The sequence below is a fragment of the Amblyomma americanum genome, chromosome 6, assembly GCF_052857255.1.
Source record: "Amblyomma americanum isolate KBUSLIRL-KWMA chromosome 6, ASM5285725v1, whole genome shotgun sequence".
Classification (NCBI taxonomy): Eukaryota; Metazoa; Arthropoda; class Arachnida; order Ixodida; family Ixodidae; genus Amblyomma; species Amblyomma americanum.
Genome location: NC_135502.1, coordinates 174934503 through 175006591, shown reverse-complemented (window position 1 = coordinate 175006591; position 72089 = coordinate 174934503). Strand labels below are relative to the sequence as shown.

The 72089-nt window shown below is 45.3% G+C and overlaps 1 protein-coding gene and 1 long non-coding RNA gene across 2 annotated transcripts; both read right to left on the bottom strand.

The window, feature by feature from the left end:
- Positions 1-1714: 1714 nt before the first annotated feature.
- Positions 1715-3740, bottom strand: LOC144095050 (uncharacterized). Its single transcript, XR_013306684.1, has 4 exons — positions 3519-3740; positions 3382-3456; positions 2196-2337; positions 1715-1804 (listed from the first exon to the last, which is right to left on the bottom strand). It is a non-coding gene; the product is annotated as an uncharacterized LOC144095050 (long non-coding RNA).
- A 16370-nt stretch (positions 3741-20110) lies between these two features.
- Positions 20111-59897, bottom strand: LOC144095613 (uncharacterized). Its single transcript, XM_077629284.1, has 3 exons — positions 59883-59897; positions 34402-34681; positions 20111-20370 (listed from the first exon to the last, which is right to left on the bottom strand). The coding sequence occupies exons 1-3, from the start codon at positions 59895-59897 to the stop codon at positions 20111-20113; spliced, it is 555 nt and encodes a 184-aa protein (XP_077485410.1).
- Positions 59898-72089: the final 12192 nt, after the last annotated feature.

Below are 72089 nucleotides of genomic sequence, written 5' to 3'. Positions count from 1 at the left end.
AGCCCTTGCCAGCAAGCACAAGATCTCCTGGGCTAAGCAAGTGCAAAATACCAGAATCAGTTGTTATGAATGAATCGGTGGCACGGCCACCATAAGGCCTTGATAAGAAGCTGATAATTCCGCAAGGTGCTATTCCTACAAGAAATTTGACAGTGTATGTGCCTTTATAATTAGAAAACATCAGCACTTTCTCATGCACAGTGTTTGGTGCTGAGCAGAAAACCTCAGTGCAATCTATAATGACTCGACATTTTGCATACTCAGGCTTGAAACATTCAGGCATCATGAGCTCAATGGTTGATCGTGAGGGCCAGTAGATAAGACAGCGCATTTTGACATGTAAAAGATTCAAAATCAGAAAAAAACGTCGCGAACAAGTTGTCCTATGCATACCAAAAAAGACCGCTAAAGCCTAATAGGAAAGGCTGAGCTTTAGCTTCATGAGAAAGAGGAGGAGTTTGTTTGATGCATTTACAATTTCCTCTTCCCCACTGACATTAAGCGCCTCCACAACAATGCTCTGCAATTTTGAAAATACTGGCAGTGACACACGAGCAATAGATTTTAAAATGTCTGAGGCCTTTTCACTAGAGCAGGCAGATACACTTGAGTAGCCTCGAAAGCTACAGGTAGATTTCAAGCTGTCGATGTTCATTGGGTCACACGCGCTGTCCTTGATGCCATAGGAAGTGCCCCATGCGGCATCCTTTGTTTCCTTCTTGCTAGGAAAAGTAGCCTGGAAGAAATTACGCACACAATCATTTGAAGCCGTGCTTATTAGAGGGTAACAAAGCTATTTTATGTACACATTTGCATTAAATATTGCTTAAAGATTAATGCAGTGAACAATGACAAAACTGAACATGTGCTTAAGATAAATACTAACACATAGTTTATTTCCCAATCTGAAGTATTTTATCTATCATACACGCTAGCTGCTATCTCAAAGCTGTACCTACACAGCGCAACACCCAGTCCACACTTCAAAAAATTGGGGCGCTGCAGAAAGGTATCAACAAGAAAATATATGTAATTTTAGGTACAAGTCTATTCAGGTGCAATGAAATTAGAGCAAATATGCATACTAGTTCCCATCCTACCTGTGTCTCAGCACTGCAACTTTGCATGCAGCAAAGGAACAGACTCGGCATATCTGGCTCCAAGGTCCAAGTACAGGGGCCTGTTTGTGTTTCTGCCTGCATTCATTGAAAGGCACAGTCACTTCTTTTTTCTTCAAAATTTCCTCCCCACATTACACAATGCAGTCATGCAGTGAATCGTAGTGTTTGTTAGCACCAGTATAAACTGCAATCTTTTAAAGAAAAAATACGAATGACATATATGCAAATGACCTGAAATAGTGCTGTAACGATTAATGAAGACTTCTGGTGTGTTATGTTCACTCACACAATGTTTTAAAAATGTCTTAAGCAACTTTTCTAGATAACAACACAACTGAAAGCACAAAATGTCAGCATGCTATGTGCAAACTGATACAAAGAAAGAAACCAATGACTAGAACATCGTCATGTCCATAGACACAAGCATATTAAGGGCAAAGAAACTGGGAGAAAGCATTAAATCTAGCTTGCCAGAAATTCCAAAGCTTTATTTGTTGTTCAAGTCAACACAGAAATTTGTGAAATCAGCTTAGTAACGTTGATATGTGAAAGCTTTTCAGGATGGGTATGTGAAGAGAAACACACTTATGAGTCCATTTGTGGAATCGTAGCCTTCTTCATCAGTAGCCACTTCCTGCACACAGCTTGATGTGGGTTCTTTGCTCTGTTCACGTGACCGCAACCTGGATTAAGACAACTCTTTGAGGATTGTTACACTGTGAATCAATATTCATTGAGAAAAGTCATTACCTAGATAGAACAGGCAACAAAAATTGCTCCACAGTTAATGAATCTTTGAATATTATTGCTGTATTTGGTCTTGCACTAGTTGAATCAGTTTCATACTAGCTGCATAGTTAAAGCCATGACACAATGCGTAGTTATAATCCTACCACCACAACTGCTAGCCGCTAGGACCTACAGTATGTAAAACAATCATAACATTTCCAGTATCGCCTGCCCTGTTTGGTTCTCTCTGTCACAGTTCATTCCAAGTTCCGTTCCATTCACATTTAATAATGCCAGCCGCAAAGCACACCATTTGATTGAAATTTTTTCGCTAGTTCATCTTACCTTTCATATCTGTAAGCAGAAGGTGTCTTGGTGCGTCCGTATTCACTTGGAAATGGTTGCTGGTTGCTACAAAATGGTTGCTACAAAATGGTTGCTGCAGATCCTGCTGTGTTTGGTCGGCTCCCACAGGCTCCCGTCTTTTCTAATAAAATTATGACAGAAGCACACATAAACACAGCCATTACAGCAAAAGGGAATAAATTGTTTGGTTTATGGCTGCATGGGCAATGAGGGTCCCCGTAGCGGAAGACTGCAGATTAATTTAGCACCTGGGGTTCAAAACAGTTTGCTGTTGGGCTAGCTGGTGCTTTGACATCATATCCATCTAATTTAATAGCACAGGACAGCGTGTTCGTCTTTTCTTTTGTCCTGTCCTTTGCGCTAAATTAAGCGATTATGATGTTACCTAAGGGTCTTTAACTTGCGCTGACATCGTACAGCCAACGGGCATTTTTTTGTTATTTCGCCTGCATCGAAATGCCGCCTCCGGCGGCGGGGTCCAACCCATGTCCTTGGGATCAACAGCCGAATCCACAGGGCTACCGCGGCGGGAGAGACCTGATAATTCAATGTGTTGTCCTGCCTCTAGACACAATTAACTACAAAAAATGGACACAAAATCACTGCAAGCATGCGGTAATCGCGTCACAAACGAAGCTCAGACCACATCCATGCAAAATGAGCAGAGGTCTTGGACGCGGTAGCAATCTGAAGTTTCAATGCGCGAACACACAGGCCCAAAACATCAACATGCGGAAAATGAAGATCAAGCTTCTAGCGATAGCGAAACTATCTCCATGACGCCGAGACACAGTCATGCAGGGGACAACATACGCAGCATTCACATATCCTAATCGAAATAAAGCACATTATCACAGAGCAGACAATACCCACAACGAGTGCATTAAAATTATCGCCATTAAAAAAGCAAACGTTTCAACATGAAAACACAGAGGCGCGATAAATATCAACATGCGAAACTTTCGAGCGATAGCGGAACTATCTCGACAGTGACACCAAAATGCACTCATGCAGGGGGCAAATTACACACGTATACCGTCAACAATTGAGCGCATAATCACGGTGCAGGCAATACCCGTAACGATTTCTTTCAAAATACCACCACCAAAGCAACAGCACCCTGCACATGCCCTAGCTGCGATGCGCAGTCAAGACAACTGCTTACCAATGTGAACTTGAGTTGCAGCAGCATGACGATTTATGATGAGACGACGACTATCCCAAACACTTCCTAGCATCACTAAAAAAAGAGGCGTGAATAAAAAATTAGACGTTTTAAAGTAAATGGAATCAGTTCCTCACCTCTGCCGTTGAACAGCGGCGATCCATTGCTGTCGTCGCTCCCGCTCATAGGGCCGCGCTGGGAACGAGTAGAATCGCGTCTCCGACGTATTTTTATATGTGTTAGAGCAACCAACCACACAACAGTTGTTATTGGACATCCCTTCGGGCTCCTATCGCAATGAAGATGCACGGACAAACCTTATTTCATCGAAGAAACGACCGAGAAAGATAAAGCCACGTCGCAACAACACACAAGCGACCGGCAAACGGCGCGCTACACTCCCGGAAGTTGGGAGCAAAGCCGCCACCTGTGGCGCGGCCGTCGCTTTGCACGCCGCCTATAGTCCCAGTGTAGCCAGCGCTGCTTGAACGGAAATAAGACTGCATTAGCTCGCTGCTCTTGCTCGTTTTGGTCACGAATATAGGTCAAGGTTCTTTGGTCTCGAATATGGCTCGACAGCTAATTGTGGGTAACGGTTCTGAAAAAAAGTCTACCTATATGAGAGTAGATACGGTACCTTTCTCACTCTGAACTATTCCTAGGAATTCTACTTAGTGATGTCCAAAACAATGTTTGTTTTTGTTTAGCTTTACATTCTCTTTACACCCATGTTGCCCACATGATCCATAAATTCAGCAACTTATGGTCATGCTCATCTTTCTTTCCCAAAAAAACCTGAATGTCGTCAAATTGACGATTGGTTTTCGAATATTCTGGCCATTTCTTTTTGAAAGAATACTGGGGCAGATGTTTGAAACGGTAGTTAACAGTAGCAGCAATGGGCAGCAGGCACAATGAATTTAGTCACTCCGTGACAATTTTCGCGAAAGACAGATTTCATAAAGTCCAGCCCTGGCACCCAGCTTTGAGAAAGCCTTGCCATCACCAAGGTGACCTAAAACCCGTCTAACTGTAGGTGAGACATTCCATTCCCTAAGAACTTCCTTGTTGAGTATCGCCAGATCCGTATAGAGGCGGTATCTACCCAAAGCTTTTAGAGAACCACGTTTAGGCTAGCACACCATGGTGTAAGTTTATCGATATTTTTCACAACTCCTTGTTTTTCAAGGATGTCAAGCTCTTCCTTCACCACATTACGAGAGGCTGGGAAATGCTACGAAGTATGCTAATTGTGAAAGGCTTGGTATTCGGCTGGAGGCTGATAGTGTATTCTGCACCGAAAGTTCCTAGGGCGTTAGATTTCTTGCATTTGCAACTGAGAGGGATACGCACCCTGACTTCCTTGAGGAGAATGTTGAAGTGCATCTGCAAAATGAACAACTCCAATACCTGTTATGCTGAGTAACCAAGAAGTGGTGACGGCGACGACAGCAGGACATAGATTCTCTGTTTCGAAGTTCAACCCTTCCATTTGAGAATAGTGAAAAATTGACCAGCAATCCTCAGCTGGCAGTTGTCTGGCCCGGTGAGAGCCCCTTTCAGCGTGCCCAGCAGCGACGGAAAGCTTGGAAAGGTGTCGGGAACTACAGTCACTTCTGCACCTTGGTCCACTTAAAATTTGGGAGGAAGTCTGTTGACCTTCATGCGCACAAACTTCGTGTCAAGTCTTTTCTGTTTTGATGGGACAGACATTGCGTGCAAGTGTCTTGGAGATAAGCGTTGATTGGCGAGATGGACAGGTTTGCGGAGACGCTCTCATAAAGTCCTTTTTTTTCGCAAAACCTACATACTGCATTGAGCACGGGGCAGAAGGCATGCACATGAGCTTTGGGTCCGCAAAAGTTGCAAAGCTTCTTCTATGTTTTTTGACGTGTCTCTGTTGGAATGGATTTGTGATGCACGTGCCTGCGTGCACAGTCAAAGACCCATCTTGTGCCCTTTGTTTTCTTTCCTTCTGCGCGTGCTTGTGCAGGCAAGCATGCAAAAATGCTTTGTCAAGAGTCAGATCTGGCATGCGACACAGCTGTTATGAAAGCTTGGCGTCTAGCAGGCCAACAACAAAGCGGTCAATTTCCAGCCTGTCCTCGACATTTGAAGACCCAAAGTTACAGCTTTTTTACCATCGAACGCAGGGCAAAGTAGAATGCGTCTACGCTCTCGGATCGTTGCCGTATGTGCTTATGAAAGCGAAAACTTCTGTAATAGGCTGTGAAGTGTTGCTTCACTTGTGTGTACTCACACATTCAACCTCTGAGTGCCGAAGTGAATTGAGGACACGGTGCACTTAAACTCCCGCACACTATAGATGCATACGAACCTTGACTTCATTCATTGCCAAAGACGCTGCCGTAGCAACAGAAAATCTTCAAATTGTTCCACTCGGGATGACCAGAAAGCCAGCTGATCGAAGTTGAATGCTGGTGGTGGTCCTAGGCCTACCAAACCGGCGAACTGAGGTTACATCTCAGACCGACAGTGGAGTATAACGAAGAAGCGTGAGCCTTCACTACGAAGAAGATGGTCTTGAATTAACATAGCTTGAAGGAACTTCATCCTGGATTCCAAGCAATTGTGACGCCATGTGGAAATGGCAGTGTTACAGAATTCAGTCGGCCGCTAAACCTAGCCTTGATCTAGGCTAGCAGATGGAGCCACAGGAACCGAGACGCTCTCAACACCAGAACGCAGAAAGCATTTATTTCAGCCAGCGTTAGTAAAAAGATTTTGCTTGGTGCACACGCAACTGGTGGAGATGAATTAAATGGGCTCCATACTTTGAGCAGGCACAACGTTTACAATGTAAAACATAAGTTTCATATTGGATATGAGGAGCAGAAAGACTCAGATGAGTTCGTAAGCATGAGGATGTGGATTGATGAGCTTCAAGAAACCTCAGCTTTCCTGTACGCTTATAAAGAGCTGCTTACAGAACAAGGCATGGGGAAGTTTAAAACGGCTCTTATGAATACCACTCGGAGGGAATTCCTGCTCGATAATGGTAAGAAAAGTGTGTGCATAGGCTCTACTCATGCCAACTAATTCTCATTGCTGGTAATTGGCGACGACTGGTCAGGAATTCCATGTGCCTACCTGCTCTCAAAAAGTAGCACGGAGGGAACTATGGTTGCCTTTTTTCAGGCAATCAAAGACAGACTTGGTGAGGCACTTTGCACTGAGCTCTTCATGTCAGATGATGCGCCAGCATATTACAATGCTTGGCAGAGACGTGGGAGTCTCTCCTGTGTACTTCCAAGCCAGCAGACCAACGCTGGCTTATCCAGCGCGCGGTGGAGGCCGCGGCATCCCAAAGGATCCCCGCCGACCTCCTCTAAGTCAGCGCAACCGGTCCTTTGACTGGTCCCCTGTTTTTGGGCGCAATAAAGAGTTTACCTACCTACCAAGGGTAATGGGGAGCCCCCAGAAACGCGTGCTCTGTACCTGGCATGTGAAGCGTAATTGGAACTTGCATGTCAGTAAAGTGACCAAAATGACCTTCGTGCACAAGGCCCAAAATTTCTTTCCTGCACATGAGTGGGACAACAACCCAGGCTGCGTAGAGTAGCAGATCGTCCTCTACTGTGAGCTGTTGACGATGCTCGTGGAAGGATCTCACTTCAAGGGGTAAATCTCGTCGAGAAGGCTTTTCTTTTGTGCAGAGTTCTCGGAGATACAAGCACACACAATCTGATTTTTGGGATTCCTTCAGCCACTCTGCGGGTTTGAATGGGGAAGAAAGTACGTTCTCCCCACTCAATCGCGGCTGACACAGTTCAAAGCCGCCCGAACCCCACCCCGTGATCGCGTACGGTACCGAGCGCTCGCCGACCACGGCGAGCCTTGCTCTGAGGGAACAAAGGAACGACAGATTGGCAGACACAAACAGGCATTTATTGCTACAGAAACAATAACGCCAGCTAGCAACAAGGTACGCTAATGAATCGAGGACGTCCGACTCACCAGCAAGGTTCCGAGCGAATGTTCGCCCGCGCTAGGGCAAGGGATATATCCTCCGAAGGCCGGACGGGACGAGTATCGGAGCCTGTCTCCCCGTCGCTTCCTGGCCCCGCCGGTGAAGAGCGGAGCCGCGAGTGACGCGTCCGCTCGCGCCGATTATCCCAGCCGAAGACCCGCTGCCCCCTCTCCCGCGCGCCGGCTTTGGCAGTCTCCGCACAGCGATGCTGGCGCCCTCTCTTGCCAGTTAATGTAACTCACAAGGGAACGCGCTCAGCCTCGAGGTGAGACCGCCGCTGCACGGTGCCTCGCGGGAAAGCAAACTCAGGGGGCTGCAGGGCAGGTCCCCACATCCCACCAACCTTAAATAGACCCACGCGCCTGAAGGTACATGCTATGGAGGAGTCTCCTGGTCTTCATGTACTTGAGGCACGTCTTGCAGCGGAGGTCACGCCGACAGCGTCCACGCAGACTTCCGCGGTATTCCGAAGGCGGCGTGAAGGTCTCCGCTGGGACGACTCGTATGACCCGCGGACTACCGTGTCCGCAGGCCCGCGAATCGAAGGCAGGTGGGAAAACTGCAGGCCAGGATCCTGCAGTAGTCGCCAGGGCAGCAGCAGCCGGAGGTGACTGCTGACTGGTCTCGCCACAGCTGCCCCGGATGGATGCGGCGAACAGGATACAGGCCGCTCCGTCGCAGCAGGTGGCAGCGAGACGATGTGCGCCGGACAGCAAGCCTGGGTGGCTCCACCGGATCTGCAAAATTGCCGAAACGCTCTCGGCGTGCTCGAGGTCTCGAGGTGAGACCGCCGCTGCACGGTGCCTCGCGGGAAAGCAAACTCAGGGGGCTGCAGGGCAGGTCCCCACAACTCAAGGCAGTGCTGCTTGATGGGAAGGGTTTTCCTCACCTTCCTTGCGACGACGCTGACGAAGGTTAGCACCTGCAAGTCTTTGATGGCGGGCTTGTCATGTCAGGGAGTGCGGACATCTTCCAGGCATTTCAATAATTCAGGCGTGGCTGCTGCGGCAGATTATGACGCTTTTTATTGTGACACAAATTCTGAATACAGACCCTGGTGTTCCGTCTATACAAGCCACCTTCGAATTCTCCTCAATGTCCCTTTAAGAATTAGGAAACTAAATGTAAAGAATGACCTATTAAAAAGGCTTGTTCTTGTGTGATCGCATGCACTACAGCTAATAACAATAACTAATCTGTCATCATAACATCAGGTGTTCCTCAAAGGCCTGTATTAGGACCTCTCTTCATAATTTACATTAATTATCATCGTGATGTCATAACATCATTTATTAGTTTGTCGCAATCATTGGCAAACAGCCGGAGACCTGTGCACCCCATACGCTACTATTTTTCTTAAGTCTGACATTAATAACATTTCTGCTTGGTGCAACTCTTGGCTCATGAAGCTTATTGTATTCATATGTAAAGCACTTCGTGACATGAATGCTTCACGAAGCTAATATACATTTATCGTTTTTAAAGGGCTCTATAAGAGTGCTCTCAATAAAGGTGTAGTATGCCTTGGATGGTAAAGGTTGCCACTCAACGAATATCCTGCAGTAAATGTTTCGAAGTCCATGCTCCCCTGCATGGGGCCGCACGCACGAACAGTTCTTGCATTGACATTGCAGGCTGAAGTAGACTTTATGGCCGCATCAGTTGTCGAGAAGGCATTCACCGACCACTTCGTACATCCACTCAAGCTATATGAATCTGCCTGTTTCCACCGCCGGAGGGAGCAACTGGGCGAGACCGTTTTTTTTTCCAGTGCTGTCCATACAGTGGTTAAGCACTAAGAGTGCGCACCATCTGCTACTGAAGATAGGCTTGTTCCGAGATTGCTTCATCATCGGTTTGCTTGACTACAATCTTTCAGGCCAGCTCTGTTGGAGCCCGAAGTTATGTGAGGCATTCGTACAGGGCGCTGCTCTGTCCCATTATTTTTTAATTTGGCTTGGTGTGTGATTTGAGAGGGAAAACACAGAGGTCGTTTTTAATTGCAGATACCTGTAGAGCTACACAGCCTACATCCTCTTTAGAGGCCAGTCTTGCAAGTACAAGTGTGATGACGAAATAAGCAAGATGTCGCGAATCACTAAGGCTGACAACCATGCGTGAAAGTTACGTTTTTGATAAATATCGAAGTGCATAAGTTTTGTTCTCAAACCGCTAATGCACCTTTATCATGCGTGGAAAATGGTGAAAAAGACATCCTGAATGTTGTAAGCCAAAGAAAGCCTGTAATTGGTTGCACAACAGGTGGCCAGTTCCAGTTTCCGTACGTTTTGAGGTACCTCGCGGCTATGCGCTTTGTGTGCCCACGTGGTTTCGTTTCACATTCCTCAGTTTACAAGGGTGGGGCAGCAGCGGACCTCCAACTTCCTCTTTAAGTGCTCTTTCGACGAAGTTCATGCACCATCAGGCACCTGCGACAAGGAAAACAGCTGCGGCTAGCTGATGTTGCAAACACCTCGATGTTTGCAAACACACCGCTCAGCACGTCTGCTTCGTCGCCGTACCGAGATGCTGGATTGTGTAACCAGCCTTACGAAGACCATTATAACATGTGCCAGTTTTTGCACATTTGTCATGGTAGTCGCGGCTACCGACTCCTCTGCTTGGAAAGCTCGGAAAGCCACTGCTAAGCCACTTGGGATGGGACTGCCCGTTCGATGACTCCCACCCTGTTTTGTTGCTGTTTAATGTTTTATTGAAGGCCACGTAGATTTCTCTTGTGGACACTTATCACAGACTTTACGGCATACCATGCAACTCTGCCTTTCGAATGTACGGCTCCAAGGGACGCAACATCTCACTCTGGTAGCCATTGTTTTACTAGGGCATAGCATGCAGAAAAAGTGTCCCCAAAAGGGACGAACTGCAGTACTCCCTTCCTTGCTTGTGTAAAAAAAAATGTTGGGTGTGTTAAGATGTTCCATGACTTGTGTAAGCTTAGTAAAACCTGAACAGTTCGACATCCTTTAAAATGGTTTTAGCAGTAAACTGAAATGTATGCCTGGTGCTACTAATGTGAAATGGTTTAGAACTTGTGTGTATAGAAATCAGACTCTTACTTGGTATGAATTGTCAACCTCGTATTGCTTTTCTGTCATATATGTGCACACTTTTATGGTGTGATTTCTGCTCCCAGTCACGTTGTGTGATGTGCCGAAATTTACAGGATCAGTACTTCTGTTTTTGCTTGTTTTCAAAGGGTGCAAGACGTTGGAGGTGTTCCACAAATAAATCAAGCAAATGTTCTGGGCCTTTGTCAGCATAGTAAAACTTTAAATGGCTTTACATGCTTTGAAATAGTTATACTTGGAGGTAAACTGGAATGTGTACCTTGTGAGGGCAGTGTGGGAATTTTAGCACTTGTATTGTATTGTATTTTATTTATGGAAGTGAAATTTCTTGTGGCATGAATTGCCTACTTTGTTGGTACCCCTTCATGAAGATGCTCATTTTTGTACTATAGTTTGTGTTTGCAGTCACTTTGTTTTATGACAAGAGTTAAAAATTCAATAATTTGAGTTTTTCCTATTCGGCTAGTTTCTTTCGGAATGAATTGATAATTCACTGTACCTCGTCATAATTTTCTCCAGCTCCTCAAAAGAAAAAGGGTGGTGCAATGTGCGATTGTAGTTTTGAAATGTACTGTGAATTTGACGTATTTATCATATTATATGAGGTGTCGGGTTCGAATGCCTAGATCTGTGGGGTGACTATGACGAACGGAGATCATGATAAGGAGTATGGTTACGGTGGCAAATACAGACGTGAAGCAACAGAGGTTGCCGCTTCATTGGTTTGGTTAAGTAATGAGGGATGAAGGGTACATTGGAAACAGGGTGTCAAAGATGAACAATAAAAAACGATAAGCATGGGTATGACCAAACATATATGTAGATAGCTGTTGGAAGTAGACCTTTTGGAGAGGTTCCCAATAAATGCTTTTGAGGACAGAATAGTACGAACTGCACCCTAACCATGAAATTTTAGCTGCTAGTCTGCCATGGAGTCTCGGCTGTTCCTTTTACCTCCTTGAAGCCAGTATTGCACAACTTTTACTGCCTTGTAGAGTGTGTGTGCCTGTGTGTCTCTCTTCGTCTTACCTTCAAAAGGTGAGGTGTGCATGCAGCCCTTCGAAAGTATGTATGACTGCAAACTAAACCTATCTCATACATTTTCTTCAAACATGTTGTGTACTCCCATTTGTGCTGTTTGTTTCGTCTGGCGTTACACAGTTACATCTAATAACGTAAGTGGCATTGTGCAGGCTACGTCTCTTCCCTCCTTTTCGGCTATGTCGCGTTCATCGCATTTTACGCAGCGGCCTTGTGTGTCACGTAGTAACCAACATTGGTTTTCTGGAAATGAGCTGTATGAACGGCACCACGCGTTTGCTACATAAATCAATGTGCTTTTCTTGGCAGTCGTTTTACCCAAATGACGTGGAGGTCACAGGGCCAAAGTACTTGCAGAATTCGAGGTGCGCAAAAGAAGCTGTTCATTTAGACATGCAAAATTGCCGTGCGACTGCCATGTAATCACACGGGAAGATGTTTCATTTTTCTCCGTCTCCCCGCAAGTATCACACTCATCCAAAGGCAACGGTAGTAACCAACGTATCGTATCGGAGAAATGCAAAAAACCTTGCAGTGGGCCAGAAGTTGTGTTGTTAAAAGGTCGTTTTTGCATTACTTTACAGAAAAAAACGCACTATCTCGTTGCAAAGTTACATCCATCGAGGGCGAAGACTAGCCACAAGCCTAGCACAAATCCGGTAAACGAATACCAACACGGCGGAGTAATAGCGGCGCGGAGTTTTATCATCAAGTCCTCTGGTTAACAGCAAAAGCTATCGTGAACTTGTTGAGTATTGAGCGAGAGTGGCTACTGTTACCCAGCTGGTGATTCAGAATTGCAGCGCCGAGAGGATCGAATGCGAGAGACCGTGATGGCAGCTGTGGTAACGTTAGTGCTGCAGAGCGGAAGAAATCTTTCTTGGGTGCTTACTAGGATTGGAGCATGCGTTCGGCCGGAAATGTTATACGAACTTGAATTTCTTACGTGTTATCATTCACCTTAACATTCGGCGCGAACACCAGTGCGGTCATAAAAAAAACACGAAACACGTCATAACATGGCCTAGCTGGCGCGAGTGCTGAAAGCAGACTCTGCTGAACACACGAGCAAAGTAACATGTCGAAGTCTGCTCTATATTTTGGTCGCGCCTGTACAGCTGTTTAACCGAGAGAACCATTTAACGATGCGTATTTAGGGTGGAAAGTAATCTGGTCCGACACCTATCCAATGCTCAACTTATTCATTCTCTCCATAATAAATGGCAGCAAAACAAGGAGACACCTTTCTCGTTCTTGACATCCGTCTTCCGTTGGGGTGTTTTCGCTTTGCATGCACAAATTTAGTATAATTTTGGCGTTTTTTTACGTCTTTTGCCGCCCGTCTTGCCCAGAGTTGCATGGAAAAATTTCCAATATTGCACTGATGTTGTCACTGTCGTGTGCTACTTGCAAGCAAGCATGTCTCTTGCAGTATGTGGCTCGGGGTGGATCCCAGAAGAACCTAGACGAGTCTTGAAGGTGAAGAGTGTACGTTGAGCTAACTGCTTCTGTAGGATGCCACGGTTTGTAGCCACGTACACAGAACTACGATAGATCATGTCTGTACTATCAACCAGATGATAAATACCGTGAAAATAACCCCTTTATGTAGCAGTCAAAATGTCAGCAGTCACAGAGACATTGTGGAACTAAGGTGCAGAAGATGCATATGCGAAAATACTGCAAGATATTTACAGCGGCTGCGCAACGAATTAGGCCTCCATAGAGAAAGCAATAAAAGGTCAATAAAGAACGATGGTAAACAATGAGACACAGTCTCTCCATTGCTATCCATTTGCATGCAAGAATTATTGCGAGACCTGAAATGGGACCAGTTAGGGAAAAGTAATAATGGACAATACTTTAGTATTCTGCGATTCGCTGATGACGTTGCCTTGCTAGGCCATTAATTGTCTGAATTGCTAAGCATCATCAATGTTGCAGGTAGACAAAGCAAAACATTGGGTCTAAAAATTAATATGCTGATAACTCAACCAATGTTCAACAGTGTTCAAACAATGTTCAAACAATGTTCACCAGGGAACAGCAGTTTACATTTTGCAGCGAGGTGCTAGAAGTGTTAGGGGATATGTCTACTGACGGGTAATGAGCACGTTGTGCAAGCATGGATGTAATATTCAGTGTAGAAAGACTCGGGTTTTTAAAATTTAAGTGAGACTCGAACTTCTGCCAAGTTTTGTTATGCCAGGCTTTCTGCAAGTTTGGTACAACAGTAAAGCACATAAAAATTTGTACTGTCGAAACTGGTCGAATTTGTATTCATTTTATTAGTGAACTTCCCAATACTTGTGCCAACTGGCATCCATTCACGACAGAAAAATAATTTCAGCTCTGAAAGCCAAGTCGCCCCGCACCCCTTTAAAAGGTGCAGTTATGATTAATTACAAGACAAGGGAGATAAATTTGTGATGCATTCCAGGTCTTCCCTTCATTCAAGCGATACGAGGGTGGACCCTGTCTTCTGATTGCTTTCCTGTACGTACAAAAAATCCATCTCATTTAAAAGTGACAGTATTGCAAATGAACAAAATCTCCCATTTTATGGTGCACTGGCCGCGTTTAGTGCATCTCTACATTTACAGTATTTTACTTATTTACTCTCAATTCCTTAAGTGCTTGGTGAGGGCTATTCTCAACCAGGAAGGAACAGAGAAAAACGCGTCTGATTTGGTCTCGAGATGTTTCCCGTGCAACAGTGGGCGCACATGCTCCTGTTCATGCCGGTGGTGCGCATCTGTAAATACCCTACTATTGTATCATTGCTCTTTCCTGCAAGCAAGATTCTAAAGGACGTAGTTCGATTAACTTATATTAAAAGCATGGTGCTTGCCAATTTGCTTGAGGGTAGTATATTGAAGAGTGGCCAGGTTTGCATGACTTTTAAAAGAAACTCTAACCTCCATGGCGGTTACAAGGGATGAGAACTTAGCCTCTTGCCACCTTGGGGAAAAAAACTACTGATATTTTGATGTACATAGATGGGGCTCTTTCAAATTGGCGAATTGGCCCTCACAGGTGTGCTATAGAACAGTGCATCTGCAAACGCCCAAACATTCTACAATGGCTGTTTTCAACGAGCAAGCTTATAAAGAAGACAACTGGACGAAATGCTATTCAAGCATTCTACTTGGGAATCGGACACCATACTTAACACCATACTCTGGGACTGCACTGCCCGTTATCCAAATTTTTAATCAATTTGCCTTTTGGTCTAGAAGGCACAGGTACACTGCACAGTACGGGCCTTGAAGTATGCAATTATTGTAGAACTGGAAGTCAAAAAATCCCGAGGGGCACTATGCTGACCTGAGGTGCGGTGAGGCAAAACCCTTTAGCGTGGTGTTGCTGCTTGTGTCACTGATGTGTGTTTAAGAGGTTAAGTACACAACTGTTTGTGAATCTTAAATGCTAGAGACACTGGAGGGCATTTGGGAGGCATCCGTCTGATTCCACGCGTTTCCACAAACACTCTCCAGCGTCCTAGAAAAGTAGAATTACGTATGCATTGGCAGGAAGTAGCGTAGTCGTTAGCACGCTCGGCTGCGGAATGGAAGGATGGTGGTTCGAATCCCACCGTGCAAAAAGATTTGTTTTCTTATAGAGGTGCTGAATGTAACGGATGCCGGAGAGATTCATGGCTGCGAGTATGGGCCATTACAGGCTTTCGCCTTAATGTTCAGGCCATAGAGACAGTGCCAAGCAGCCAATTAGGCAAGCAAAACAAAGTTCAAGGCGCACTGTTGTGTAATTCGTCAAATCCTCTGCTTCTACCAATCAAACTGGACTTCAATTAAAGTACTCTCGGCAGTGACTCATCCTTGCCTTCAACTAAACACGTATAGCCGTCACAAAAGTGCACAGCAAACTTTCCACTCGCAAGCCTGAGTGCGAGGCAGAATAAAGGCATTTGTGAATATGCTGACCTGTGTTCCTACCATGCATATGTGCTCTCGCAGCTCAGCAGAAATGCGAAGCACCTTGCCAAACCAGGCCGGAAGGGGGTGGAGTTTGACGCGTTGTGAATGGGACACAGCCACAAATTCAGGTAAAAACAACAAATATATTTCTATGAAGGCACACACGCAGGCAAATAAAATACCATACTACATTAATCAAAGACTGCCATGCGATAGATACTGTAAACACATGTGTATAGTGCTATCTTCCGTAATTGTAATCACTTGTATGTGTGTAATCTGCATACGTACAAGTGATTACAATTACTGATGACAGAGAGCACTATATACATTTACAGTCTGCCGCTGAACTAGATGCAAATTGAACACATACACTAGTGGTTAGGATTAAGGATATCAGATAATAATTAGAATGAACAGAAACGTTCGCACTGAATACGAATTTAAAAACACACATACAATGATCGCGGCGCAGCGGCAGTCCATGCACACAACACAGCGGTTCTCAAAGGCAGTGGTCCTTCCTGAACAGAAAACAAGTTGTCAAGGAAGATGTGGTGTCGTCACCATCTTATAGTCCCAGGAGTGCTTGGCAGTGGAACACTTTCACACATCTTTGCCACTCCTTGGCCTTCCTGTTGCAGTGGGGTGCAGGTGAATATGGTTGGTGGTCGTGGTTGCGGTCAATCTTGCCAGCTAAAAAAGTTGACTCTCGTGGACGCTCTCTTTCCCCCAGTCACCTCACCCGGAAACCTCACGCACTTTCACACACCACTCTGCCAATGCTTCTTTCTGCTGCAGCTGTGTGAAGGTCACTTTGGTTGGCGGCCATGGTTGGTTGACTCTTGTGGACTCTCTTCCCTCAATCACCTCACCCCTGATGCCTTGCTCACTTTCACACAGCACTTTGCCACTACTACTTCTTTCTGCGGTAGTGGGGTGAAGGTAACTCCGTTTGAGGGGTCATGGTTGGGGTCAGCCTCGTCCAAACCAAAAAGTGCACGACAGAGACCTAAATCATAAAGCTTGGGGCACATATGTTTAAAGCGAATGATGCCTACATATGTTCAAATAAACATAGCTGGATAAATGCCACGTTTATGACATGTAATGATGACAAAGTGGTCGATCATTTCTGAAACACCTGTTGGTCCGCGGGTGCAAGCACCACTCCTACCAAACAAAAGCTTAGCAAAATCAGTTCGGCTTCGTACTTCAACTTTAAAAAACCAGTCACAAGAGACAAAAGGAGTGTTCACGCCACAATGACCAGTCGTGGCATGAAAACTCTTTCTCTTGTACCTTGTGAATGTTTTTTTTCAAGTTTCAGTGTACCAACTGGCCTGCATTTCAAACATTTTTATACTTCAGCCGCTTTTAAGCTCTTAAAGCATGAACATTTCTTGTTTGTGTGATCACTTATGCACTGACTTTGAAATTGCCTTGTTTGGTAGAAGCCTTCCTATCCGCCACCTGGGAGACGCGCTCTCTAGCAGCCATGTTCTGCCGAGAGAAAAATGGGGGTCTGACACAGCCAGATGCAGCACAATGCTGCTGCCTGCTGAAACTGTGCCAGATGCAGCAGTATGCTGCGGCACTTGTAGTGCCTGCTGAAATCGAAAGCACACCAGTATAGCACACAAGTATTTAGAGGCCTTACTGAACACAAACACTATAATGGCAGAGGTGCCTCACTCACGCACCATCCATGCTACCACCGTACCAGACTGCATCGCTATCAACACTGCGCCCCATTGCAAGCAACACTAGCCTATAAACCTGCAGACGACTAGCTTAGCAACACACACACTACCGGCGTCCAGAGCAGACCACCACTATGCACAATCTGTAACAACCCACTGTTTTATGCTACAGAACACTTGATTGCCCAAGCAGGCCATATACGAGAAGCAATGGAGGTGTCGGTCACTCACGCACTATCCATGCTACCACCGTACCAGGCTGCATCGCTACTCGACACTGAGCCCCATTTCAAGCAACACTAGTCTATAAACCTGCAGAGTAGCCTAGCAACACATACACTACCAGCATACAGAGCAGGCCACCACTATCCACAATCTTTAACAACCCAGTGTTTTATGCTACAGAACACTTGATTGCCTGAGCAGGCCATACGAGAAGCAATGGAGGGGCCTATCACTCACGCAATATCCATGCTACCACCATACCAGACTGCATCGCTACTCGACACTAAGCCCCATTCCAAGTATCACTACTCTATAAACCTGCAGACGACTAGTTTAGCAACACACACTACCAGCGTCCAGAGCAGACCACCACTATGCATAATCTGCAACGCACTGTATTATGCTCTAGAACACTTGATTACCACACTACTGGAAGAATAGGCAGCATGAATGATATGACTGTTCCTATTATTTTATTCAGCACAACAGTATTTCTACCCAGGCAGCCTACATGAGCAATGTTGGCAACTTACGTGCGCACCATCCATGTTACTTCGTACCAGAGCAGAGTGCTCATTTACACTGTGCAATTGCATGTTGCAATAATTGGCGGACCTGGTGGTTAGTGGAATAATCAAGAACTACTCCAATTAAGATTTACAGCCACACTGCATCATCATTATATGCTGCACAGGAACGCACAGGCAGTCCGTACCGAAAATCTGGAGGTCGGAGAAACACACATGACTACATATATCATAAAAAACGTCAGTATACATTTCCCCCTATGATATAATTCCCAATAAAACGAGGCGCGATGTAAACCGAAACTACTTCCTGTAGCATGTGTGATAATTAGAGCAATGTTATGATGATACTGAACTGCATACCCGAACTGTGTACAGCACTAAAATTCATGGTCACTGTTGGTATGAATAACAGGAACCTTTACATCATTGAGAAACATTTTGTTATAAGTAGTCCTGCTGCAAAACCGTCGGTGCTGGAAAGCATGCAGACGAAGCAGATGCAGAGGTGCGGTGCTTTCTGGGACAATAATCTGGCTGCTTCTCTAGTTTTTTGTTGCTTGGAGTTGACTTCGGTAGTGATGGCTGCTTGTCTGGGAATTGTTTAACAGCTTGCTAACTTCGTGAAGTTTCTTCATCACAAATTCAACCCTTGACGGATCAACTGGGGCCTCTTTGTTCGTGAGGTCTTGTAGAATAGCTGCAGTCAGGGTGCAAACGCCTTCCAGGTTAAAATTTTGTGGCTGAAGGATAGAATCAGCCTGCATGCTAACAAGAAGTGGCTGAGGCTCGTCCAACGAAAATGAACTAGTCTGCACAGAAGTTGAGAGAGGGGCTCCATCTTCATCATGTGGGCCCTGAAACCCAAAATTTTGTTCCAGTTCCCATTGTGCAACAGCATGAATGTGCTTGCACAAGCTCAAGCTGTTCCCGAAGTCACTGCATGTACAATGGAAACTGTGGATACAAATGTTGCATTCCTGACAGCTCATCCCGCAACCTGTGCATGCCGTGCACGCCTTTACTACTGTGTACTGATGTTGTCTTAAAGAATGCGACTCCACAAGCCAGGCACCATCAAGTGCTTTTCAAACGCTGGATTTCGATATAGCGACACCTGCACAATGCCTCTTGAAGTTGTCAGCTGTGTGGTGGCCTGCCTTGGGCCTCACCTCAGAAACAATCTGCTTCAGGAGTCGTTGATTAGTGAATTGCCGCAAAGTAATCAACAGCTTGTCTAACCGCTTGCACTGCAGCCTCTGCAAGTAAACAGTCTTCCGTTCATTATGCATACTCTCCAAATGGTTGTTAGTAGTGAGGTTGCTACCCTCCCTATAGCAGAGTGTCCACTGCTCTGGACGGTTTGCATAATACTTTTCAAAGTACTCAATAAAGGGACTGAGCTGAACGACAGATTTGGACACCAGAAATTTTGCAATAATAGCCTCAAATTTTGGCATGCTTGGGCAAAGCATCAATGTGTGCAGAGTTTCCTTTACCACTTTCTGGTTTTCTCTGCCACTCACTTTACTGACATGAGAGTTCCAATTATGCTTCACATGCCAAGTACAGAGCACGCGTTTCTGGGGGCTCCCCATTACCCTTACTCAAGCATTGTAATATGCTGGCGCATCATCTGACATGAAGAGCTCAGTGCAAAGTGCCTCACCAAGTCTATCTTTGATTACCTGAAAAAAGCAACCATAGTTTCCTCCGTAGTGCTTTTTGAGAGCAGGTAGGCACATGGAATCCCTGACCAGTCTTTGCAAATTACAAGCAATGATTTTAGTTGGAGGCCATGAGAATTAGTGCCATGAGTCGAGTCTATGGACACACTTTTCTTACTATATTCGAGCAGGAACTCCTTCTGAGTGCTATTCATAAGAGCCATTTTAAACTTCCCTATGCCTTGTTCTGTAAGCAGCTCTTGATCAGAATACAGCAAAGCTGAGGTTTCTTGAAGCTCATCAATCCTAATCCTCATGCTCACAAACTCATCTGGGTCTTTCTGCTCCTCATATCCAATATGAAACTTGCGCTTTACATTGTAAACATCGTGCCTGTTCAAAGTATGGAGCACATTCAATTCATCTCCACCAGTTGCGTGTGCATCCAGCAAAATCCTTTTACTAGAGACTCCTAGGCTTAGTTTTTCTGCTATGGCATTCTTCTGGGTGGATGCCAAGTGCTGATGCTTCACACTTTTGTCATGGCCCTAATGCTCAACCTGGTACTCAACAGTTACGTTCTCACCTTCTTGTGTGACAGCCATAGTTGCAAAGCAGTACTTGTTGCACTTCACACTGCCCACTAACTTTGGCTGCCGCTTTTCTTCTCCAGTTTTCACATGCATTCCTGACCTATTGCACAACAGGAACATCTGCGTTACTCCTGAGGACGAACGCTTAGGCCCACTAGATGCTATGAATTTCACTTTCTCCTTCATTTGTTCCATTTCCTTCCAGGCTGCAAAATCTGCAAACAAAAATACAAATGCACATATTTAATGAAGACATATTATACAATGAGCAAACTTGATTTGCTAACCCTTTAGCTGAAGTTCAAGATGTAAGGCAGCCATCAGAACATGGGCTAGAAGTGATCGCTCAAGGCTCACTCAAAGTGCATAAGGCCCACCTACCCCAGCACCTGCTTGACTTCATATGTGACACATTATAACTGCTCTGATGTTACTAACTATAGCCTACCTTGCCCTTTAAAAGTGGTGCAGTACAGCTGCCATACGTTTCAAAAGCCTAGCAACCTAATGCAAGCTATGAGAAATCAAAAGCTGAACACACAGGCATACAGCACGATATACTAAAGGCAACCACCATATAACTGTTAAGTACACCAGAAATACTTGCATCAGCTACAGGTACTATTGCACCGAATGCATAGTGCTTGAAAAAAAAATCCGTTACACACAGACGTGTGGGCAAAACTTCTCTTAATCTATATGTAGTGGATATGGCACTTGGATATGCCGCTGGAAATGCTTATCTTTAAATAATGGTGCTTGGCTGAAAAGCATGTCCAGCCCTGCCGTGATGGTTCAGTGCTTAGGGCACTGGGCAAGGCTGACTCGATGCCAGCCATAGTGGCCACATTTTAGTAGGTTTAAAAGGCGAGATACCATGACAGCAGAAATTATCAGTATTCCACTGTGTCGTCCCTCATTGCTAGAGTTGCCTTGGGACAATAAGCCCCACTTAAATAAAGGGGGACGCTTCACGTCTACGTTTAAAGGGTCCCTGAAAGTGTTTAACAAGGTGGCTATGAAATGCGTGCAATTATGTAGAGAATATACCACTTGGGAGTTCATGGTGCGCTCAAGTCCTAAAAAAGAAGCTGACTGTTTACAACACATCATTAAAAATCCCAGCTTTTGCACAGCACGGCGGTCAGGGAATGCTGTCACTAGTTAACCAGAGCCGCAGCGAAGAAGGCGAGGTGCTTGCCTGGCCTTGGCAGAATGCATTGTGTGCCCTTCCCACTTTCCTTTGTTTTCTAACCGCAGTGGGGCAGCAGGTGGCAAAGAGGAAAATCAAGGAATGATTTACCAATGCGAAATCAAATGAAGAGCATTAGCTAAGTTGCTTTCACCTATGCTTTCGACAAATTTGAATACCAATGTGTACACCAAGCAACGATGATTCGTTTGGTGCCACTCGCATCCCTCTGCAACCACTGGTTCACCCACCACAGCCCTCTAAAAACTGCCTCCATTACGGTTTCGAAGACCAAACAAAGGTTATGGGTACGAATCCCCCACACAAACCGGGTTTAAACTCAACTAACAACTTTGTGTGCCGAATCATGCCGTTCTGTTTGCCACACTCCGGACCCTCTGTGCCAAACCGGCGGGCCACGATTTTATCACCAATGGTGATCTCAAGGGGCACCAGTCTTGGCGCCCGCTCAGACGGTACACATATAGCAGAACGCCAGTATAGGATGTAATCCAGCCGCTGTGCCGGCTCTGCAACTGCAGGCGCGCGCGGTCACGTAGTGGGGTGTCACATTTTGCTGAATACAGGTGGTACAGCTATGATCACGCGATTTATCCACACATCTTGAAATCTGAGAGCAGACACGAAACAAGCAATTGGAAGTAGTAAGAGCTAACACTCTTAAAAACATAACCAAGTGTGCAGAGTTACCTGGTAATGCCTTGTGGGCGGAGTGCAGCACAGGTCTATAATGTGGTTATTTTTAAACTTCACTCTGCGTGTGAATTGAGAGGGAAAACGCAGAGGTCATTTTTAATTGCAGATATCTGTAGAGGTGCAGAGCCTAGATGAAATATTTTCACGGAAGGATGATACGTGATTCAGTATACATCATTAGCATCACCTATTTTTACCCCTTTTCAGTTAACGTTTAAGGGTATGATGCAACAGCATTAATGGCCACTGTCTGCACCTCACCTTGCCAAACCATGTTCGCATACACGCATTTTGCTACTAATTTAATCACTAATCTCTTAATTTATGGCTCTATTATCTTACACATACTCGTAGTATACACTCGTAACCTTCCACATCATATGAAAAACCGCCCGAACAGATATCATAATAATAATAATTGATTTTTGGGGAAAGGAAATAGCGCAGTATCTGTCTCGTATATCGTTTGACATCTTAAACACGCCGTAAGGGAAGGGATAAATGAGAGAGTGAAAGAAGAAAGGAAGAAAGGTGCTGCAGTGGAGATCTCCGGAATAATTTCGACCACCTGGGGATCTTTAATGTGCACTGACATCACACAGCACATGGGCGCCTTAGCGTTTTTCCTACATCAAAACGCACCTGCCGCAGTCGTTTTCAAATCCGGGAATTCCGGATCAGGAGTTGAGCGCCCTAACCACTGAGCCACTGTGGAGGGTACCGAACAGATATGAAACCCCGTTTTTCACCAAGGATGCATACCAACGTGCCTATATGGCCACACTGTTGTGTGAAAAAAGTATGCCTCTTAGGAATATAAGGCAAAATCATTCCCACTGCTAGGAAAAATCTGCCCAATTTGATCGCCTCCACCTGAGACTCTGCTTGCACATTGATAACAACTTGTGGCGTATCGAGCATTGTGATCTTGTACTGCTTTCAAGCTACACCCCCTCCGACGACTTGGAGCTACCCGAGGACTTGGACAAGCCAGGCTCGTAGCAGGCCGACAGCCATTTATGCTTCATGTCTATCACCATCATCAGCCTTACTACACCCACTGCAGGGCAAAGGCCTCTTCCATGTCTCTCCAATTAACCCTATCCTTTGCCAGCTGGATCCACCCTTTGCCTGCAAACTTCTTAATCTCATCCGCCCACCTAACCTTCTGCCGCCCCCTGCTGCGCTTACTGTCTCTTGGAATCCACTCCGTTACTCTTAAGGACCAGCGGTTATCTTGCCTTCGCATTACATGTCCTGCCCAAGTTCATTTCATTCTCTTGATTTCGACTAGGATGTCATTAACCCGTGTTTGTTCCCTCACCCACTCTGCCCGCTTCCGGTCTCTTAACGTTAAACCTATCATTTTGCTTTCCATGGCTCGCTGCGTTGTCCTTAACTTAAGCTGAACTCTTTTCGTTAGCCTCCACGTTTCTGCCCCGTAGGTGAGTACCGGTAAGATTAAGCTGTTGTACACTTTCCTCTTGAGGGAAATTGGTAAATTGCCACTCATGATCTGCGAGAATTTGCCATATGCGCTCCACCCCATTCTTATCCTTCTAGTTATCTCCCTCTCATGATCCGGATCAGCTGTCACTACCTGCCCTAAGTAGACGTATTCTGTCACAACTTCTAGGCTCTCGCTGCCAATTGTGAACTGTTGTTCCCTTGCTAGGCTGTTGAACATTACCTTGGTTTTCTGCATGTTAATTTTTAGACCCATCGATCTGCTCTGCCTGTCTAACTCATTGATCATTATTTGCAGTTCACCTCCTGAGTGACTCAGCAAGGCAATGTCATCAGCAAATCTCAGAATATTTAGGTATTCTCCATTTATTCTTATTCCCAACTGTTCCCAAACTTTTGTCCCTACCGTGAACCATAGTGAACCATGGTGACCGTGAACCATGGCAAGGGTGCCTTTTCTTTGGGAGAGGGAAGCATTCTTGCTGGTGCAGCTGAGGTGCAGAGATTTGGTATGGCCAGATCTTGGCATTGCACGTGGGTCATGTGCCGCCCCTTGCCTCTGGCGGGCTAAAAGGCACTCAGGCATGGAATCTGCCCGCTCATTGACTTAATTCTTAAACAGCAAGAAAGCTAAATTTTCAACTAACACGGCACCGCAGCGCACGTTGCCCCAGTGCAGAGATGGCCACATATTGGTGCAGCGATGGCGTAGAGGTAGAACGTCCGCCTCGCGTGCAAGAGGACCGGGGTTCAAATCCTGGTGCCGCGCAATTTTCCACCGGATTTCAAAAAACAAAAAAACATTCCGCGTGTCGATGGAATTGCATAACGAGGCCTGGAGTGCGGCCTGATCTCGGTGACCAGAACCGACAACGCACTCTCTCACCAGAGCAGGATTTGGCCACCCTGGTGTAGTACTTGGCCACAACCTTCTATGAGAGTATAGCCATGAATTGGTTTGATCATAGATCATGATCTATGATCAAACCAATTCATGGCTATACTCTGTTTCATACATCAAGTGCAACGCAATCAAAGCTAGCGCTCTTGTTTGCGCTACATACACCCACGACGAAAAAGCAGTAGAGTCTATAACATAGGAATGCTTTGCCTGCAGGCTTCTACATCCAAGAAGAGCTTCAAATGGGCCTAGTTGGTTTGTAATCGTCGACATTGCTATTGCGCTACTCATGGTTTACACAAACAAGAACGACACATACAGAGAGGGCGCAAACTATCAACTGATTTTATTACGTGGGAAATTCGTTTTATATGAACTGTTAAGATGAGAAAAGAAGGGACGAAAAAACAGGTAGCTTCATGGAGATGAGTTGTCTAATCTTCTGCTGACAGGCATGTGTGGAGAATGCAGTCTTTTCACTTCCTTAAAAAGTTAATCTCTCGCTTCGTGCGCGCTACCGAAGGGTCGCTTACGCAAGTGTCTTCCTTCTCAGACGTCATGCAAAATGCTTCATAAAGCTCCCTTTGCATTTTATCTTGGGATCGAAGGATGGCAGTGGTGCTATCAAGCAATGGATTACAGTTTTGGGACTTGGAGCAATGTGCCGCCAGATTACCCGATGCCCTGTCTGTATGTGTCGTTCTTATTTATGTAAACCATGAGTAGCGAAATAACAATATCGAAGATTACTACATCCCACATTCGTCATGAACCCAATTAAATGCACTCTTACTGCTAACGACACGCTGCCACTTTTTCATGCCTTAGACCACTCGGTCACAGAACAAATGCGTAGTAACACACTTCCCTTCATCTTTACGCATGGACTACTTCTGTACCTTTCACAACTTTGCACCTGATGTATCAAACGGAACATAATCCACCTCGTCGTATGCTTTGTGGCCCTCCTTTCTGTGTGCGATTTGCACCTAGTACTGGTTGTCGAACACAAGTTTCTCTTCAGTCGACATACGGTTCAGCTAAACACCATTTTGGCTGAACTTTCAAAAGGCAAAAAGATGTCCCAGAAACTAAATGAGATCCTAAGTATTGGGGTCCCGCACAATGCAGGACTGCTGGAATTCAAGCCGCACATAACCTACCTACAGAAAGGATTCTGGTGCAAAGGTTAACATTGTGTTCAGCTGGCTTGAAATTTCTCTTAGCAAAGAACAATTCACATCCTGCCTTGAGATTATGGTGCAAGAACTATTTAGATCTTGATACCACGGCCAAAAGCGCGACCAGATCTTGTTTGCCAATCATGTATTTTAGTGCAGAATAACTGTGCCACAAGAAGCAGGCCCATCAAGCCACAGTGGCCGTCACCACCCGGTGCAACAGCGTGTACATATGTGTGCAGCACGGGCATCAGTCATAACCTTGTTATTTTTCTTTACTTTGTGTTATACTTGCTGGGGCTACATGAATGGGCAGGAAAACAGCGAGAAGAGTTCTCGTATTTCGGTGCTTGCCGTCGAAATGCATTTATTGCAAATTTTTTGTTTTATCCTCTAATGGCTGCTAAGAACATGATTAACTAAGCTGCCAAAAAAATATTACCATAAAGCATGTACTACTACATTCAATCAATCAGTCAGTCTATATTTTGCCCAAGAAAAAGGCAGATGAGAGAAGAAAAGTCTGTGATAAGCATGACTAAAAAGCCTAGATAGGCCAAAGAGCCTTAACGTACATTCAAACAATGCTTGAGCAGTAAATCCACCAAAGCCGTGAGGTGCTAAGGCCTGCCATGCACAGAACATAGTTATCTTTGGCCACCTGGGGTCATTTTCATTTGTTCACGGCATAAAAGCAGGCCGTGCATGCTGCTGCAGTAACCGCATCGTTTGCCACGACCATGAGCCGCCGTAACAATTTGCGCAATCTGATTCACACCATTGTGCGTGAAGAGCTTCGCAAGTTTTGCAGCTTACGCTGGTTTTGATCTCCGCTCTTGTTTGCAAAAAGGTGCAACAGCCGTCCCGGGCTCTATTGTGGAAACACCACGTCCACCGGGAGACTACTCCCTACCACCTATGGTAAGGTTGTGCGGCATTTGGTTCCCACTTCATCAGCACTGATTCATGCAACCCATCCTGTTATGCTGCCCTCAGTGCCAACAATGATCGCGAAGTGCCCCTGTGGAAGGCCGACATCTGGCGCTCACCTGATAGCTGGCCACATTGCTTTCAATGCGGAGAACCAGGCCACCTGTACCGCTATTGCTCTTACTGACGCCTCAGCCTGTAGGGTTTTCGTGCCAATTATCCGAGACCCCAGTTTGGCCACCAACCCCCTGCCGTTGAAGACTTCCTTGCGGAACAGCGACTGACCCTTTATATCATTTCGCTATAGCATACTTCTATCCCGTGTAGAACGTTAATCACGCTCATCTTCGCTGACCCCGCACAGCTCCCTGGGAGCGGCACAGGGTCCATCGTCCACACCGCCGAGAAAACTGAGACCATCGACCTTCAGGGGGCGAGGTCGCTAGGAGTCGCTGCGCTGAAGACCTCCCGCCGTCGCTGCTACACTCCGAACACGAACTGATGGCACCCTCGTGCAAGACAGACAATCATGTTTCTTTAGGCATAGGTTATTCACGACGGTCACAGAGACTGTGCATTAGTGGACACTGGGGCTGACTATTCGATTCGATAGTGGTCATCTCGTTACCCTAAACGGTATTTGCACAGTTGGCAATCAAATTAATGGATCTACGTTGTCAGTTGCGTCGTTCTGTGCGATTGCTCTTGGGATCTGATTATTGGCATTGACTGTGCAGAAGTATGGTGCAATCATCTACAACAAATTATTACCTTTTCGAGCGGCATGACCGCCCAACTGACCAGCTCTTGCTGCCATAGTGTCACGCTTCGCATCGCTGGAGACATCGTCACGTTGCCACCACGGAGCAGTATTTTATTGGAAGTCACCTACGACGACTTGCATGATGCTGAAGCAGTAAGAGGCTAACCATTCACTCCTGCTGACCCAGGGCATCTGCGCTGCTCACAGCCTACTGACGCTTCATGGTGGCCAGTCTGCGATTCTTTTCACTAATCTTTTTAATGAGCACCGTCACGCTTTTCCTGGAACTGGTATCGCTTCTGCCTTGCATCCGCTCCAGCAGGCACTGACGAGCCCTACCTTGAAAACGTCGACATCAACTGCCACCTGTCCGTGGAGCAACGGCTGGCCTTGGAGCAACTACTGCTCGAATTCAAGCCGTGCTTTGGTTCTTCCTTGCAGGTTCGCCAAACACCCATCACTTCATGTTTCCGCTAAGGATCGCAAGTTCAGGAGATGCTTGACAATGGAGTAGCTAAACCTTCCCAAAGCCCGTGATCTTCGCCTGTCATCCTGGCTAAAAAGAAGGACGCTGCTCTACGGTTTTGTGTCAACCATGCAAAACTGAACAGTGTGACCGAAAAAGACGTCTACCCGTTGCCGCGCAATGACGACACGCTGGACAAATTGTGTTGCACTAAGTGCTTCTCAGTCGACTTGGAAAAGCGGCTCTTGGCAAATTGAACTAGATGAAAGGAAACACAAGAACACTGCTTTTGTGACATCACATGGCCTCTATGAATTCAAACTGCTTTCTTTCAGTTTGTGCAACACCCCTTCCAGGTTTCAACGGATGATGAACACTGTCTTCACAGGTGACAAGCGGCAAAGCTGTCTTGTGTACTTGGGTGTCATCGTTTTCCGAAAACGCTTGATGAGCATCCCCAGCGACTGCAGGCTGTCCTCGAAGGCCTCCGGTCAGCAGACCTGAAGCCCCAGAAGTGCCATTTCAGTTAGAAAGACCTCAACCTTCTGGGTCACGTTGTGAGAGCTGAAGGAATGCGGCCGGACCCCCGAGAAGACTGCCGCCGTCGCACATTTTCCTGTTCCTACTGACAAGAAAGTCCTCAAGCACTTCCTGAGTCTCTTTGCGGATTACTGGCGCTTTATTGCTGACTTCACAACTAGAGAGCCGTTGACGTGCCTCACTAGTAATATCTCCTTTGTCTGGACCACCAAGCAACAGACTGCTTTCACCATGCTACGCCAGCACCTTCAAGCATCTTACGTTTTTGCACACTTCAAAGAAGATGCCAACATAGAGGTTCACACCGATGCCAGCAACATCGATTTTCACGCTGTCCTTGTCCAACACCAAGATGGCCTTGAGAGGGTTCCTACATATGCTAGCCGCACTCTTTCTTAGGCCGAAAGCAATTACTCTATGTCTGAGAAAGAATGTCTTGGGGTCATGCGGGCCATCATAAAATTGCCCTTTCGTAACTGATTATCACTATCTACGCTGGCTGGCAAATTTGCGAGACCCGTTTGGGCGCCTGCCACGATGGAGTTTACGGCTGCAGGAATTTGACATCACTACTGTATAAAAGTCAGGCCGTAAACAAGAACACGCGGAAACACTGGCTCGCACACCACCTGGTGATGACAGTGGCTTCCTTGGTACCCTCACCGCCTCAGACCTGAGGACACAGCAGCAGGCGGATGCGGACATTCATCCTCTCATTGACCACCTTGAAGGCAACAATATGGATCTATCTTGACACTTCTATCTCAGCTCCTTCTGCTTGCGGCATGGTCTCCTGTACAACTCGAGGCCACAATAGAGCTTACCATCTCGTAATTCCAGCTGATATTCATGCTGACGCACTTTTCGCTTGCCACAATAGCCCACATGTGGCAACTTGCGTTTTCTCACGAACGCTCGTCACAGTGCGGATCATGTACTACTGGCCGGGACTCACCGGCGCTGTCAAACGTTACCTTAAAAGCTCCAGAGAATGCGAGCACCGAAAGACGCCATCATTAAAGCCCATTACAGCCCCTCGCGCTCCTTTCGACCAAGCAGGTATCGACCTTCTCAGCCCTTTCCTTTTGTTGCTGACCAGAAACAATGGGATTATAGCTGGCACAGACTATCTCATTTGCTATGCCAAAACTACGGCAATCCTTTGTAGTACAGCTTCTGATATCACGGAGTTTTTCATGCACAATGTCTTGCGGCATGGCGCCTTTCGTACACGATTACTGACAGATGATCGGCGTTTACGCCGCAGTTAATTGATTTCTCAGTTGACCTATCATTCATTGAACACAACCATCACGGACATGCTGTCAATGTATGTAGATGCACAGCACAAAGCTTGGGATGAAGTCCTGCCGTATGTCACCTTCGCCAACAACACCCCCTGAAGGAGATTATGCGCTTCACGCCGTTTTATCTCGTGTACAGATGTGAGCTACATCGTATGCCTGATCTTGTGCCCAGATGATGCCCAACTCGTCCCAGGCACCCAAAAATTTGCCCAACAAGCTGAAGAAGGCAGTCTGCTGGCCCACGTGCAGATCCGGCAGCAGCACAGCACAGGTGCACGCCACTACAACCTTTGCTATCGCCGGGTTGACTACAAACTCGGTGACCAAATCTGCATATGGACTCCTGTTCATTGCCACCGCTTGTCTGAGAAATTACTGTGGCGCTAGTTTGGCCCTTAAAAAGTGCTAGGGTACGTCAGTCATGTCGACTATCAAGTGCTTCCGGACAGTGCTGTGCAACCATGACGCCAACAGCTCAGCTCTTATCATTGTGCACTTTGTGCGGCTTAAGCTGTTCTATACACGGTAACGGCAAGCAAACATGTTGAAGTCGTAACATGCTTCAGCTGGAATGCTTTGCTCACTCCCCCCGCCCCCCCCCCCCCGGTTATTTTCAATTTTAACCTTCTGTCGACCGCAATGCTGTCAGCATCACGACAATGCTTCTCTTTCTCGGAAGGGGCAACAATTCCACCTGTAGTGGGATACACCCTAAAAAAAAAGGAGCAGTTGCTAACAGTGCGCCACGATCCGCGGTGTATTGTATTACTCCGCTGGCCAATCAAAATAGTAAACTAAATCAGCTTTTCACTGTTTGAGTACAGCAAACAAGCCACGTTTTCAAAACTCTACAGCTTACAATTATTTACCTTGTAAGTAGCTTTTTCTTTAGGTAACAAGAAAAGTTTTAACAACAGATTACTTTTTGTTGTGGAAGAATTGTGTGGAGAGGCCCTGAATGTGGGCCAAAGCTTCGCGCCAGACTTGAGTTGTATCCGACTATAGTATTGCCAGGTGGCATGTGGCTGACCTGGAAGACGGTGATGTAGCGCTCATGCTGTGCCGTCTTGACCAGCACCATGTATTAAAACACCCTCCATCAACAAGTATGTTACAATATGGAGAGAATCGAGCATGCTATAAAGAATGGACGTAGTCTAAAAGCAGTGACGAGGAAACTAGCCATAGACAAAAAATTGGAAGTGGCTTAGCTCATCTATGCCAGGATATATGTATCGAGAGGCATACGTTTCCCTGGCTGAGCTTGCTGTGATCATTGTATGTTTAGCAATGAGACTCGCGGCTCCATGTCGGCGGCTTTGCGCCGTCTGTTATGCTCGGCAGTCTGACATCTCAGTTTGGCGAGCCGTTCCTCTCTTTTCGGGCGCCTCCGCTGCTTTCTTCGCCTTCTTACACTCATTCTCTTTTTGCCGAGTAGCCAAGTGCCAGGCGACAACTTCAGGATCGGAAGAGTTAAGTTTCTCTTGTCTATACCGCCATTAAGAAGCAGCTGGACTCGCCTTCTCTGCACCCATGTCAAACGTTGTGATAGAGATGCCCATTACATCTCCGCCTTTTATACGCAATGCTGCATTTGCGAAGCGCGGTTCGGGTGATAGAGGGGCGTGCGGCAAGGCGGCGACTAAGAACGCGGCGCACCTGCTGCTCCTCTCCGGTTGCCATGCGGCACATGCGCACAACTGGCCTCTCCCACCGACCGCGAAATGCTCGACTGGTAGCCCAGTGCAGCTCTCACTAGAAACCAGATGTATTCGTTAAGAGACAGTGTCATTCTATACACTAAGCAATGTATACAGTAGCCAATGCAATCAGGGCGTTAATAATGAGAGGCAGTAGCGGACAGCAATGTGACATACCACCAGTAACAAAAGAGCAAGTGAAGAAAGCCTTAAGAGCAATGCAAATGGGGGAAATCAGATGGTGAGGATCAGGTAAGAGCATATCTTTTGGGAAGGACTGAGGGGACATTGTACTTAAACTAGGCACCCTGTATACATAGGGTTTTTTTGTTTTTAGTAAAACCTGACTTTACCCTATTTAAAATTTTTACACCTCAAAGATGTTCTTAAAAGATCGGATGAAACGCAATTTACCCGATTTTTGAACTACAATGCCCTTAAGTTGGTGCGACAAAGAGGGGCGGCCGACAGAAGAAGGAAACCATTTAACATTATGGAAGTTGCAGCCATACTAGATCTACTTCAGAAGCGCTTGCTAAGTCAGTCATCTGATAAATACCGAGCTCTTTTGATTTCCATGACCGATGCACACCCTTTTGGCAAGCAGTTTAACTAGTAGAGTAGATCACACTTGTCTACAGCGCTCGAGCAGTGCAGTCCGGTGGAAATAAAGCGAAATTATAAAGTAGGCATTGACATTCATTGATAATACTTGCGCTTAAGATCAGCCTAATATTCATGTGAAACGCACACGCACCAGCGCCCTACCCTCAGCAGAGCAGCTGCGATAAGATTTAACTTCATTTGCTTCGCAGCACGCCGCTCGAGCGGTCTAGCCAAGCGTGATCTACTCTGTATACTTACTGGAAGTGAAGCAAGCCCCCCCCCCCCCCCCCCCCCCCCGCAAGTAAAGGTGTTGAAGTCATGGACTATATGGTACGACGCAACTGTGCGCTGCCCGCGGCTAGCAAATGCTGTATTTACAGATAAAATACTGTACACAATAAATAAGTTTCACAAAGGCTGTAGTTTCAAATTACAGTGCAAAAAAATTGGAGGGGAAAAAACTCCAGCTTAAGGGTGAGACACGATAGCAGAGTGGATTAATTCCCATACATGCAAAAGGTCATCCTCTACTTCACATTCATGGATCCCTTAGAGTCCTCATACCCAAACTAGTGTAGTGGTGCAGCGGATAAGCAATTCCCCACTGTCCCGCAATGGCAGCTGCTCCCAGCTGCAGGTCTTAAATGACCCAGGCCTCTTCTCAAATACCAATCGTTCATTTAGCTGTCACCTGCCAAGGTGGGCAGTTTCCAATGGGCAGACAGGCTTTGAGGATGTCACAAAGTCACGTGACGTAGGCGGGCCACCTGCCTCCTAGCTTGCTTCCTGTGGACTACTTTCCAGAGTGATACTCGTGATTTTTCGCTTACAGTGCCAACAACACCGTCCCGAACTTTCTTGACAATGGGACCGTCAACGCTACCACATTAAAGACGCACACACTTAAGACTGTTAGTGAAAGGCGTGATGTTATCAGATGCCATGCAGCCGGCAATTGTACATCTGCATGGCTCTACATAGCCACCACCAAAACGCTGCTGCACCCCTTGTGACCGGCACGCTAACCTCTTGAAGGCAGTCGCCGCCATACCGCCGCCCATGCTCGGCGCCATTATAAGGGTATGGTGCGATAGCTAGTGGGTTAATGCCCATATATGCAGAATTAGTCTACTTTCCTGGGAGTCCTCATGCCACGGATAGCACAGTGGTACAGCAGTTAAGTGGCGCTATAGAGCTCTGGAATAGCAGGTGCTGCCAAAGGAAGAATTTGTGCAATCCAGGTAGCGCTTCACAAGCCACTACCATGGGATGGCAGATGCTGCCACCAGTGGAATTTGTGCGATACAGGTGTTGTAGGCAGTAGTGTAGCCGCTGCACAGGGCTAGAGCGAGAACGCGCCTGGCTGCGTGATCACGTGATGCACGCTGTGCGAGCCGCGCGATCTCGTTCTGGGCCCTGTTCGCCTGCCCGAGCAATAAACCGGTCACTGGTCCGGATTTCCTCAACTCAACAGCAGGTTGTCCCTCTCGAGCAACCTCCCGCAGCCAATCATTAAATTAACGGCTGCATGCCAGGTTGCATGAGTTCGCCATCTTTTATGGTTACCATTGAACTTTAACACACACAAGTTTTCGCTCCATAGAGCAAGCAAGGCTTCTGCCTCAAAATAAGTATCGTATTTGTATTAGTAACCTGCACCTACAATATACATATCATGCAGAAAGTAGCCATACTCCATTATTAAGAGTACAGAGTGAGCACTGATGACTTTTTAGTGGACAATACGTTTTCGTCAGCTGTTCACAAAAAGAAAAGACCATCATTTCGCCAGTTGCGGGAAGTATTTCCTAGCAAGAGGAACATATGCGCAAGCTTGTAGCTTCATTGTGTCCGAGTTCTCACCCTCGAAAATAATGCATGTTTGCCAAAGCGGAAAGAAGAGGTGCACTGTTGCTCCAAGTTGTGCATTAAAAATTACAGAGGAGAGAGCAATACACAGCAGATAAGCACAAGCATTGAGGTGCATAATGTTTCCCCTTCATTTGCATTTGTCAGCCTATTTTTTTCTAATCCACCCTGCGCTTCTGCTGCTGTTCTGGTGGCAGACTCAATGGTTGTGCATGCGAACAGCGTCTTTTGAATAAACCAGGAAGTCCTGCATTTGTTGTGCTTGTTCCTTACTTTACCCAGCGATATAATTTGCAATGCACTGGTATGTGCGGACGTGGGCCGACTTGTCAAGAACGCTATTCTGCGGGAGGAAAGGTGAAGCTTCAAATCTGCTATGTTGGTGACTCTACCGTCATACCTCTGTCGTTTATGTAGGTACGTGGAAGCGATTTAATCTGTTGCTTTGAAACCCCTGCCTGCTTTAAAATTTCGCTCCCTTTTCCTCCGCAGAACATTACGCGTGCGCTCTAACGCAAGCCTACTCGCGTTTGTACAAAAGCTCACACTTTTTTCGTGCATGCACATGCACAAAAAATGGCGCCAAGAACACGTGCAATTTCCTCACCTGAATATGAAGAGAACTGATGCGTACTGAGCCTAGACACGAACCCGTGATTCTGCTCGTGGTGCTGCAACAATTGGCCACGGCGGGCAAACGCATTAGTACACTGATCACAACTGTAGGAGGCTTTCGCACTACTATCAAGAGAGCTTGCAGCTTCGGGATGCTGCTTTCGCACATGCCTCCTTCGAGATTGCTCCAAAACAAACTCAGCTTGACACACATGACACTGATACTTATCTCGTACGGGTGACTCTGCGGGTGGTGCGCTTGGTCCCTCTTCCTAGAAAGGCACCTCGGCGACAGACACAAACACAATTCACACTGGCAAACAAAGAACGCGCAACAGAGCAAACAAGGAGAAACTCTCAATAGTGGAACAGTGCGCGCCCAGCGCTACACAGAATATGGCAACGGCCAAAAAGAAAGCTCAACGGAGCTGTGACTGGACAATGCGGTAATAAAACAGTGCAATTACTGCAAAGTATACAGCAATTAGCGCAACAGCAAGATCGCAGACCGAGGGATCAGCGACGACGCTTGCACGATGCAACGGGGGACAAATCTGCGGAACAAAGGAGTCACGTGATAATGTATAATACAAAAACAAAATTCACATCACTTAGAAACAAAACTATAAAAAGTTTCTGTAAAATTTAAAAGCATTGTTTTCAAATATGATACTAAAAATTATTTCAGCTGGACAAACAACACAAACAAATGTAGCCAGGGGAAGGGAATTACCCCTAAGGACAGGGAAATCTAAGGGCGGAGTCAGACCTAGGGAGGACTGGGATGGGTTGAACCACAAAAACAAAAAAGAAGACTAGGCCGCCGCAGGGTTTACGCGCTTCGCAACGTCGGCGACAAAAGCAAGTTGACGGCGATGACAATCATCTGGCTACCACCTACAAGGGTCAGATTGCAGGGACCTCTACTGGCAACAATGAGGTACCGAAAGTGTGTCAAACCAATCCAACTGGAGCGTAAATCCACCTCAATTAAAGATGGCGCCTTTAGCGCCGGCGAAAAGCCGATAAGCTGGGCGATTTTGCCCCGCAGGCGACTGAAATTAGTCCGAAAAGTCGAACTTTCGGACTCTTGAAGTCCGAAATATCCGTCGCGAATACATATGCGCTTCTATGGGGTGACTGACGGTGCCTCATCGAGGTCCGAAATATCCTGCAAGTCCGAATTATTAGAGTTCGAATTGCCCGTCGGCTACTGTAGTCTATAAGCAAAACACAGCTGATAGTTATTCTCTATCATAGAAAGAACTACAATATTATGCTTTTGGAAATGTCAACAGGCTCGACACATTAAATTATTATTTACTTCTCTTCCTCTAAAATGAAATACCTATTGATCCATTAGAAATGACACAGAGCATTTTATGTGCTGCATGGGACCCTTGTTTTGCAGAATGCGAATTCAGGAGAGTATAGTTCATCTTTAGGAAGTATGTAACAAAACAAGCACGAAAATAACGTGACATAAGTGCTTTTTCACAACTGTATTATGTTATTGAAAAATACAGTTTTGTACATCCCAAGAAAGGAGGAAGACAATAAGACGAAAGGAAGAAATATAATTAAGGAAGCTAATAAATGCATAATATACTTATAACATTACAATTACAGATGTCAAGATTTTTAATTAATTAGAAAAACTCTTGCACATGCAGTAGATGCAAGGCAGTGAAGCTGTTTTCTATACCGTTTAATGAAGGGCTGACTGACAGAACTGAGAGAATTTTCATGCCATATAGAATGCACCGATTTCAATGGTGAACTAATAATATTCTGGATAAAATGCTTGCCACAAAGAATATTGGTTGAAAATTTGCATTTTGACAATACACTGACATAATTGATGGCCTGAAAGCTGACAATGATCTGTGATGTTCTCTTACTTTCACATTACAGCCATGCCATGTATCACTAACATTACGTTCACCACATTTCAAAGGCAAACTGATATATGGCACCAGTTTGCAAGGCGCAAGCTTGTACTCGGCCTTGACTTTGCAGTCGTTGCTGGTTTTCTTTCTGTATTATTAGTGGTGATATCGCAAGTCTACAAGCCATAGAAAGCTTGATCGAGGGCAACTATATTGCGCCCACATCAGACCATCTTGCGACATTCATAAGGGAATCTGAAACCTGGCGTAAATATGGCATAAAAACATGCTTCATTTTGTCAAGTAGCCATGCATGCATGTTTAGCCGAGAGCCCTTTGTGTGTTGTGTAGGGTTTTACCACACAAGTGACTGTGGGTAATATGTGAAAAAAATTTTTCCAATCTATATCTCATTTAAAACATTTGCTCGTTTAAACACCAAAAATACAGGACAAATCAACAAGACTGCCTTTACCTAAGAGCAATATATGCTGGATGGAATGGTATGTGTTCTTTGTAAAACACAGCAAAGTGTTTTTTCCTTAGTGTTCCCAGTTTCCTGCAAGAATGTAAAATGTTTTACTATTAACTCATAGCCGCATGATTGACGTAGGGGTTTGTTTTGTATGAAGTTATCAGTAATTGTGTGTGTGCCCAGCACAAAGTCAGCACAAAATAACTTTCTTGAAATGTTCCTGTACTGTGCAAGACCTCCATTCACCTAAATCTGTTTTTAGCAGGTGTAGCTTGTCATTTACTTTATTGTTCCAAGCAGACTGCCAACGTTTTCTTGTATTAAGGTCAAGGAGTCCTTAAAAGGCATATTTACTTTTTCTTTATCTGCTTGCAACAAGCTTGACCAGCACACAACTCTGCTCTCTCGTTACCTTTTATTCGAACATGACTCGGACTCCAGCAAGGTTTAATGCCTTGACCTTGAGCTGTGTCTTTGTTATGTTGTGTATGATGTTACCAAGCAGCGGAGTGATGACATTTCTAGAGTGAAGAGCTGTAAGTTCAGTTAGCGAGCCTGTGTAAATAATACTGTTCTAGAGATTCTCATTTATTATTTTTATATGGCTACACAGATGGCGTAACATTCAACAGTGAATTAAGGTGGATGCACACTGCGGAAGTCGTACTGTTTCCTCCCAATTCTCACATACCACTGTCCTTCCAAAATAATAAAATATCTATTTTTGAACCATCAATATAAATATCCACGAAGCCACCATATTTTTTCTTGGAATACAAGAAATTCTGGCGTGATATATGTTGTCGTCGAGTTTGTTTTTTGCGGAACTGTGTTAGAGTGAAATCGCAAATTGCACAAAAATGTTCCATAGAGGTAGTGGGTCTCATCTTGCGAAGTGCCTGACAATGTGTCTAGCATATAGGCTGAGATTCTGACTCATCTCTTCAAACTACAAGAGCAATGGCTTGGTAGGTTAAGGCTTGTTGTGCAATATTACTCTAGAAGGACACTTCATTCCTGCTGGGTATAGCAGATGTGTTTTTCTAGCGACCTCGCTTTAAGGATATAAGTACAAATGAAAGCGGTTCTTCTGATTTCCAGCTGGGGTTCATTTGTTTTTTACATAGAGGCTGACTATAGAAAATGTTCTGTATACTCCAGACGAAAGGTGTTATCTGAGTTGTGTACCGGATCCAGTTTTTAAAGTATGGTGGTCTTTCTGAACCGTACGTAATGCACACAAAATCAAAGGAGGAAAATACCAAAGAGCAATAGATGTGCAGATTAAGGCACGTTATATCAGGCCCCCATTCCTCCCTGAGAGCATGTTTAGTATGTTTAAAGATTCGGGGGTTTACTTTTTGCGCGTTCATGTGTGGTAGAAACGTCAGTTTTATATCGAATGTTATGCCTAGAATTATTTTAGTTCTTGATATACTGGTAGTATTGTTTAGGTGTAGAGTGAGGTCTTTCTCCCTCTTTTGAGCAAGAAATCAACTGCTACTGTTTTTTTTTTGGGGGGGGGGGGGCTTAAACACATTTCGTTCTGTTCAAATCGCTAGACCTATTGAGTTGTATCTGTTCCTCACAGGATGATAAGCTGCAGGATGTGCATGCAGTTTGAAGGTGGTCCACATAGACTGAGTACATGAGATACTTGGGAATTCAGTGTTGCAGCTACGGAATTCATTTTCCCTGCAAAACACGTATTACTTAATATACACCACTACGGCACTTGACTTAAGTTCCTCGAAAGAGTTGAACCAGGGCGTCCATGAATTGAACGGTTAAACAAAAAATCTTTCAAGCTATTGAGCATTCTGCTGCGGATGCCTAGGCCTGCTTGGTCGTGGAGAAGCCCAGACTTCCGGCTTGTATCCTGAACCTTTTCCATATCAAAGAAAACTGTTAGAGGGTGTTTTTTGTGTATGAATGAATATCGCACTGTGTTTTCAAGGCGGAGAAAATGATCAGTGCCTGAACATGCTTTCTTGAATCCACATTGCTAGATGTCAAGGTCACAGGACTCGAGGACAACATTAACCTAATATTAACAGTTTCTAAAGATTTTGCGAGGCAACTAGTGACCACTACCAGTATCTAACAACCAGGAGGGGTTGGTGGTTTTCCGGCTTTCAGAAATGGCACAATTAATAACTGCATTTTTCCAAGCTTCCGGTAATTTTTCCATGTTCAAAATTTTGTACAATTGCTAAAGGGCCTTTTCGGCAGCTTCAGAGAGGTAGACCAGCATTCCTAACGTGTTTCATCAGGGCGGAGGCTGTCTGTTTACCGGCCGACAGTACTTTATGGATTTGTTGAAGTATATTTAAGTCATTATAGGACTGGTTCGAACCGCCACTTGCCGGAAGTCTGTTTTTCAGCTCTGTATTTCAAAAATGACTGTGTAGAGTGTGCAAAACTACAGAGAAATATTTCACAAATATCTTTCTGCCTAGCTGTTCTTCAAAACTTGTTTGTGTACCTGGTGCTATGAGAAAACAGATTGTGAAAGGGGAGTAGCTACCATAGAGTTTACGGACATGCGCCTACCTTTTCTTCGATGTGATTTAACTGTTTTTGGATGATATATAATTTTGCCACGATGTTTTTTGAGCATTCCTACGGATATGGCTTGCCTTAATTGGGTGTCGCCTTTTTGAAATTTATCATGTTTTCCTGTGTTGGATAGTTGCGGAAATTTCCCATGCTTTATTTTTTCTTTATTTGTGTTTTTTTACACTCTTTGGATACCACACTTTATGATTTTGTCATATTGCTCCCGAATACTGGCGGATAGAATGGTGTGCAGCAGTAATTATACACGTAGTGAACATTTCATTGAGTACGTCACCATCGAGGTTATCTGAAAAAATTTTCTAGACTGGTATTTTCACAAAAAAGTGCCCAGTCGGCCAAGTGTAACTTCCAATGGCGAGGTTTGGACAGGATAATTGATGGTGAGGTTCAGAGCGTGATAAAGTGACAGGTAAATGGTCACTTCCATACAGGTAATCAGGAACAACCCACTTAAAATCGGTAAGAACAGATAGCGAACTGAAAGATAAATCTAAGAATTTCATTTTTCCAGTCCTTGGACACCAGCACATGCATGTGCTTCACGTAGAGGCAAACATTATTGCACAGAATAAAATCTTCTATTAAACAACCTCTGGTCTCCATTTGTTCTGTACCCCAAAAAGACGAGTGTGCATTAAAATCCCCCCTCCCCCTACCAGAGCTGACTCTGGCAGCTGTTCAGAAACTGCTTCTAAATCGTGAAGTGTTACTGATGTGGTTCAAGATATACAGAGCGTATTCTTAATTGTCTTGAAAATAAAGATTGGTGACTGCTACAGCCTTCATATTTGGTGTTAAGCTTTGTTTCGTGGGTTGCAACACCACTCGGTTTGAACGATAGCAGCCTCTCCAGAGAACCGGCCTAGCTTTCGGTCACACGGAAAGACTTATACCTCTGTAAAATATTTTTTGTGCAGATCCTAAGCTAGTGACTTCTAGACACTAAGTTAGTCTCCTGTAGATGCATGGCTACTGGAGAAAGCAAGTTCGAAATATCAATTACGTCACTGTAATTTTTTAACAATCCACGGCAATTCCAGGGGATCAGGAACATCATATAGGCTGCATGAGTTTTGGGGGCTGTAATCAAACACTTAGGCGTCCTTTTTTTCTTTTACCTTTTCTTTTTCAATCAAGAGAGCTAAGCCTGCGCTGAAGTGAAGGCGAACTTGGCATTGTGTCCATCGAGGCGCGCGCTGAACGTCCGCAGAGTAGATGCGGGTGCACGAGTTGCAGGCCTCTCAATCCTGATTGCGGAAAGCCTGCCACCCAGGGGCCCTTTGTCAGATGTGGTCGGGCAGCCTTCGCTGCGTCTGCCAGGAACGTGGATACGGCCCTGCCTCAGGCTCATTAGTTCCTGTGTGTATTGGCCGATGTGGTTACCCGCTCCGTGGCACCACATCGGCGAAATTAGTTTTTCCTGTGAACATGATTGTTACGTTCCTTGTGTTTGTGCGAACCATACTTTTCGTAGTCTTAATAGTTACCTATTTTCTTCCAGGTTTTATGGACACTATCTCGAGTACACGGGGTGTCCACAATAGCGCACTCAATTTGGTGCCACGTGGCAGTCATTAGATTTGTGATCCTAAGATGTACATTTGGCACAATGGTTTGGCGGCTGCGACAGATTTGAAAGCCATGGCCGAACTCTGACACCTGAAACACCATCTGGGATTTGATGTATGGTCTTTATGGATTCAGGAAGCGCAATGGGCATTGAAACTCCCTTGAACGTCCTGTGAACGCTCAGGCTGTCTGCAGGACGTCCAAGCTTACGAAGGCTCTGTGCCCATTGGGCTCACTGAATCAATAAAGACCATATATCTCAAATCCCAGACGATGCTTCAAGTACTGCTCTTTTTGGGGTACAGAACAAACGGACACCAGCTAGAGGTTCTATACTAGAAGATTTTATTCTGTGTAGTAATGTTTGCCTATTATGGGAAAAAACATGCATGTGCTGGTCTCCAAGCCCTGGAAAAATGAAATGCTTAGATATATCTTTTAGTTCGCCGTCTCTTCTTGCCGATTTTAATTGCGATGTTCTTGATAACCCGGCCCTATAGAAGTGACCATTTGCCTGTCACTATATCAGCCTATCAACCTCACCATATACCGACCAAACCTTGCTATTGGAAGTTACACTTGGCTGACTGGGCACTGTTTTGTGAAAATACCAGTCTGTAGAAAATGTTTTCAGATAACCTCAATCGTGAAGTACTTATTGAAATGTTCACTACGTGTATATTTGCTGCTGCACGCCTCTCTATTACCCTGTCTTCGAGAGCAATATGACAAAATCATAAGGTTTGGTATCCAAAGTGTGTAAGAAAGAACAAATGAAACAAAATGAAACAAATGAAACAAAGGAAGCCTATTCATCAACATAATTTTTGACCATTTTTCATTAATGTATTATATTTTTGCCGTGTTATCCCCACTCCTCACGTAATGTCCCGAAAGAGACCTTTGAGGAAAAAATAAATAAATAAATATATAAAAAGATATTCCACAGAAAAAAAAGCATGGGAAATTTCCGAAGCTACCCAACACATGAGAACATGACAAATTTCAAAAATCATAAAGCCAAGGCAAGACATATCCACAGGAATGCTGAAAAACATCGTACCAAAATTATATATCATCCAAAACACTTCATAATCACATCGAAGAAAAGGTAGGAGCAAGTCCGTAAACTCTATGGTAGCTACTCCCCTTTCACAATCTGTTTTCTCATAGCACCAGGTACACAAACAAGTTTTGAAGAACAGCTAGGCAGAAAGATATTTGTGAAATATTTCTCTGTAGTTTTGCGCACTCTACACAGTCATTTTTGAAATACAGAGCTGAAAAACAGACTTCCGGCAAGTGGCAGTTCGAACCAGTCCTATAATGACTTAAATATACTTCAACAAATCCATAAAGTACTGTCGGCTGGTAAACAGACAGCCTCCGCCCTGATGAAACACGTTAGGAATGCTGGTCTACCTCTCTGAAGCTGCCGTAAAGGCCCTTTAGCAATTGTACAAAATTTTGAACATGGAAAAATTACAGGAAGCTTGGAAAAATGCAGTTATTAATTGAGCCATTTCTGAAAGCCGGAAAACCACCAACCCCTCCAGGTAGTTAGATACTGATAGTGGTCACTATTTGCCTCGCAAAATCTTTAGAAACTGTTAATATTAGGTTAATGTTGTCCTCGAGTCCTGTGACCTTGACATCTAGCAATGTGGATTCAAGAAAGCATGTTCAGGCACTGATCATTTTCTCCGCCTTGAAAACACAGTGCGATATTCATTCATACACAAAAAACACCCTCTAACAGTTTTCTTTGATATGGAAAAGGTTCAGGATACAAGCCGGAAGTCTGGGCTTCTCCACGACCAAGCAGGCCTAGGCATCCGCAGCAGAATGCTCAATAGCTTGAAAGATTTTTTGTTTAACCGTTCAATTCATGGACGCCCTGGTTCAACTCTTTCGAGGAACTTAAGTCAAGTGCCGTAGTGGTGTATATTAAGTAATACGTGTTCTGCAGGGAAAATGAATTCCGTAGCTGCAACACTTAATTCCCAAGTATCTCATGTACTCAGTCTATGTTGACAACCTTCAAAATGCATGCACATTTTGCAGCTTATCATCCTGTGAGGAACAGATACAACTCGCATTAGGTCTAGCGATTTGGACAGACAGAAATGTGTTTAAGTTCCCCCCTCCCCCACCCCCCCCCGAAAAAAAACAGTAGCAGTTGATTTCTCGCGCAAAAGAGGGAGAAAGACCTCGCTCTACACCTAAACCATACTACTAGTAAATGAGGAACGGAAATAATTCTAGGCATAACATTCGATAAAAAACTTACGTTTCTACCACACATAAACACGCAAAAAACCCTCCGATTCTTTAAACATACTAAACATGCTCTCGGGGAGGAATGGGGGCCTGATATAACGTGCCTTAATCTGCACATCTATTGCTCTTTGGTATGTTCGTCCTTTGATTTTGGGTGCATTGCGTACGGTTCAGCAAGACCACCATACCTAAAGAAACTGGATCCGGTACAGAAATCAGATTGCACCTTTCGTCTGGCGTATAAAGAACATTTTCCATAGTCAGCCTCTATGTAAAAAACAAATAAACCCCGGCTGGAAATCAGAAGAACCGCTCTGATTTGTACTTATATCCTTACAGCGAGGTCGCTAGCAAAACACATATGCTATACCCAGCAGTAAGGAAGTGTCTTTTGAGAACAATATTGACAACAAGCCTTGACCTACCAAGCCATCGCTCTTGTAGTTTGAAGAGATGAGTCAGAATCTCAGCCTATATGCTAGACACATTGTCAGGCACTTCACAAAGATGAGACTCACTACCTCCATGAAACATTTTTTGTGCAATTTGCGATTTCACTCTAACACAGTTCCGCAAAAAACAAACTCGACGACTACATATATCACGCCAGGATTTCTTGTATTCCAAGAAAAAAATGGTGGCTTCGTGGACATTTATACTGATGGTTCCAAAATAGATATTTTATTATGTTGGATGGACAGTGGTATGTGGGAATTGGGAGGAAACAGTACGACTTCCACAGTGTGCATCCACCTTAATTCACTGTTGAATGTTACGCCGTCTGTGTAGCCATGGAAAAAAAAGTAAATGAGAATCTCTAGAACAGTATTATTTACATAGGCTCGCTAACTGAACTTACAGCTCTTCACTCTAGAAATGCCATCACTCCGCTGCTTGGTAACATCATACACAACATAACAAAGACACAGCTCAAGGACAAGACATAAAACCTTGCTGGAGTCCGAGTCATGTTCGAATAAAAGGTAACGAGAGAGCAGAGTTGTGTTCTTGTCAAGCTTGTTGCAAGCAGATAAAGAAAAAGTAAATATGCCTTTTAAAGACTCCATGGCCTTAGTACACCGTAAATTAAGAAAAAGTTGGCAGTCTGCTTGGAACAATAAAGTAAATGACAAACTACACTTGCTAAAGACAGTGTTAGGTGAATGGTGGTCTTGCACGCACCAGGAACATTTCAAAGAAATGATTTTCTGCCGACTTTGTACTGGGCGGCACACTGCCACGGATCTTTCCGGAACACTCGGACCGAAAGAATGGACTAGGCGACGGGTGTACCCACACAAATGCATTTTTAATACACCCTACGTGGCACACACACGAGAACACAAAACTAACAAAACTAACACAAAACACAAAAACTATAAATACACACGACCCGGGCACACTGCTACCTGCGTCTACTACTAGCGTTCTACTATTCGTGGTCGGCGTTCGTGCTAACGGTTGGTTCGGTGCGGCTGCGACTTTGTATGGATCCCGTAGGCGGCGTCGAGGCGGCGTTCGGCGTGCTTGGGCTGGCGTTGCTGGCGGCGTCGCTGGCTGTGTCGTACAAGCTCCCGGTCCTAGCGCCCGTGGAGATGATGCCGATGTTGGCGTTGGGGCACCACCCGGATAGGTGGCAACAGCGCTGGAGACACCCCTGGCCGTAGCAGGTGGTAGCGTCCTCTGTTGACTGCCCGGAACGGGCTCAGACACGGCAGGAAGTCCATGATGCGGAGTCGTAGAACGCGAGCTCACCGGAGCAGTAGCCGGCGTCGCTCTCTTCCAACCAAAGTGTCCCTGACCCGCCGGAGCCTGCGCTTCTCTGCTGTCCCCCCCCCCCCGGGCCTCGCTCTCACTCGCCCTTTTATAGCCTCGGTGTTAGTCCACGTATGCCTTGTCGTCGTCGTCTTCTCTTCCCCACCAATCATCTCTCTCCACCTCACCGAATGCTTCTCTACCAATCATCTCTCTCCACATCAACGAATGCTTCTTCCTCTTCTTTATTCTTCGGTTAATTCGCGTCGTCTTCTTCACACCTTTTTCCTTTAAAATTTAATTTAGGCTCCGTAATATATGTGACAAGGGCCCCCGCTGTCAAGAGTTTTTCCATGAAAAACTGCTCCCGTCATACTCATCTTCAAGCAATCCCGCCAACCGACTATCTTCTGTGGCGATTCTGGACCCAGCACTAAACACATCGCAGAGGTCCAGCACACACCAAACACACACCACTAACACAGCACATAATAATAATAATTGGTTTTTGGGGAAAGGAAATGGCGCAGTATCTGTCTCATATATCTTTGGACACCTGAACCGCGCCGTAAGGGAAGGGATAATGGAAGGAGTGAAAGAAAGGAAGAATAGGTGCCGTAGTGGAGGGCTCCGGAATAATTTCGACCACCTGGGGATCTTAAGCGTGCACTGACATCGCACAGCACACGGGCGCCTTAGCGTTTTTCCTCCATAAAAACGCAGCCGCCGCAGTCGGGTTCGAACCCGGGAACTCCGGATCAGTAGTCGACCGCCCTAACCACTGAGCCACCGCGGCGGGGAACACACGACTCCAAATTGCGTTTTCAGAACACTAACACACCACTGCCGTTGTCCGTACAGAGTCCTTAATAAACATGTTGATGTCCAAAACACACTCCCTTGCATAATCACATAACACCAACAACATCAACACGATAACTCCCAGAGATACATTAACACAACAACAACAACAACAACAAGATACATTCCAGAGATACTTAGAGCTGTTCAGTTGGCTCTATCTCTATACAAGTCGACATTGTAATATATGACCTCCGTTTTGCCTGGCCCCTCCGAAATTGTTTCCTCCTTGATTTGGAGTAGAGCCGTGATCGTCTGTCTTGATTTGCATTAGGCTTCATTGGTACCTCATCCACTCCTGAATTTTCCTTTCCACTGCACGTGGGCACCTCGGAAACATCGCCTGTCTCCTCGTCCAGTACCGAACAAGCTGTCCTGGGGGCGTACCGCCGTACGGGACCTCTTTCTTCATATTTCTTCAACATATTTACATGGAAAACCCTCCTTGACACTATGACATGACATGACCTTGACACTATTGTTGATTGGTGTCAAAACTGGCAAATGATTCTTAACCCTAATAAATGTAAATCAATGACTTTTAGCCGCAAGCATGTTGTTTCTAACTTCATATACTCTATAAATAATACCTCTCTATCAAGGGTTACGTCGTACAAATACCTTGGAATTCAGTTCACACCAAATCTTTCATGGTCTTCTCATATTTCTGCAGTCTGCAACAAAGCGTCGAGGACATTAGGTTTCATACGCCGGAACCTTCTAAACTCACCTAGCTCCGTTCGAAAACTTGCATATTTTACATTTGTTCGCCCACAGCTGGAATTTATCTCACCTATATGGTCTCCCCATCAAAAATATCTCATAGATATGCTCGAGTCCATTCAAAGCAGAGCTGCCCGGTACATTTTTAGCAATTATAGTCCCCTCGCAAGTGTATCCCAGCTTAAATACCTTAATGACATACAGATACTTGAAATTCGTCGCTCCATTTCACTTCTGTGTTTATTCCATAAATATGTTCACACCCGTCCTTCGTTGTTACCTCTGGCATCACCTTTCCGCTCTTCACAACGCTTACACAATCAACTCAGCTTCAACCGGATATATGGGAAGACCCTGTCGTTTAATTCCTCTGCATTACCTAGAGCAATAAAACTCTGGAATGATCTTCCTGACAACATAATCTCTTTCATTGATCCTGGTGAGTTTAAGAAACATCTATGTATACATTTATTGCCATAGTGATGTTCGAAATGTACAACAGTTTCATTTGTTCTTAACGTTGTTTCGTGTCTGATGTTATTTTAACTCGGTTTTGTATAAATTTCGTGTTCCTTTCTTGTATTTGACTCGTACCGCGTTCTTGCACCGATATTATGGTTTTTTTTCCATCTGTATGTACATCTGTATTTGCCCCCCTCACCCAATGCTCTTCGGGGCCGCGTCACAAGGTACGGGCCCTTCCATTGCATCATTAACTTATCATGATCCATGGGTAGCAACACAAGAGCCCTGTCACCCGGATTCAGATTTCTGTTAATGGCTTTCTTTTCATAACATTCCTTGTGGCGTTCACGCGCCTTTTCTAGGCTTTAATGTGCAAACCTGCATGTTTACTTCAACATATCCCGCAACTCAAACACGTATGTGTATGTGGTCTTGAGATCTGATGCAATCTCTTTATTAGCCCACAGCTCCTTGAGTATTGCAAGTGAACTCCTAGCGGTTCTCCCATATTACATCTCGAAAGGCGAAAAACCAAGACTCGTTTGTGGTACTTCGCGGTAAGCGAACAAAAGAGCTGGGAGATATCTATCCCAATCAGTAGGTCTCTCCTGGCACATTTTCTTGATCATATTTTTGAGGGTGCCGTTGAACAGCTCAACAAGCCCATTACACATGGGATGGTAAGGCGTCGCCCGTAACTGTCTTGCTGACAAAAGGCGGTTAACCTCCTTCATTAGCTCCGATATGAAGCTCGAACCCTGGTCACTCAAAAATTCCCTCGGGAACCCATAACGCGAAACCATTTCCACAAGACCCTCCGCCGCTTGGATACTGTCAATAGTTCTCAGTGGAATAGCGTCAGGATAACGAGTGGCCACGTCGACTAGAGTAAGCACATATCTATTGGCTTTGGCGGATACTGGAGAGATTGGCCCCACAATGTCGAATGCAACTCGCTGAAACGATAGGTCGATGGCTAGCATCTTGCCCAGAGGTACGGGACCAAATCTTCCGTTCGGAACTGTGCGCTGGCACATGTCACATGAGCGGACAAAGCGCTTAACGTCACTCTGGACACCCGGCCCAAAAAACTCGGTGATCCTAGACACCGTTTTTTGAACACCCTGGAGTCCGGCCATAATGGCGCCATGTCCTAAGCGTAACACTGTCTGTCGCATATCTCTCGGTAACACCAACTGTTGGGCTCACCTTCCTGAATTAAATATGCATTCCCTGTGCAGAAGACAATTTACCAATTGATACTCGAATAACGCCAGACTCTTCTTTCTTTTCACCCTTTCCCCGACTCTTTCGAAGCAAGCCTTCAAGCTCGGGTCTTCCTTTTGCCTAATTGCAATTTCGCCCAGTGTAATGATCAGGCACATCGTAACAGGAGCAGAGAGCGGACGCTGCGTTGCTCGGGCTGTAGCTTGAGCCCTTGTCTCCACTGCCGACGAAAAACTGACTGCACCCGTCTGAGCTGTCGCAGGCCTTTCCTTCTTTGGATGTTCTTCACCGTCGAGCATCCTCCACTCGGGATCGGGGTCTTCGACACCTCTTGCACCCGTAATGTTCCCCAAGATGAGATCGTAGATGGGTTGGTCTACGCACTTTGCCACTACCTGTCCAGTATAATATGACGTGGACACTAGAATCCTTGCTTCATGAAGGTACCTCACTGTGCTATCTACAAGAGTGACGGCCGACGCTTCCCCTGTAAGATCCTCGTTCTTCACCAGGCTTCTACAAACCAAGACTGTGTTGGCTCCGCTGTCTCTAAGCACCAATATAGGACGGTCTCCTATTTGCCCAACCACCACTGGCATTGCTGATTTTGACTTGGGTATTCCACTGACTGCCTCATTTTGCAGCGGCGTTTGCTCTCCTTCCAGCTGTGGAACTTCGGATGGCGTGACAAGTTCTACCCTTGAGTCGGCAACGCATGCAGCTCGGTCCTGCGTTCTGTATTGGCACTCATCCAGAGTATGACCCCTCCTCTTACAACCTTGACATACAATCTGTGATTTTTGGGCAGCGCTTCTAGTCCGACAGTCAGCTGCACGGTGTCCCACCTTGCCGCAGAAAAAACACCTTACTGGCGCCTTAGATGCACCGCCATATGCTCCTAATTTTGCCGCATCTGTCTCTAGGGTCTTTTGGGGTTCCTCCTTTGCCTTACTCAAATTTCTTAACCCATGAGCCTCGAGGAATTGGTCTGCAGTGTCGGCGAACTCTTCCAACGAACACAACTTTCTTTCAGGAAGAGCGCCAGCTTTGAGCTGCAACACGCTGAAAATTGTTCTGTGACCAGTTTGTCACGCACACCTTCAAAACTCTTTTCTGTGTGTGACATATCAAGCCACCTATCAAAATAGTTGGTCAGCCTGCAGGAAAACTGCTTAGCGGTTTCCGAATCCTCAGGTTTCGCGGTGCGAAATCTCTCACGAAAACCCTCTGCCGTAAGCCTGAATCTTTGTAGGAGTGCCTTTTTGACTTTCTCGTAGTCCATGGAATCAGCAGCAGGCATCCTTCCAAAAACATTCAGCGCCTCTCCGACTAAACACATGCTCAATGCCGTGGCCCATTCACAGCGCTCCCAGCCTTGCCCCAAAGCTATCCGCTCGAGTCGTTGCAGATATGCATCCAAATCATCTCTCTTGTCATCAAAAGGGGCCATCAGCTGCCTTGGGCAAACTCTGGCTGGTCTAGGAGATTCTGTACCCGCTAACGAACGCTGATCATTGTCCGTGATCTCATATCCTCCCGCGACATGCGCCTGATTCCACAAAATAAACTCCTTCTCCCGTTCTAACCTTCTTTTCTCCTGTTCTGCCTCACGAGCTCTTCTAGCTTCTCGCTCTTCTGCCTCGCGAGCGTATGCGCGCACTTGCGCCCTTTCCTCTCTCTGCCTATCTGCCTCCTCTTTCTTCCTCTTTCCCTCCTCGTCATAGAGACGCATCGCCTCTTCCTTGCTTAACCCTAGCTTGAGCGCCAGTTCTAACGTTTTTGCCAAATCCATACTTTCTGCCGTCGAGAGCTCGGAAAAATCTGAGACAAAGCATAAAAGAAAAAAGGAAATGAATCCTGGCACAGGCTCGCCACTTTGTCACGGATCTCTCCGGAGAACAATCGGACCGAAAGAATGGACTAGGCGACGGGTGTACTCCACAAATACACATTTAATACACGCTACATGGCACACACACACTAGAACACAAAACTAACAAAACTAACACAAAACACAAAAACTATAAATACACACGACCCGGGTACACTGCTACCTGCGTTTACTACTACCGTTCTACTATTCGTGGTCGGCGTTCGTGCTCACGGTTGGTTCGGTGCGGCTGCGACGTTGTATGGATCCCGTAGGCGGCGTCGAGGTGGCGTTCAGCGTGCTTGGGCTGGCGTTGCTGGCGGCGTCGCTGGCTGTGTCGTACAAGCTCCCGGTCCAAGCGCCCGTGGAGATGATGCCGGTGTTGTTGGCGTTGGGGCACCACCCGGATGGGTGGCAACAGCGCTGGAGACACCTCTGGCCGTATCAGGTGGTAGCGTCCTCTGTTGACTCTCCGGAACGGGCTCAGACACGGCAGGAAGTCCGCGATGCGGAGTCGTAGAACGCGAGCTCACCGGAGCAGTAGCCGGCGTCGCTCTCTTCCAGCCAAAGTGTTCCTGACCCGCCGGAGCCTCCGCTTTTCTGCTGTCCCCCCCCCCCCCCCCCCCGGGCCTCGCTCTCACTGGCCCTTTTATAGCCTCGGTGTTAGTCCACGTATGCCTTGTCGTCGTCGCCTTCTCTTCTCCACCAATCATCTCTCTCCACCTCCGGAATGCTTCTCCACCAATCATCTCTCTCCACATCAACGAATGCTTCTTCCTCTTCTTTATTCTTCGGTTAATTCGCGTCGTCTTCTTCACAGCATTTTCCTTTAAAATTTAATTTAGGCTCCTTAATATATGTGACACACACACAATGAGAGATAACTTCATACCGTCTAAACAAATTAAACCCCTATGCAGTGGTGTAGCCAGAAATTTTGTTCGGGGGGACTCATGTTGCAGCGCGGCCCCCTCATAGAATTTGTGGAAATATCAAACGCAAGAATATAAAAAAAAATTGGTGGTGATTTCATCATCATCAGCCTTACTACACCCACTGCAGGGCAAAGTCCTCTCCCATGTATCTCCAATTAACCCTGTCCTTTGCCAGCTGCATCCACCCTTTGCCTGCAAACGCCTTAACCTCACCCGCCTACCTAACCTTCTGCCGCCCCCTGCTACGCTTACTTTCTCCTGGAATCCACTCCGTTACCCTTAAGGACCAGCGGTTATCTTGCCTTCGCATTACATGCCCTGCCCAAGCCCATTTCTTTCTCTTGATTTCGACTAGGATGTCATTAACACGTGTTTGTTCCCTCACCCACTCTGCCCGCTTCCGGTCTCTTAACGTTACACCTATCATTTTTCTTTTCATGGCTCGCTGCGTTGTCCTTAACTCAAGCTGAACTCTTTTCGTTAGCCTCCACGTTTCTGCTCCGTAGGTGAGTACCGGTAAGATAAAGCTGTTGTACACTTTTCTCTTGAGAGAAATTGGTAAACTGCCACTCATGATCTGCGAGAACATGCCATATGCGCTCCACCCCATTCTTATCCTTCTAGTTTTCTCCCTCTCATGATCCGGATAAGCTGTCACTACCTGCCCTAAGTAGACGTATTCCGTCACAACTTCCAGGCTCTCGCTGCCAATTGTGAACTTGTGTTCCCTTGCTAGGCTGTTGAACATTACCTTGGTTTTCTGTATGTTAATTTTTAGACCCATCGTTCTGCTGTGCCTAACTCATTCATCATGATTTGCAGTTAACCTCCTGAGTGACTCAGCAAGGCAATGTCATCAGCGAATCGCAGATTATTTAGGTATTCTCCATCTATTCTTGTTCCCAACTTTTCCTAACTCAGGCCTCGGAATACCTCCTATAAACATGCGGTGAATAGCATTGTCGAGATCGTGTCTCCTTGCCTGACGCCCTTCCTTATTGGAATTTTATTGCTGACTTTATGGAGGACTAAAGTAGCTGTGCAGTTGGTATATATATCTTCCAGTATTTTGACATAAGGCCCTTCTACCCCCTGATTACGCAATGCCTGTGTGACTTCTGAGGTTTCCACTGAGTTGAATGCTTTCTCGTAATCAATGAAAGCTATATATAGAGGTTGGTTATATTCTGCGCATTTCTCTATCACCTGATTGATAGTGTGAATATGATCTATTGTGGAATATCTTTTACGAAAGCCTGCCTGATCCTTTGGTTGATTAACGTTTAAGGTTGCCCTGACTCTTTTAGCGATTACCTTAGTAAATACCTTGTAGGCAACGGACAGTAAGATAATTGGTCTGTATTTTTTGAAGTCTTTGGCTTGTGCCTTCTTATGCATTTAGGGGTGTTCGCTTGGGAGAAGCTCCGTAAACCTCGCTGCATCCCTCGCGGGCCAAGCCCCAATTTCGGACAACCTCGCAGCCTGCTAAAGGTGGTGCCCCTTCGGGCAACGTGGTTCGAGTGAGAAGGTTCAAGACCAATGTTCAAGAACAAGGTTCAAACCTTGATCTATCTGTTTCAGTAGCAGCCATAAAAAAGCGCTTTTTTCTCACAAAGTCGGACAGCCGAAAAGCCGGACTAGCCCATGACCGTAGTGATACTCTGGATCGCTTTTGACGAAGGACCATAGTGTTTGAACCTGACGCTGGTTAGAGCGTACGAGTCTTGAGTCGAACTCTTCACTGGGGAGTGAAACACGAACCACCTTTGCAGGTTGAGTTGTTCGAAACTGGGTTTGCCCCCGAAGGCGCGCAGCGGGGATTGCGGAGCCTCCTCCAAAGCACACACCCCTGAAGAAGCCAGGCGCCGGGCCGGTGGTGGCTTGTACCCATTTTTAGCGGTGAGTGTCCGGCGGTGGGTTTCGAACCAACCACCTCCCGCAGCCGAGGCGGACGCCCAGACCACTAGGCCACGACTGCGGTGGCGTAGAGGTAGAGCATCCGCCTCGCGTGCAAGAAGACCGGGCTTCGAATCCTGGTGCCGCGCAATTCTCCACCGGGTTTCAAAAAAAAAAAATCTGCGTGTCGATGGAATTGCGTAACCAGGCCTTGAGTGCGGCCTGATCTCGGTGACTAGAACCGACAACGCACTCTCTCACCAGAGCAGGATTTGGCCATCCTGGTGTAGTACTTGCCCACAACCTTCTATGATCAAACCAATTAACCCTCGACCCTCAGTCTCCAGCGGCTGCGGAGCAACTGACCACGGCGGCGGTCAGACCTGTGACCTCAGCGGAGGGTGCTAAGAATCTCTGGCTCCGGACAGGACAGGCGGTGATTTAGCTCTGGTTAAACTTGGAGGGACGCGATAGCTAGAACTAGCTCAGTGGAACTTGGTCACGTGACCAACCACGTGAAGAACCACGTGATCAGCCACGGCGCCGCGCCACCGGCAGCTGCTCCGCACCACGTGACCAACTACGTGACAGCGTGGTGGCGCAGCCTCAGGGTGGCGGCGGCGCCACACTGAAGGCTCGAAATGCTACCGTAATGTAGCTATCGCAACAATAACTGCATTTCCATTGACAATGTCATTGCGTATTAGATAACGCTACGCGCTGTCTAGACAAGTGAAATATGTATTTAAAAAAACTGATGTATCATGTCATACCAACTATCCCTTTATCGTTCGCCCGTAGCAGAGATAATTGTTTCCATGTTTTTGCGTATTTATTAAGCAAATAAAATATCACACGAAGTCTAGAACTATATCGGTCCGGAACCAGCAAAGCAGTGCATGACGCTGATATGAAAAACGTTAAAGGCCATGAAATGAGCGAGTAGAGAACAAATATTCTAATGAATGTTTCTCGTTCAAGAACCTTTACATTTTGTACATATGCAACGGCCAGGGAAAAAAATTGGTGGTGGTTAAGCTCTGGTTAAACCTGGAGTGACGCGATAGCTACAGCTGGCCGAGTGGAACTTGGTGACGTGACCAACCACGTGATCAGTCATGGCGCCGCGCCGCCGGCAGCTGCTCCGCACCACGTGACCAACCACGTGACAGCGTGGCGGCGCCGCCACGCTGAAGGCTCGAAATGCTACCGCAATGTAGCTATCGCTGCAGAATCTCAATGACACCGTCCTTCGTTCCAGTGTACTGTTCAGCGCAGCAGCAGTCACCAGTCATGCATTGCGAGTAATTGCACCGAAATTGTAGTCGCAACAGCGAGCCTTCGATAGTCCCTTGAAAGTTTGCGCTAGGATGGGGCCACTTGCGTTACATGACTCCAGGTGCATGGGAGTTGCCACGAATTCCAACCCGAGTTAGCAATGTTCGCGCCAAAATCTCTGTTATAGTCTGAAAAAGACACTGTAGGTGGCAAAATCCGGAATGACTTCCGGCGCCGGTTGTTGTTTTGGCCAGCGTGGCGTGACAGCTCTAAAAAATTTCAGGAGGGGACTGAATCTCCATAAGCCCCCCCCCCCCCCCCCTGGGCTACGCCCCGGCCCCTATGTGAATCATGTGGCTATGAGTTAATAATAAAACATTTTACATTCTTTGGCAGGAAACTGGGAACACTAAGGAAAAACACTTTGCTGTGTTTTGCAATGAACACATACCGTTCCATCCAGCATATATTTCTCTTAGGTGAAGGCAGTCTTTTCGATTTGTCCTGTATTTTTGGATTTTAAAGGAGGAAAAAAATGTTTTAAATAAAATATAAATTCGAAACTTTTGTTGACATATTAGCCACAGTCACTTATGTGTGGTAAAACCCAACACAGCACAAAAAGGGCTCTCGGCTAAACATGCATGCATGGCTACTTGACAACATGAAGCATGTCTTTATGCCACATTATGCCAGGTTTCAGATTTCATTATGAATGTCACAAGATGGTCTGGTGTGGGCACAATATTATTTCCCTCGACCAAGCGTTCTTTGGCTTGTAGACTTGCGATATCACAACTAATAATACAGAAAGAAAAAAAAAGCAAAGAATGCAAAGTCAAGCCCGAGTACAAGTTTGCGCCTTGCAAACTGGTGCCATATATCAATTTTCCCTTAAAATGTGGTGAACGTAATGTTGGTGATACATGCTATGGCTTTAATGTGAAAGTAAGAGAACATCATAGATCATTGTCAGCATTCAGGCGATCAATTATGTCAGTGTATTATCAAAATGCAAATTTTCAACCAATTTTCTTTGTGGCAAGCATTTCATCCAGACAGTAATGCGTGCACATTTGAAATCAAAGCATTCTATATGGCATGAAAATTCTGTCAGTTCTGTCAGTCAGCCCTTGATTAAAAGGTATAGAAAACAGCTTCACTACCTTGCATCTACTGCATGAGCAAGAGATTTTTCAAATTTTTTAAAATCTTTACATCTGTAATTTTAATTTTGTAAGTATAATATGCATTTATTAGCTTCCTTAATTATATCTCTTGCTTTCTTCTTATTGTCTTGCTCCTCTTTTGGGATGTGCAAAACTGTATTTTTCAATAACGTAATTCAGTTGTGAAAAAGCACTTATGTTATTTTCGTGCTTGTTCTGTTACATACTTCGTAAAGATGAACTACAGTCTCCTGAATTCACTTTCTGCAAAACAAGGGTCCCATGCAGTGCATAAAATGATCTATGTCATTTCTAATGGATAAATAGGTATATGATTGCATAGGAAGATAAGTAAGTAATAATTTAATGTGAGGAGCCTGTTCTTGACATTTCCACAAGCATAATATTATAGTTCTTTCTATGATTGAGCTGAGTTAGGAGTTGTGTTTTGTTTATAGACAACTCAATATAGGTGCACCAATTCTGCAATTTTCAATGAAAGGCTAACCTTGTGTGCACCTTAACAACACCACCGCTACTGCCACAATGTATACATGTCCTTGACAAGAAGTGAAATGTTCATCTATGTTACTCCCTTAAAGGAAGTGGTACAATTTTTTTCCTTCAATAAAGTACATTGCCAGAGTCATCAATTACCCTAACAGATAAAATTTTAAGACTACCTAGTAATTGCCAGGCAGTGGTTTAGAAATTTGAGCATGCCCCTTGCATGCAGACGGTGCTGAGTTCAATACCTACCCAGTGCTGCTGGGTATTTCAAAGACTTTGCTTTCATCTTTTATGGTGTCAAATGCTTTGGAAAAGAGTCTTTCACCAGACAATTTCTGCAACAGGCCAGTGATTCATTCCGCTATTAAAAAAACTTAAATCTGCTTTGTGCGATAAAGCACAATTGTGGCCGTATTTTGTTTCAATGTTTTCAGACAGTAAAACTACTGTTGCTTTGCCTTGGGAAGTGCAACTTAAGGTAACCTACCCAAAATCAAATTTACATGATACAATAGAAAGCTGTATGTTAAATAGCTAATGTTTGTTTACCTTACATGGCAGAGCCATGAAATATAAAAAAAACAATTTTTCTCACCGTGACCATATATCTTTCACTGTTGCCCCTCAAGCCAACCTCTGTATCATATATAAATTTTGAAAACAAGTATACTGGTACCTTCGCTTCAGCCTTACAGAACTTGGCTGACAAATGATACATCATGCAGTTCCATGATTAATAAAGAAACTAACTTGAATAGGTTTTTCAGTACAAGAACCAAGTCTATGAAGACTATAAGAATATTTTATGTAAGCGTATTTGTATTTCCCCAGTGTTAACATGTGATGTGTGCATTCTGGTTTGCCCGTGTCCTTTGGTAGGGAAACATGCTCAGTGTTTTAACGAAAATTTGTGAACGTTTAGCATAGGTGGCTGCATCTGACACTTTTGTTTCTCTCTTCTGCTTCGGGCTCTGCATGTAATTGTTTTTCGTTTACTCTTTGTACTTGCTGTACGCTCTCCCGATATCATTGAGATGTAACGAAATTTAACTTGGATTAATTGTACCTACAGTAACACAACACGCCTGATACAGATGAATTAGTAGTCTTATCAACTAATGCAGCACATGCTGCCGATACTGGCCTGCATCAGACCCATACAGAGCTCTGGTATGATTCATATGAAATTTTAAAGCATTCGGACAGGCAGACCAAACAATGTGAAATATTTAGAATTGTTTATAAGCGCAGCATTCACATGGTGTTTAGAGTACACTCAAAGTTGTGCTTGATATATGTGTAGCCTTAAAGGGCAACTGCACCACTTTTTGAGAATTCCGCGCTATTCAAGGATTCTAATCTATTTTGGCTGTAGGTAATTAGCATGCCAAGAGTTTTGGCGCTAGAATTTAAAATAGGAAAGTAATCGACGATAAAATTTTAAACTTCTCCTCACAACTCCAAAAGAGTGCAGAGAAGCTTGGTGCGCGGTCACGGAAGGCAAGATTTCAAATTTCCGCTGTTGAATTGAATTGAATTGAATTGAAAATTTATTTCTCCACACACATTACAGTGGAAAAAAGGGGACACTGGGCAAAAATCTGCATAATGCAGCTTGAAGTAGCACCCAGTGCCTCATGAATACAACGACAGCAGTGTGTTTCGCGAACATCACGCTGAAGTTGAGCTAAATATCCCCATCGAAACAAAGAAAAAGGACAACAATAGTGTAACCCTGACCGCGTACACAACAGAGATGCACATAAACAATAGGAACAATAGACAATATAATACACCAAACCTATTTGCACTGATGCCACAATAGATTCGAAAATGCACATGACAGTTAATAACTGTTTCTTTGAGATGTCTTCTATACAAACATTATTCTCTGCCAATGTGTTGAGGTAATTTCCTAGGTTATAGTATAAGGACTGTTTACGGTATAAAGTACGGCAAAAGGGTAGAAGCCAAGGTAAAAGACATCGGGTATTGTACACTGGTGTGTATTGATGTAGATTAAAGGCTGCAAGGAACAGTTGATTGTTTGTTTTAACTGCATTTTTATATGCACATAACAATATGAACGGGTGCAATATATCAACAGACAAAATATCATATTGTTTAAAGTAAGGAAACGCATGGGAATGCCATGGTACATTTGCAATCAATCTGACAGCACGCTTCTGTGCAACTAAGATCTTGTGTTATGTTTCGTTGTGGTACCCCAGACACTTATACAGTAGGTAATGATTGGAAGTAAGTATGCATTATATATAAGAATCTTTATCTTTGTTGGAAGTGTGTATCTATGTCGACACAGGGCACCATTGACTCGGTTCATTTTCTTGCGGGTAGTGTTTATAGGTTTGTCCCAACTCAGGGTTTCCGTGAGCACCACACCAAGGCATTTTATAGTGTCTACAATTTCAATTCTAGTGTCACCCAGCATGAGGTCAAAACTCATTGAGATAGGCTTGTTCTTTGGAGGGAAGATAATGGCATTAGTTTTTTTAGCATTTACTCTTAAGCAATTCTTTCTCGACCATTCGCGCAAATATTCTAAAAATTGGTTTCCATACAGTAATAGATTTCTTTCATTATCACCGGGCAAAAGCATTGTGAGATCATCGGCGTAAGCTATTAAAGTCACAGGTAAGGGCATGTAAAATATATCATTAATATAGATATTGAAGAGTAAGGGGCCTAAAATGCTGCCCTGTGGGACTCCAGAAAAAATAGGTTTTAATGTTGACGATGTGCGGTCATTGACAACCATTTGCATGCGGTTTTCTAGGTAGGATACCATTAAGGATAAACCTATTCCTCTGATTCCATAATGGAGTAGCTTATGCAGTAGTAGACGATGGTGGACTAAGTCAAACGCCTTTGTAAAATCAATATAAATTCCAAGAACAATTTTTCGGCCCTCAAAAGAATCTATGATCAGTTCGTTTTGTTTATTAAGCGCGATCTCTGTTGACCTCCCTTGCCTGAATCCGTATTGATAGTCAGAAAGCACGGAGTGTTTTCCTAAAAATTTGGTTATTCTGGTATAAATAATTTTTTCTAGGCCCTTGGATAGTACACGAAGAACTGAAATGGGTCTATAATTGGACAGTTCTGTTTTCGCACCACCCTTATATATAGCCGCAACCTTAGCGATTTTCATTTGGTCTGGAAAAGTTCCGGTGGAAGGAGCAAGATTGTAAATGCCTACCAGTACCGGTGCGAGTAAGTTAATCACATACTTAAAAGGCCTGACTTGAAAGCCGTCTTTGTCCTCTGCTTTACTAGTTTTTAGGTTTGTGAATACCGTTATTATTTCGTGCTCTGTTACAGGCTCAAAAAACAACGACTCAGGAACACTTGGCGTTTGATAATCATGCCCTGTGGCACCAGTAAAAGGACCGCAAAGGTCCTTTGTGAAATTAACAAAAAAACTGTTTAGTTCATTTGAAAGCTCTTCGCCCTTAATAAGTTTACCATCCCTTATGATACTATCAATTGCAGTCTTTGTATTAAAATTCAAAATTTTATTCAGATGATCCCATGGTTTAAAAGTTTCGCTGGGCGATCTAGAAAACTTTTTAGTAAAGTATGCAAGCTTTGCGTTGCGTAGCTCCTTGTTGAGGAGGTTGCGGAATTTTTTATACTGTTTCAGTTTTGCGAGATCCCTAGACTTCAGAAATTGCCCGTGCAGCCTCTGTTTTTGCTTTATTTTGCGCAGTAACTCTTCGGTGACCCATGGCTTTTTTGGTCTACGTTTACGGCTACATACCAGTGGGAAACACCTGTCGTAAACTGCCTTTTGTTTAGTTAACAGAGTATCATATGCTTTGTTAACTTCTTGGAGACATTCAACATTGTCGACCGCACCCTGCCATGCCTGTTTGGATGACGCCAAACAACGGCCGGCGGCCTTTATCTATGATGGCATTGTATTTTTTACTTGAAAGTAAGCGTTTATTCGTTGCAAATTTACCGGTACCTTTGATGACGGCATGATGCGCCTTCGCGTGGCGTTGTTCGCTGCTAAGATTGATGGCTGTTGGGATTTTAGATAGCGATTATGTCAGCATTTAAAATCCTAGCCCGAAAGTACTTCGCATGATTTACCTTCAAGCTTTATACATTCCACCTCTTTATGCTCATCGATTTCTAAGACCTATGCAGTTGCCCTTTAAATGTCAAATTTGGCTTGTTTATAAAACATGTTATATTTGTGCCATTAAAATGCTGATGCTTGCAATCATCTGCTTCTCAGACACTCCATTGCTAAAGAGTAAAACTAGCTCAAGAAAGTATGTCTTTTCTAGACATACAACGTTCATCCTTCGAAGCATCTGAAGTCATATAATTAGCCGAACTCCATCAATTGCAACATGCAGACCTCTCCAATATCCCTCTTGTTAACCATGTCCTCGTGCTCTAGGTGTGGCCATTTTTTCCGTGCAATCTTCCTGATCTTGTCCACCCACAAGGCTCTCTGTTATGCCTGTCTTGTCTTGGAATATATTCCTTTAGTATCATGGGTCATCAGTTATCTGTTCTCCATATTACATGCTGAGCACATTTCCTTGATTCCAGCTAGCATATCCTCAACTCCTATTTGTTCCGTAACGGTTTGTCGTTGCCCCATCATTTTACTTCCTATTCTTCACTGCATTGTCCTCAATTCTAATTTCACCCCCTTTTTCACTCTCAAAGTTTCTGCCTTATCAGCGAGTGCAAGCAAGACGCTATGCCTTTTTGAGGAATACTGGCTACCTCGTTTTCATAGCTTAATGGCGAGTGACTGCCAAACATCCTATTCTTATTCTCTTAGCATTAAAGGCATACTACCAAACGCCCCAATAAAAGTGAGACTCCCCAGGCCACTCTATTATTCTAGACATATTTCAACACGGCCAGGATCAAACCCGCGTGTTTCGGGTCAGCAGCTTCGTGCCATAACCACTGAGCCACCGTGGCGACCTTCGCAGCAGTTGATACGTTAGGAAATGGAAGTGATCTGGGCTTAAGGGTGCTGTTGATGCCCAGAACTGCCAAAATTGCCTCTGTTGACAAAACTCGGCCCCAGAGGCGGGTCTATACAGCAGTGGGGACGCAACAATTTCTCATGCAAGAAATTTTACTGAGGAATACAATGCTGAACCCTATTTTAGATAAAAAGGGCCTCAAAAATACGCAGCCCATATGAGACTTCCTCTAACCCCCCCGCCCCCCCCCCCCTCCAATAGTGATCCTTAAGCCCCTGTCACCCCTACTCGTCACATGCCCATACCTGTAACAACTTATGCTGCTGAGGTGCATAGCTCTTGTCATGCCATATATTATTTTTGTGTGTTGTGTTGGGTTTAATGGCAGCTAAGGTCATCATGCGCCAAGCACAAGGTACCGTATTTATTCGAATCTAGGCCAATAGTTTTTTTGCAAATAATCATATTCCAAACTCTAGGGTCGGCTTAGATTCGAGTGTTTTAAAAAAACGCGCCAGTGTTTCATTGAAACTGCTAAATATGGTGCATCATCATCATCATCATCATCATCATCATCATCATCATCATCATCATCATCAGCCTTACTACACCCACTGCAGGGCAAAGTCCTCTCCCATGTATCTCCAATTAACCCTGTCCTTTGCCAGCTGCATCCACCCTTTGCCTGCAAACTTCTTAATCTCATCCGCCCACCTAACCTTCTTCCGCCCCCTGCTGCGCTTACTTTCTCTTGGAATCCACTCCGTTACCCTTAAGAGCCAGCGGTTATCTTGCCTTCGCATTACATGCCCTGCCCAAGCCCATTTCTTTCTCTTGATTTCGACTAGGATGTCATTAACCCGTGTTTGTTCCCTCACCCACTCTGCCCGCTTCCGATCTCTTAACGTTACATCTATCATTTTTCTTTCCATGGCTCGCTGCGTTGTCCTTAACTTAAGCTGAACTCTTTTCGTTAGCCTCCACGTTTCTGCCCCGTAGGTGAGTACCGGTAAGATTATGCTGCTGTACACTTTCCTCTTGAGGGAAATTGGTAAACTGCCACTCATGATCTGCGAGAATTTTCCATATGCGCTCCACCCCATTCTTATCCTCCTAGTTATCTCCTTCTCATGATCCGGATCAGCTGTCACTACCTGCCCTAAGTAGACGTATTCCGTCACAATTTCTAGGCTCTCGCTGCCAATTGTGAACTGTTGTTCCCTTGCTAGGCTGTTGGACATTACCTTGGTTTTCTGCATGTTAATTTTTAGGACAGGCCGCCATTCCGGACAGGCCGCCATTGGAATCTGAAATATGGTGCATAGCTAGCGCCATCTAGAAAAGTCAGTATCGCAGCCGTTACTAGCCGTGCGAGTAGCCAACCGTACACAAGCGAGGTCGCTATTTTGGCCTGTGTCGTGTCGGCCGTATCGGTATGTGGCAAGGTGCTATCACGATGGCACCAATCAGGAGATTCCACTACAGTGCCGCTTTCAAGCGAAATGTTGTGATAGCCGCTGAGGCATCTTCGAACCTTCAAGCCGTGCGGGACTTCGGTGTCGACGAGAGGAACGTCAGTCGTTGGAGGGGACGTGCGTGCGCCGCAACGAGGATGGCGTTTAGCGGACCAAAGAAAGGGTGTCAACACGAAGTGGATTCAGTTTTGGCCGTCTTTGTTCGGACGCAGAGGGCAGCTGCCCTTCCAGTGACAACAGAAGTGCTCCAAGCGAAAGCTAGGGAACTTTCGAGGGAGCGAGGCCTAACGCCAAAGGATTTCAAAGTCAGCCGGGGCTGGCTTCAGAAATTCATGAAGCGCTTCGGCTTCAGCCTCCGACGTCGCACTTCAATCACCCAGAAGCTGTCAAGGTATTTCTAAAAAAAGCAGATAGATTTTCAGCGCTACATGCTGTGAAAGAGAGAAGCGACAGGCTACAACCTTGGGCAAAACGGCAACGCCGACCAGGCAGCAGACGGCTGTGTATACATGGTTTGCATGTGACGTCACGTCCGGCGGCGCGCGCTGCGGCGGACATGTTGGTGCAGTCTGTGCGGAGTCGGTGGAGTGCGTATCGCACGCGTTTCCTCGCTAGTGGTAACACGTGCAATTTTGTTGCCTTTTGTGTGGCATGCCGCCGCTTCTCAGTAAGCAGCCTTTAGACGCTACCTACCGCTTAGATCTTACGGGGTCGGAGCGGGTTCAGTATGCGGAAAAAGTGCGTCTCTGCGATAATATCGACCCGTTCATGCTGCGGCCGGGAACGGACACAAGCGATGTCGACATATTTCCAGAGATTTGTTACGGTGACATCGTCAGTTACCTTGTTTTTTCTGCAAGCTTTCTGACCCTTGAAGAAATGAAGGCGTTTAAGTCCACCGAGGCGCATAATTATTTCACTAGCGGCTGGGTGAAGGGACTGTCGGCAAAACAGCTGCAAGGGGACAAGGTGCTTCTACTTGGAGAGGTAAGCCGCAGGGCATTGATCTTTGTAAGGATTAGAGTAAAGAAATAACGCTTATTAAATCCACAAGTGACTGAGTGTAAGCAATCACTCAGTAAAGTTTTAAAAAGAACTGTTTACAAACTGTCAGGCTAGTGATTCATTTCGTCATATGTACTGAACCTGGACGACATCAGATTAAATCACGAGTTATTCTATTTTTATGGGCATATGAAAGGAACCGTTGCTGGTTTATCTTAGTTTGGAAACCCAACAAGTTATTGCGCAAAAAAGAAACGGTCATGCGTGGAGAGATTGTTATCGCTCGCTACAGATTTGTCGACCAACAATTTAGGTCTCGCCTGTCGCGTCGCGCACTATGGCCCGCATTAACTGATCAAGCTCATCGCTGTTGCCGTTTTCGACGGTCCGGTAGCGCGGCAAGATCGACAGTGACGTGTGCCTTCGCAGAGATGTGCCCAATGTTAATTTGGATTCGTAGCCTCCATTGTTCCCGACTCCTCAGCCTGACACTCCGCTTGAGCCGCGCGTTTCTGGGTCCGTCGTCTTGCCGCGCGAGCGTGGCGACCGGGATCACCATGTTTTACGCTGTAGCTGAGCAAAAGCGTAGGGGCCCAGTCCGGGTCCGTCTCCTCCCACAGTTTTGATGGTCTGCCTACAAAATGCGAGAAAAATTTGTTTAAAATGAAATTTTCCGCTATGCTTGTACGTCATGCACCTAAATAAACACTGTGCATATGCAACGGACTTACCTTTTACGAAGTGGGCGCCGCAAACACGTATGCCCGTCCTTTCGGTGTTGAGATCGGCACGTTTTATACGAGCCAGCCACACCTCCCGTCGCTTCGCGCTTAAAGCTTTCGTACGGTCACCTTGATGCTCGATGACCTTTGGTAGACGAAAAAAGTTTGTGTTTGTTGATTTCGCCCAACAAGTGCGGCTGGAGCATCCAACAACAGCGCAGATAACCATCGCAACGCCGTCGAAGTACACCGTACGCGCGAATTGCATCAAGTGCACCACGGCCGCTGCGACTGCACCAACATGGCGGAACAGTATCCCAGGGTTCCCAGCTACGACGTCAGTGCAAGCCATCTATTTTGATAGACGCGGTCTGTGCGCACGACGTCGTAATCTTGAACCGGAAAAGGTATGCGCACGACGGAGCGGGGGCGAGGCGCGCATCCAGGCACCCTACGCACGACGCGACCTTAGCGCCCTCAGCGGCGTTGGCGGCGCGTGTTTCCAAAGGCCCGACTCTGAAGCAGCGGAAGTTAACACAAAAACACAAGCAAAACAAAACGATTACGCCACTTACGTTTGTTCGAGCATACGACTTTTTGCGCAAACTGAAATGCATTGTTAATAAAAGTGCCAGCTGCATTAAATCTTCTTACAGCAATCCGCCACCTACATCGGCTGCGCATATCGCGCCATCTCGCGCCATCTACGCGCGATATGCGCAACGGGGGCGTGGCGCGCTCGCTTTCGCTGGCTTTTGCTTGTGCAGCGTGTGTTTTGTGTTGTGTTGTGTTGGGTTTAATGGCACATAAGCAGCTAAGGCTATCATGCGCCAGGCTCAAGGTTTATGAACACTTTTCTGTAGGTGGGAGGAAACATGGTTGTGTAGAGGACTTAAATTGCTATTTCGTTCTGGTAGTAATAACAGAAAGAAGACATTTTATGAATGGCTAAAAATAAACGCTTTCAAGGCGGTCAGATAACCTCAGTAGCCATCCTTGGCTGGGCAAGGATCCTGAGGCTCCCAACCATTCAAATAACCACCTCAGCCCTCTGAGGTGGCCATTTGAATGGCTGAAATGCATCATATTATAAAGCAAAGCTGTGGATCAAAATTTCCAGTTTCTGAAGAACACCTGCTTCTTTTAAAAAGCTAAAAACGGAAGATATGTTAACAATGGCATTTTCGCCTAAAAGCAGCGCTCTGTGTTAAGGAATGTATTCATTATAAAACTTCGTAAAGTGCTTATTTCTTAGTTTTTCGACTTTTGCTCAAGAGAATAAAATATTGTTTATTGTTAGTTCGTCTCCACATCTTTCACAACGAGGTTTGTCTTGTTTCGTTAGTAAGAAATTATGTGTAATGTGTGTATGTCCAATGCGGAGACGACATAAGATTGCTTCAATAAATCGTTCCTGGTGCCTACAGGTCTTCCATTCACCCAGGACAGGTTTTACAAAGTGCAGCTTGTTGTTAACCTCGTTGTCCCAAGAAGCCTGCCATTTTTCTCTCAATTTATTCTGGACTAACTTGATGCAGTCCTTATGCGGTATGTTTACTGGTTTTATTTTTGCGCTAAGGGCAAGTGCGGCGCTTGCATCAGCCCTCTCATTTCCGCTGATGCCCACGTGACTGGGAACCCAGCAAAACTTTATTGTATGTCCTTGTGAATCAGCGCGTATTACATTATGTATTATGTTTCCTATTAAGGGTTCGGTTGCATTTCTGGGGTTTATTGCTGTAATTACGCTGAGGGAGTCACTGTAGATAACACTGTTCTGTATGTTTTTCTTCATTATTTCTTCTACAGCTAGAGCAATGGCGTAGCATTCTGCTGTAAAGATTGAAGCGCACTGAGCCAGCCTGACTACTTTTTCCCATTTCCCTTGCACTATCGCGCTCCCTACATAGAGTGCTGTCTTAGATCCATCTGTGTAGAAATCTGTGCAATTCTTGTATTTTTCCCTTACTCCAAGAAACTCTTGCTGTACATATATTCCGGTGGGGTATGTCTTTTTTGAATGTGTGTCAGTGCGAAATCGCATACACCAGGAAACAAGTACTAAGGTGGCAACCTATCGGGTCTCTGGGCAACATCAGGAAGTGCATCTAGTACGTTTATTTCTTGGAATATTTCTTCAAAGCGGAGGAGCAATGGTTTTACAGCTTGAGGTTTGTTGGTGGACAGTGTTCTGGATGGGCATTTTGTAACCGTGGTGTAACAAAGATGTTTCGGTAGCGACCTTATTTTCAGTACGTATGCACAGGTAAGCATTGTTCTCCTGTTCGTCAGGGTCGGTTCATTTACTTCTACGTGAAGGCTATTTATGGGTGATGTTCTGTAAGCACCAGTTGAAAGGCGCAACCCGAGGTTTTGTACTAGATCTAGCTTTTTAAGGTATGGTGGCCTCGCATACCCATACACTATGGATCCATAGTCTAACGAAGAGCGTACTAGAGAGCGATAGATGTGCAATAGGCACCTCCTATCGGATCCCCAACGATCCCGTGAGAGTACTTTGAGTATATTCAGGGATTTGGTGGCTTTCTTTTTTAGGGTGTTTATATGTGGTAGAAACGTTAGCTTTTTGTCAAAAGTTAAGCCTGAAAATTTGTGTTCTTGTTTTACTGGAAGTGTGGTGTCGTTCAAGTTGAGGGTGGGATCATTCTGCAGTCCTCTCTGCAGCGAGAAAAGAACCGCAACAGTTTTCTGTGGAGAAAACCTAAATCCATTTCTGTCTGCCCAAAATGCTAATTTGTTTATTGTGAGTTGAAGTTGTCTCTCACAAGTTTCCAGGCTAGAAGATGTGCATGCAATTTGAAGGTCATCAACGTAGACCGAGTACATAATGAACTGTGGAATTATACTGGTTACAGAATTCATTTTTACTATGAACAATGTAGTACTTAAAATGCATCCCTGAGGAACGCCGTTTTCCTGAGTAAAATTATATGAGAGGGTTGCGCCGAGACGAACTTGGAAAGAGCGGTTGGATAAAAAGTCGCTCAAATATTTCAGCATCCTCCCGCGGATACCAAGCTCTGCCAGGTCGCGAAGAATCCCGAACCTCCAGGTCGTGTCATATGCCTTCTCCATATCGAAAAAAACTGAAAGGCAGTGTTGCCTGTGTATAAAGGCCTCTCGGATTGTGTTTTCCAGGCGGACTAAATGGTCGACTGTGGAACATGTTTTTTTTTAAAACCACATTGGTGGACATCAAGAAGCTCTCGGGATTCTAGAATAAACATTAATCTAATATTTATAACACTCTCAAAAGATTTGGCAAGACAGCTTGTAAGGGTTATAGGCCTGTAACTGTTAGGGGAGGTTGGTGGCTTTCCTGGTTTTAGAAATGGAACAATAACGGCTTTTTTCCAAGCAGCTGGTATTTTCCCTACTACCCATATTTTGTTAAAAAATTTTAACAGAACTTCTACAGATTGCTCAGATAGATGGGACAGCATTTCATAATGAATTTCGTCGGGGCCTGGTGCAGTTTGTTTACCTATAGACAGTACTCTCTGTATTTCTTGAAGCGTAATCAAATTATTGTAAGGCTCGTTTGTGCTGCCTGCCGTAGGGATCCTTTGTTTTTCGGTTGTGTTTTTGTATTTTAAGAATGACTGTGTATAGTGGGAAGAACTAGAAACTATAAAAAAATGTTGCCCCAACATGTCTGCTTGTTCTTTAATGCTTGTCTGAATACCAGGATCCGTCAGCAGAGGAATGGTGAATGGGGAATAGCTGCCATTTACTTTTCTGACCTGCTCCCACAGTTTTTTTGATGTTACCGAGCTGTTTATTGAAGACACATAATTTTGCCAAGACATTTTTTCCGCGTTCCGCCGTATATATCGGGCTTTAGCTTTTGCCTTTTTGAAAACTATTAGATTTTCGTGAGTAGGATACCTACGAAATACACCCCAGGCCTTATTTTGTTTTTTTTTTGGCTTCCCAACATTCTCGCGTCCACCATACCTTGTGGTTCTGGCGCACCACGCCTGTGGACAGGGGAATAGCTAGCCGTGCAGCATCGATGATACACTTTGTGAGAATTTCATTGATTTCATCTATGCTAACCCCCGTATTCACAAACGCTCCTTTCCTTACACGTAAAGGCGGCCTTTCGTAAGGAGAACTTAAGTTAAAGTGTGAGAAAAGGTAAAGGAGCCCTTCAAAAATCCACCTTACGACATTTTAAGGGCACCTTACCAAAGGCGCCCTTATCCGAATGAGTGTGTGACATGGGAGCGAGGCTATGCACATTTTTACGCTTGAATCTTCTGTATATGTGCGTATAATTTATTCTTACAGCAAGACGTTAATAAAACTGTGCACCACCACTCCTACAAGCAAGCATCGCCAACGTTAAACAGGCAGTTAGCCCGTTGTTGACTCAACCTTACTTTCAGCTGGCCACCATGCAGCGTAGCCGTCACAATAACATGCTTGCTAAAATTTCACGTCGTGCCCTTTTTTGTGCCCGTTTGCTTTGTGACGTCCGCACGCACGTTTTGTTATTTGGACTGTTATTTGGACTTTTTCTCTTCCCTTTATTTTATTAATTCCTTGCTGTGTTGCGCACATTTATCAATATTAATTGCTAGAGAAAAAACGTCGTAATGGAAGGGAAAAAGAGGGTAAATTTTAGTGAAGAGGAGCGAAGCGTGTTGATTGATCTTGTCAGCAAGTACCAAACGATCGTTGAAAACAAACGGACGGACGGAGTCTCCTTGGATAAAAAAAAGAAGACGTGGAAGGAGATTACCGACGAGTACAACTGCCGGCCAAATGTCCGATTTCGAACGGAAGCCCAACTTCGGAAGTGCTGGGACAATTTAAAAGAAAAGTGGAGGAAAGGGAAGGCTGACGACATGAAGGAAGTGTTTACGACAGGTGAGCTCGTGTTCTCTCTGCTCTGTTTTCGCTACTCGCTACTTTCGATTGATTCCTGTTTCAGTAAAGCTACATTTTGCTGATAATGACGAGGCACTTTGATGTATTCTTTTAAGGTTGCGGCTCAGCCGTGTCATTTCTGTCGCCGTGCCGTTATAAGTTGCTTCGGTGAAATATGACATGCGATTGCTCGCACCTTACGGCGAAGATTTTTTTTTTCTGATGTAGTGTATGTCGCATTCTCGAGCCCAAGCACGCATTTCTATAGGTATCCTGCGTAGCCGTGGCTTAACGTATGCCACATCACGGCCGGCCTAAGCGCAAGCGCGCGTTTCCTGTAAACACAAGCTCGGATCCAGACTAGCTGTCGCCAAATTTGTTGCTGCCCGTAGACGGCGATGCGTCATCTGCCATCCACGCAAAATATCGTAAATGTAATGACTAAAGCATGTTGCGCTCTTCATGCATAGCGGGACGGTAGCCGTCTGCACGTAATTCAGGAATGATTGGGGCATAACGCAAATTCGTGCTGTCTTTTCAGGAGGCGGCAGCGCGCCAGCAACTCACAGACGAGTTGGAGCGAGTTGGCGCTGCCGCGTCGCATATGTCGACGCGGGTGGAAAACCCCTTCGACAGTGACCGTGCGCGCCACGCAGTCACCCCCCTATCAAAGAGCACCCCGAGCGTCGTCTGGTTGCTCCAGCCGATGCAAGTGGAGTCACTTGAACCGTCCAATGGTATGTACCTTGCAAGGGCAGCTTTTTTCTTTTTCGGGGGGGGGGGGGGGGGCATGTGGTGGATCGTAATGTGCTGGGCAAGCATAGTTGAGCAAAGGAGTTGTACCAACATCTCTCATCCAGGGAGGAAACCCTGTAAACATTAACAGCTTGCATAAGGTCTCCTCCAGATACAAGAAGATATCACAAAACAACCCAGCAACTCCCAACTTAAAGCAATCTTGGCCATAGATTTGAAGGAAGCCTTTGACAACGTGGCCCACGAGGCCATGTTTGTGGCGCTTTCTTCCACCAACTGTGGCATCAAGATATACAACTACATGTGGGTCTTTTTCCATCACCGTACGTACATCCTCAAATTCGCGATATGACTTGTACCCACGCCCGCAAAGGGGCATACCGCAAGGAACAGTGCTCTCACCAACACTGTTCAACTTAGCAATGTGTCGCATACACAGAGCTTTACTCCTCATAGCAGATGTTCATTACACACTGTACGCCGACGACATAACCATACGGATCAACTAAGGCTCTCCGGGGAAAATAGAGGACACCGTGCAACGTGCACTATAGATGAAGCCCAAGCAGCAGCTGCGAGCATCGTCTTGGAGTGCTCCCAGGAAAAGTTGGAGCTGCTTGTGCACACCACGTGCTGGAGCCCCCCACCCATCAACCTACAGAACACAGGAGAATACATAATATCAAAGTACTGGGCCTACGCATGCAGCGAGATGGAGTGTGTGCGGCCACTGTTCAGCACTTGCTAAAGGTCTTGCTACAGGTCTTGAACATGGTGCGGCACATTTCTAATCGCCACTGAGGGCTTCATGAGACAGACATGCTGCGGCTGGGTGTTGCCTTACTCTTGTTGCCCCTTTGCTATCATGCACCAGACATTAACCTCTCAAAGGCACAGCACAACAAGCTCAACACCCTCATTCGCAAGACACCAAACTTGCAGTGGGAGTGCCAATCAGCACAAGTACAGAGCTGCTAGACAAGGAACCATAACACTCTAGAAAAGCTTATCAGCACAAAGAAACGCACGCAGCAAATTAGACTGAACAGTACTGCACCAGGCAGAAGAATCCTGCAAACGCTGGGTTTCCAAGCCAACGACATTCCACTGCCTGCTACAAGCACGCTCAGCAAAAATGCCCGAGCACTACTCACAATAGCCCTCATAGCACGGCACGTGGACCCCCAACGAAACAAAAAACGTAGAGAACAGCGCATCGTGTACAACAGCAAGTACATTCAACAAGCCAACACATGTACACTAATGCTAATACTGTACATCAGTGTACATACCTGTACACTGATGCTGCCATCAACAGCGCAGCAGCAATAGCCATTACCGATCACCACTGTACAATCACTTACACGCAAACTATCAAAAAGACGAAACCACAGTGGGTGGAGCTTGCCACCATCGTCAAGGCAATTCCCAACGCATAGCTCACACGCTCATCTCTCTGCACGAACCATGAGCACATCGATATGGATCTCGAAGACAACAAACACTTCACTGCTATATCATCAAAGAAATAAGTATAAGGTGGATTTGTGCATATTTTGCACTAGTTAATGTATGCGAATGTTGATGTTTTGATTTTGTGATAACTTGATTCTCTGCTGCATAGGCTTGAACACTGGCACAACGTCGTCAATCTCGATATTTATTTTTTTTTGCTGCTCGAGTGCTGTAACCTCTGCCTTTCTGCTCATGCAGGGATCATATCTGCATGGTTATGCTCACGGTGTCACACATGCTTTCATCGCAGTCTGTTTATAGCAGACAAAATAAATTTGCAGGTTTACTGCTTACATTTAGCCCTACAAGTGGCTCACAACACTTGTATGCACACTGTCCAAACATTTGACGTGTTGACAATGATTGCTCCCTCCTGGTTGCTTCTGTTTCATTATTGCACTGTGAAAACCACGAGGCGTGCACTTAAAATGCACATAATTCTTCCACTAGTATAGCATATGTGTCACCTGCTCCGCACTGTGCAAGTCGCAGTGGAAAACAAAGCTGTCATTAGACAGCAGCGCTTCATACATCAGGGTACCGAGCTCAAATTGGCAAATGGGTGCACTGTTGTTGGCAGCAGTGCCCTGTGCAATGCAGTATCAATACCACCAGCCAACCTTACCTATCAGGTAACTAGCAAAGGAGCCAGCTTAAGGAAATCCCAGAAATGTACTCCCATTCCTGCTGTGTGTTTACGGATTTCAACAGGGGTAGCCAGTGAATTGCTTCAACAGGATTACCATTGTATGAGTAAAAAATACAAAAAGAGAAATAGATGGGCTGTAAAGTGAAATATTTATTGCATTTAATAAAGCATATACATATTCACCAATTCCGCACAGTC

Bases quoted from the DNA above. Each gene is read 5' to 3' on its own strand.
- LOC144095613 (XM_077629284.1), bottom strand. The intron at 20,371-34,401 runs GTGAGGAAATTG...TTTTGTTTGCAG, and splicing joins TCAGTTCTCTTCATATTCAG to ATTTTGCAGCCTGGAAGGAA.